We start from the raw sequence: 72,089 nt of genomic DNA, 5'->3' as shown, positions 1-72,089 counted from the left end.
TTTATCGATAATTTGTTAAGTATCGCCCTCCCAATCATTACCAGCGTACTGGCCAAGAATAAAAAATGTAGTTCACAGAAAAAATGTATCTAGTTCTTCAGAATCAGATGGACCGAATTAAAGAGGACTTTCCAGTTGAACACGACATCCGAAAATTAGCCACATATAAATTGGATGGGGAAATGAAAGATATTCTGCAATATGACAAAGCGAAACGCTATTAAAATTAAACACACACACACGCACTAATCTAGCATGTCTATTCCTCTATAGCATTATTAATACACTGTTCTAACATTGCTTATTTCTTTTCATGACTGATTTAGCATTTATGACAGATCCTAAAATCATGCATTCAGTTATGCACCTTGCAATTCTCATTTACATGAAGCTTAAACAAATAAACAGGCCTCGTTCTCCACTTATTATAACTTTTCTCAAACTGTATTACCATCATTACTAATTAAATCTTCAGAATACAACTTTAAAATCTGATTATAAGTTAACCCTTTACAATACTGTAGTAAAAAATACACACAGTGTTTTCCACATGTTGTGGATAAAGCATCCTTCAACTGGTTGCTGTTATACATGGTTAACGCAGCGTTTGTGTTTAAAAAATGCATGATTGATTTCGGGAAAAAGGAACATTGGGGGGAATCCATAAGAATCAAAGAATTCGGCCTTCCCAACTCCTCCTAGATAGATAGCAAGCCAGTGCTCTCCAGGTACGTCGTGCGGATGTAAGTTGATGATGAAACAGGCCGGCTTTTGATAAGGTTCCACACCAAAGACTGATCCTAAAATTGGAAGCTGTAGGCATTCAGGGTAATGTAAGTAGATGGATTATGAACTGGTTGATGTCTAGGAAACAGAGGGTGTCGATTAGAGGAGTTGCTTCTAACAGGAGTGAGGTTGTTAGTGGAGTTCCACATGGATCAGTATTAGGGCCATTACTTTTTCTAATCTATATTAATGATCTGGACTCTGGGATAGTTAGCAAACTTGTCAAATTTGCAGATGATACTAAAATAGGTGGCTCAGCAGATACAATCTTGGCAGCACAGGCTATTCAGAGGGACTTAATATAATAATATTCATTTGTGGGCCGACACCTGGCAAATAAAATTCAATGTGGACAAGTGCAAGGTATTACATGCAGGTAACAAAAATGTCCACGATATTTACACTATGGGAGGTACAGATCTAGATTAAGTAATGCATGAGAATGACCTAGGAGTCTACGTGGACTCCTCACTTTCTCCATCCAAACAATGTGGGGAAGCAATAAAAAAGGCAAACGAATGCTAGGGTATATTGTCAAAAGTGTAGAGTTTAAAACAAGGGCAGTAATGTTATGACTGTACAATGCACTAGTTAGAGCTCATCTGGATACTGTGTGCTGTTCTGGGCTCCACACTTCAAGAAAGATATCGCTGCTCTAGAGGCAGTTCAGAGGAGAGCAACCAGACTTATTGCAGGTCTGAAGGGAAAGTCCTACTGAGAGACTGAGGGAACTGAACCTTTTCAACCTGGAACAGAGGAGACTACGTGGGGACTTGATCCAAGTCTTCAAAATCATGAAAGGCATCGACCACATCAAACCAGAGGAGCTTTTCCAGATCAACAGGGACACAAGCACCCGGGGACACAAATGGAAATTGGGCTTCAAGGCATTCAAAATGGAAAACTGGAGACGCTTCTTCACACAGAGAATCGTCACAATCTGGAATAAACTACCCAGCGATGTGGTAGAAGCTGAAAGTTTGGGAACATTTAAAAATAGTCTGGATAGGATCCTTGGATCACTTAGATATTAATAGACACCAAACGAGCACGATGGGTCGAATGGCCTCCTCTCGTTTGTAAACTTTCTTATGTTCTTATGTTGTAAGGGAGCAGGAAAAGGCGAGAGAACATTGGTGGCCTCTAGTGGGGAAAGAGGGTCAGGGCTAGGGAACTGTGACAGCTGTATTCATATTTGTACCATGTTGATGATGTCATTGCCAGAGTTGGTGTCCATCATGTTGCAGGATGTGCAGTATTCCTGTACATTGCCTGGAAATAGACAGATTAACAACTATTTTTCAATCTTTATGATAACTAATGTAAATTCTTCTTGTGCAGAGCATCAAAAAATGGAAAAAAATATATACAAACACATATTTTAGTATTTTTATGAATTTAACTTTTTGTGCATGCACAAATGAAGTATCCTCTATTTTAAGATGACCTTAATTTATATTTTAAAGACTTCAAATAATAAAATAATAATATAAATAAAACAAAACGCATATGCACAAACTGACCTCCAATCTCAAATCTGGCCGCCCTCACAGCTGCTGCATCAGCATGAATCTCTTCAGAGATGGATCCTGAAGAGAGGTAATGCTCTGCAAAGTTATAAATTGATTTGCACGTTAATGAGGGAAATAAGTATTTGACCCCTTCGACTTAGTACTTGGTGGCAAAACCCTTGTTGGCAATCACAGAGGTCAGACGTTTCTTGTAGTTGGCCACCAGGTTTGCACACATCTCAGGAGGGATTTTGTCCGACTCCTCTTTGCAGATCCTCTCCAAGTCATTAAGGTTTCAAGGCTGATGTTTGGCAACTCGAACCTTCAACTCCCTCCACAGATTTTCTATGGGATTAAGGTCTGGAGACTGGCTAGGCCACTCCAGGACCTTAATGTGCTTCTTCTTGAGCCACTCCTTTGTTGCCTTGGCTGTGTGTTTTGGGTCATTGTCATGCTGGAATACCCATCCACGACCCATTTTCAATGCCCTGGCTGAGGGAAGGAGGTTCTCACCCAAGATTTGACGGTACATGGCCCTGTCCATCGTCCCTTTGATGCAGTGCAGTTGTCCTGTCCCCTTAGCAGAAAAACACCCCTAAAGCACAATGTTTCCACCTCCATGTTTGACGGTGGGGATGGTGTTCTTGGGGTCATTCCACCTCCTCCAAACACGGCGAGTTGAGTTGATGCCAAAGAGCTCGATTTTGGTCTCATCTGACCACAACACTTTCACCCAGTTCTCCTCTGAATCATTCAGATGTTCATTGGCAAACTTAAGACGGGCCTGTACATGTGCTTTCTTGAGCAGGGGGACCTTGCGGGCGCTGCAGGATTTCAGTCCTTCAAGGCATAGTGTGTTAACAATTGTTTTCTTGATGACTATGGTCCCAGCTGCCTTGAGATCATTAACAAGATCCTCCCGTGTAGTTCTGGGCTGATTCCTCACTGTTCTCATGATCATTGAAACTCCACGAGGTGAGATCTTGCATGTAGCCCCAGACCGAGGGAGACTGACAGTTATTTTGTGTTTCTTCCATTTGCGAATAATTGCACCAACTCTTGTCACCTTCTCACCAAGCTGCTTGTCGATGGTCTTGTAGCCCATTCCAGCCTTGTGTAGGTCTACAATCTTGTCCCTGACATCCTTGGACAGCTCTTTGGTCTTGGCCATGGTGGAGAGTTTGGAATCTGATTGATTGATTGCTTCTGTGGACAGGTGTCTTTTATACAGGTAACGAGCTGAGATTAAGAGCACTCCCTTTAAGAGAGTGCTCCTAATCTCAGCTCGTTACCTGTATAAAAGACACCTGGGAGCCAGAAATCTTGCTGATTGATAGGGGATCAAATACTTATTTCCCTCATTAACATGCAAATCAATTGATAACTTTTTTTAATGCGTTTTTCTTCTTTTTGTTTTTGTTATTCTGTCTCTCACTGTTAAAATACACCTACCATTAAAATGATAGACTGATCATTTCTTTGTCAGTGGGCAAACGTACAAAATCAGCAGGGGATCAAATACTTTTTTCCCTCACTGTATAAGCAAAAACCTCTATCAACAACAAAGCATGTTCAGAAAATTAATATAAACATATAATGTCTATATACTTCATATAAATCTGACAAATGAATGAGCAAATGAGCAGGTTAAATATATTTACCAAAAACCCTCTTTGCTCAAAGTAAATATCCATTACAGGTTATTCAGTCTATATCTTATAATTTTATATTGTTATTTTCCCAAGGAGTAAAAACATAGTGGATATATCTTTGAATAAACAAATATACATAATTATATTGTTATTTATACATTGATATACACCGATCAGCCATAACATTATGACCACTGACAGGTGAAGTTAATAACACTGATAATCACGTTATCATGGCACCTGTCAGTGGGTGGGATATATTAGGCAGCAAGTGAACATTTTGTCCTCGAAGTTGATGTGTTAGAAGCAGGAAAATTGGGCAAGCGTATGGATCTGAGCGACTTTGACAAGGGTCAAATTGTGATGGCTAGATGACTGGGTCAGAGCATCTCCAAAACTGCAGCTCTTGTGGGGTGTTCCCGGTCTGCAGTGATCAGTACCTATCAAAAGTGGTCAAAGGAAGGAAAAGCGGTGAACCGGCGACAGGGTCATGGGCGGCCAAGGCTCATTGATGCACGTGGGGAGCGAAGGCTGGCCCGTGTGGTCCGATCCAACAGACGAGCTACTGTAGCTCAAACTGCTGGAAAAATTAGTGCTGGTTCTGATAGAAAGGTGTCAGAACACACAGTGCATCGCAGTTTGTTGCGTATGGGGCCGTGTAGCCACAGACCAGTCAGGATGCCCATGCTGACCCCTGTCCACTGCCGAAAGTGACTACAATGGGAACGTGAGCATCAGAACTGGACCACGGAGCAATGGAAGAAGGTGGCCTGGTCTGATGAATCACGAGTTCAAGGTGTTGACTTGGCCTCCAAATTCCCCAGATCTCAATCCAATCGAGCATCTGTGGGATGTGCTGGCCAAACAAGTCCGATCCATGGAGGCCCCACCTCGCACCTTTCAGGACTTAAAGGATCTGCTGCTAACGTCTTGGTGCCAGATACCACAGCACACCTTCAGAGGTCTAGTGGAGTCCATGCCTCAGTGGGTCAGGGCTGTTTTGGCAGCAAAAGGGGGACCTACACAATATTAGGCAGGTGGTCATAATGTTAAGGCTGATCGGTGTATACTACTACTACCACTACTACTACTACTACTTCCACCACTACTGCTATTAATGTTAATATTTGTCAGCAGCTGACAGGTACATTTTAACGTTTAACTTTTGTTTAATTTTTCTAGTTTGGACGTTTATTTTGAAATCAGAAGGTAAATAATCTGCCTCTCACTGTATTGATTTATTTGTATTTATATCTGTGATGCTATTGAACAATTTTTTCTATTGTGACTATAGTTATCATAATTAAAATTATTAATATTAATCCTTTAAAGCTTCCTTGTGCAGTAGGCATGATATTATACTTTTTATTAAAAAAAATATTATCCTGAATTGTACACTTTCACCTCAGTGTGTTTCTCCACTCTCCAGCTGATGTGACTCTAGACCCTGAAACAGCACAAAACCGACTCAGAGTGTCTGAAGATGGGAAATCTGTGATTCTGGGAGAGAGACAGAGCGTCTCAGACAATTTGAACAGCAGTTCTGTGTCCTGGGCAAGACAGGGTTCAGCTCAGGGAGGCAGTACTGGGAGGTGACTGTGGGGGAGAAGACTGACTGGTATGTAGGAGTGACCAGAGAATCTGCTAAAAGGGATGGGAATGTAGCCCTTCTCCCTGAAAGAGGATACTGGGGATTGCGTTTGATAGATAATAAACTGAACACTTCCACACAGCCAGTGATCCTACTGCCCCTGAGCCTGAAGCCCCAGAAGGTGGGGGTGTTTGTGGATTGTGACGAGGGGCAGGTCTCCTTCTACAATGTGGAGACCAGGTCTCATATCTACACTTTCACTATCACCACTGAAAATTTGTTTCCATGTTTTGGAACCTTCCCACCATGTAAAAAAACACTCACAATCTCTCCTGTGAATACAATGGCATCTTCCAACCAGCCCACAGGACAAGCAAGATAAAATGACAAAACAGCAAAGCAGTGAAACTCATTGTCAAGGCAAAGCCTATTCAGGAGATGAACTGACTGTGAAAAGAGAATCAGAAGATTCAGGCAAATCAAAGGGTTTCAAGGATGGCACTGACCAACACACACATGAAGCACAAGCAGCTGCTGCTCCAGCAGGGTATAATCCATTCTTGAGCTTGGAGGAACTAAGGGATGATGAGGAATCAGTCGATCCAAGCACAGCAGGGGAAATAGCACAGCAGACTGACCCAGAACACAAACCCAGCGGGACTCAGTCTTACAGCACAGCCCTGTTAGGTGAGACAGTGTCAGAGGGACATCACACTGAAAGCCTGTCTGACAATAAACAATCAAGCAAACAGGGAAGGTTTGGGATAAAAATTAAGAATCCACTTAAATAATCTAAGTGATCAGTGTTTTGCTCACAGGTCATTCAAAAAATCATGGCCTCCTCTCATTTGTAAACTTTCTTATGTTCTTATGTATGTATAAAGTATTTCCAACACATTAAGTTGACCACACTTTTGTGATAAAGCTTCCCCATGTTAATGAGTCAAAATATTGTTTATAGAGACTCTAATAAATGAAGTGGAAAGTCCGCAAATCAACTCTTTGAACTTTTTTGTTTCAGTTTTAGGAACTTTCACAGCATTGAAAAAATCTTAATTCAGATAGTATTTGATCCTCAAATAGCTGCAGATTCAGGCTCCTTATCGATTTTAATTCGGTTGAACCTCACAGCTGCTTCGACACAGTGAAACATGACATTCTAAATGATTGTCTTCCCAGTCCTTGGTTTGGAATTTTGATACTAATTTAAACTTCATACTTCATAAATTGTTTACAGTTCATATCAGTAGTGTACATGACGGCTTATATTGCACTGACAGCTGAAACCGTAAGTCCCATCCTCCATACTACTGGAAGTCCCACCTTAGGATGTCAGCCATTTTGGATGACAACCATCTCGGTAAAGTCACAAGAGCTGTGTCTGAAATCGCCCACTTGTTCACTCATTCACTATTCCCTATATAGTGAATGGCAGTGAGTGCACTATATTTCAGCAGTGAGGGGAACGAAATTCAGATGCTGACGTCAATTCCCCATGTCAGAGAGCACTCGGGAGCTGTCACAGACATTTTAACATTTCACCTGTGTGGCTTCTATATAGAAGTATATATACTTTTATAATATATATATATATATATATATATATATATATATATATATATATATATATAGAGGGTACATACGATGTACACTCGTTAACAACCATTTCCCAGAATCCAACGTGGAGACGGCGGCAGAGTGCAAAAATACATTGCTTGTGCATTTGTGTTTTTGTTGGTAGTTTACTTTGATTGTTTTCAATATACTGCAGACTTCCTTATATAACTTAATTAACTTTTGAATATCCTTAAAGTATTTCCTTCTTTAATCACTTTAGAATTTCAGATATTTGGCTGGTTTGCAGTGGATAGGAACATAACTTGCATTTGCTTTTAATTTACAGAAATCAATGGTCATATCAGATAAGCGTAACTTTAGTATCTTTTAGTACTTTGTGGTAATTAATAATACCCAATTCATTCAAAATGTAAAAATGCATAATACAAATATGCATAGACACTACAGACCTCAAGTTGCTTTGTGTAGCCTTTGAAAGCTGTACATTTGACATGACGATTTAAAATACATTTGATATTGAGAGATGGGTATGTAGATTTGTATTTATAAAAAAGATAATGCACATCGATGTATGTATATGTAGATGTAAATGTGTGTGTGAGTGTGTGTGTCTGGATCAATGTATGATCACTTTTGCAGGTGTCTGAATGTGACAAAGAGTTGGCAAACCTCTTATGCTTGAAACTACACTGGAAGGAATTCAGGTAAATCCCCCAACTATTAGCAAATAGCTGTAACTTATAATAATATATTTATCACAATACTATTTTACATAAAGTTTGCAGTAATGGCCAGTTAATAGTCACATTAGCCTTTTTCAGCAGTCACTTGGCATTGATTTGACAGGAACCCTTCCACAGACTTCAGATGGCTACAGATACACCTTAACTCTCACAGATTACTTTTCTAAGTGGGTTGAAGCTTTCCCAATGAAAACAAAATGTGTAAAGGAAGTTGCCAAAAATCTTTGTTCAGTAATTTACAGGCATAGCTGTCCTCATCGCATCCTTTCTGACCAAGGAAGAGAGTTTGTTAATTAAGTGAGTCTCCAAGATTTTTATATGGACAATTGCAAAGAGTGCTACTATGCTAAATATATGATATGTACAGATGTTGAAATTCTTGTCAATGTATATATGAATGTGCATATGTCTGTGTATCACTGTTTTTGTAAGACCAAAATCCATACATTGGTAACTTTTTATTATTATTTTTTATTTTAAAGATTAACTCCACACTGTGTGAACAGCTGTCAATTACCCACAGTGTGACAGCTACTTATCACCCACAGACCAATGGTCTTGATGAGAAAACCAATGATATCATCAAGAGGTATTGTGCATTGGTATAAATCCATCTTATCTGTTGATTGTTCTGCCATCCAATTGTTCGAGTGGTGTTCAGATTGCCCAAATGTTTTCACAAGCCTTCTATATATAAGATTTGTGTTTGGGATATTTTTAACCAGATAATTTTAGGGCTCTGAAAAAACTAGTAAACAGCCATCAAAATGACTGGGATACCTACTTGGATGCCACTTTGTTTTCCTTAAGATCATAAATCCATACAAGTACAAAACACAGTCCATTTGTGTTGATGTATGGAAGAGAGGCAAGATTTCCATCAGAAGTCCCTGAAGAATTACCTGTAAGTTTCTTATTTTTGGTTATTTCGTCCATGTCCCTTAGTTATGCATTGTGAAAAGGACAATTATATATGAAAAACAATAGCTGGTAGATTGCCTTGGAGCTGGATCTTGTCAGACACTCAAGGCTCAACAGGGGAGTCCTTGAATGGGAGCCTTCCAAAAAAATTATGTTGCATTTAGCTGTAGCGTTTGTGTTTCAGTAGAATTAATTCTTCCCGCAGCACCAGAATTCAGTACTCGGATAAAATAACATTTGAAAATTGTAATTTTGTACATCTTTATATTATGATTATTTATTTATTTATTTATTAGCAAACGCCCTTATCTCTGGTGACTTACAAAACATAATAACATAACATCTTGTAACTTTCTTTGTAGCAGTCAACAGTGGTGCTTCCCAATGATTCTGCTTATCAAGCTTTTGTAGAGGAAAAAAATGAACAATCTGAAGAAGTCCACAAAAGTTTAAAAGATAATGTCAATCAATCTCAAAATCGTCAGAGAGAAGCATATGCAAGACATATTCTTAAAAAGTACACACATGTAGTGTACAATATGGGAGATAAAGTTCTACTTTACAAGGCCAGAAACAAAGGGTGCAAGGGTGGCAGTATCTAGGCAGACTTTTCTGGGCCATACACAATCAGAACAATTTCTGGAAAATTAGTCACATTGCTGAACCTACAGGGAGACATTCTGAAGACTATGTACAATATAAATCACATTAAACCCTACAAGAGTAGCACTATTGAAAATAACACCATTAACATTACCTCTGAAAATATCACACCTTCCAAGACCACAGCTACATCTTTTAAGACAATAAAAGAGAAATTAAAGGTAGATCTCATCATAACCACAGATACCAATCAAAGTACCTCAAGGCCATCAGTCGTCAAATATATCCATGCTCAGAGGAAGGAAAAAAGTGAATTTCCAGACAAGGCTCAGGAATCAGATAGGGAGAAAGATCTCAATATTACTAAGGCAGAGAAGGAAGTCCAGCTAGTCCCAGTCAAGTAGTCAGCAACACGAAAGAAAGAGGTGCGGTAAAATAATCTGTTGCTCACTTAATTTGTTCTTGTTCCATCTCTGTTAAATGGTTTGAGTTCTGAACCATGGTTAAGTTCATTTCATAGCACTTTAGATTAGATTACATTACGATTATTTTTTTAATAATTCACAAAGGCTATATGTTCTACTTTTATTTCTAAAAACATATTTTTTTATGTGATTTATAATCATTCAAATAATGGATTTTGATCTATGGCATGCTGACAAGTAGAACAAATAGCTTTGATTACTAACCGTAACGTATTATTAACACTTGCTACTAAGCACTAACATTAACAAATAACTTTTTTCAAATTACATTCTCAATGTGTGTGTATTCATATATTTGGTTGCATGGAAATAACTATTTAACATGCCTTTTTTCCCCCAGTCAAGCACCTCTGGTCACAGGTGGCAGTTGGGCAAGTTGAAGCTGTCATGGGTGCCTACAAACTTTATGACTCATCCTTTAAAACTCTTCAAGGAAGTGGTTGGTTGTCAGGTGAAGTGAACATTTAAAATCTCAATCACTAATTCTGACTACCTCTTAAGGTAGTAAATTATGTTAACACCTTATCTTATATCAATCAATCAATCAATCAATTTTTATTTGTATAGCGCCCTTCGCAGGGTAGCCACAGAGCGCTTTACAGACTGGTAAATTGATTGATTGACTGTAGGTTATTGATGGATACCTCCACATCATTAAAGACAAACACAAGGTAAGGTTGTTAACTTTATAACTTAAATTATATAGTCTTATAGTCTTAAATTCTAGTGCTGTGATAAATTCTAGTTCTGTGGTCTCTGTTTTTTTCTGTGTGGTAGCTTCACATGAATTACTATTAAGTCAAGAGACTGAAATGTTGAAAGTACAGTAGCATGTATTTTGGAATTAATTATAATCCTATTTTTTTCAAATGTACTTGTTTATTAACTCTGTTGGTATTAAAAACAAATAATCCCCCCGCCTTCCAGGTCTCTTAATTAATCTCTACGTTGTTATTTGATGGACAAATTCGATCTGTCCAGAAGGTGAGTATCTAAAGATATTGATTTAATTGTATTATTCTATACATTTATATACATATATTACTACTATAAATGGATAATGCTTGCAGTGAAAATTGGATACATTTTAAATAGATGGACATTCCAAAAGCTGACATTTGGATGTGTCCTTTCAACACTGGCAATCACTGGATTCTTGCGGCATGTGTTCAATAAAAAATAAACCTTATTTAAAATATGAACTGATGGCAGATAACAATAATTGTTAATGTCTTACAGATTGTTAATATGTGTGATCAAACTCTCATACTAATTGATCCATTGCTTGATGAGAACAAGTACTGCAGGACAATTTTAAGGTTGTTTTCTAACACTGATAATTGAATGTTCATTTCTTACCATTCTAAATTTCACCAAGCTTACAATCAGATCATTCACCTTATACCACCAAAGTATTGATTAATCAAAAGGTTTACGGTAATAAGAATATATATGGATGATCTTAATAAAATATAGGTATAATGGTGAAAAGTAGGTAATGGTATGTAAGTAGACCTCTGTTACGATTACATACATTAGTGTAAACGTAAAAAAATGCCATACCATCTGGCTGTCATTGCACAATGGCTATTTCTAGGAATTTCTTGAAGATAAGAGGACATGAAAGAAGCAAGGCATATTGGAAAATGCAGACTCTGAAACACAGACAGCAGGTGGATGACAACAGCATATTAATACTAAAAGTAAGACTTACTGTATATGTTTGGTGACATGTCATACATTTACATTGATATAATGTTTTAATACAGTGAGGGAAAAAAGTATTTGATCCCCTGCTGATTTTGTACGTTTGCCCACTGACAAAGAAATGATCAGTCTATCATTTTAATGGTAGGTGTATTTTAACAGTGAGAGACAGAATAACAAAAACAAAAAGAAGAAAAACGCATTTAAAAAAAGTTATCAATTGATTTGCATGTTAATGAGGGAAATAAGTATTTGATCCCCTATCAATCAGCAAGATTTCTGGCTCCCAGGTATCTTTTATACAGGTAACGAGCTGAGATTAGGAGCACTCTCTTAAAGGGAGTTTTCCTAATCTCCGCTCGTTACCTGTATAAAAGACACCTGTCCACAGAAGCAATCAATCAATCAGATTCCAAACTCTCCACCATGGCCAAGACCAAAGAGCTGTCCAAGGATGTCAGGGACAAGATTGTAGACCTACACAAGGCTGGAATGGGCTACAAGACCATCGACAAGCAGCTTGGTGAGAAGGTGACAAGAGTTGGTGCAATTATTCGCAAATGGAAGAAACACAAAATAACTGTCAGTCTCCCTCGGTCTGGGGCTACATGCAAGATCTCACCTCGTGGAGTTTCAATGATCATGAGAACAGTGAGGAATCAGCCCAGAACTACACGGGAGGATCTTGTTAATGATCTCAAGGCAGCTGGAACCATAGTCATCAAGAAAACAATTGTTAACACACTATGCCTTGAAGGACTGAAATCCTGCAGCGCCCGCAAGGTCCCCCTGCTCAAGAAAGCACATGTACAGGCCCGTCTTAAGTTTGCCAATGAACATCTGAATGATTCAGAGGAGAACTGGGTGAAAGTGTTGTGGTCAGATGAGACCAAAATCGAGCTCTTTGGCATCAACTCAACTCGCCGTGTTTGGAGGAGGTGGAATGACCCCAAGAACACCATCCCCACCGTCAAACATGGAGGTGGAAACATTATGCTTTGGGGGTGTTTTTCTGCTAAGGGGACAGGACAACTGCACCTCATCAAAGGGACGATGGACGGGGCCATGTACCATCAAATCTTGGGTGAGAACCTCCTTCCCTCAGCCAGGGCATTGAAAATGGGTCGTGGATGGGTATTCCAGCATGACAATGACCCAAAACACACAGCCAAGGCAACAAAGGAGTGGCTCAAGAAGAAGCACATTAAGGTCCTGGAGTGGCCTAGCCAGTCTCCAGACCTTAATCCCATAGAAAATCTGTGGAGGGAGCTGAAGGTTCGAGTTGCCAAACGTCAGCCTCGAAACCTTAATGACTTGGAGAGGATCTGCAAAGAGGAGTGGGACAAAATCCCTCCTGAGATGTGTGCAAACCTGGTGGCCAACTACAAGAAACGTCTGACCTCTGTGATTACCAACAAGGGTTTTGCCACCAAGTACTAAGTCGAAGGGGTCAAATACTTATTTCCCTCATTAACATGCAAATCAATGCATAACGTTTTTGAAAAGCGTTTTTTTGGATAGTGTTGTTGTTATTCTGTCTCTCACTATTAAAAAACACCTACCATTAAAATTATAGACTGATAATTTCATTGTCAGTGGGCAAACGTACAAAATCAGCAGGGGATCAAATACTTTTTTGTATGTATAGGCCGCTAACTAAAATATTCCAAATGACACTTAGAACAGGGGATGTGCCAACTGACTGGAAGACAGCAAATGTCATACCAATCCACAAGAAAGGGGACAAAACTGAGCCAGGAAATTACAGACCAATCGGTCTCACCTGTATTACCTGTTGAATTTTGGAAAAAAAATATCATGTCTTACTAATAGAGTTTTTTGAACATGTAACTGCTAGCCATAGGCACCTAGTTTTGAAATTCCTTGGGGGCACTGAGTTACTAACCCGAATCTTATGAGCCGGGGGGTGGATGACAGTGTTTTGTCTGTGGGGGACAGAAGCCACACCAAAAGACACACCAAAGACTGATCCTCAAATTGGAAGCTGTAGGCATTCAGGGTAATGTAAGTAGATGGATTATGAACTGGTTGATGTATAGGAAACAGAGGGTGTCAATTAGAGGAGTTGCTTCTAACTGGAGTTGTTAGTGGAGTTCCACAGGGATCAGTACTAGGGCCTTTGCTTTTACTGCTTTTGCAGATTACAGTAAAATAGGTGGCTCAGCAGATAAAATCTCGGCAGCACAGGCTATTCAAAGGGACTTAGATAATATTCAATATTCGACAAAAATGTCCACTATAATTACACTACGGGAGGAATAGAACTAGATGAAGTAACGCATGAGAAGGACCTAGGAGTTTATGTGGACTCCTCACTTTCTCCATCCAAACAATGTGGGGAAGCAATAAAAAAGGCAAACAGAATGCTAGGGTATATTGTCAAAACTGTACAATTGAGAACAAGGGCAGTGATGCTCAGACTGTACAATGCACTAGTTAGAGCTCATCTGGATACTGTGGACAGTTCTGGGCTCCACACTTCAAGAAAGATATCGCTGCTCTAGAGGCAGTTCAGAGGAGAGCAACCAGACTTATTCCAGGTCTGAAGGGAAAGTCCTAATGAGAGACTGAGGGAACTGAACCTTTTCAGCCAGGAAAAGAGGAGACTACATGGGGACTTGATCCAAGTCTTCAAAATCATGAAAGGCATCGACCACATCAAACCAGAGGAGCATTTCCAGATCAGCAGGGACACAAGGACCGGGGGACACAAATCGAAATTGGCCTTCAAGCCATTCAAGACAGAAAACAGGAGACACTTTTTCACACAGAGAGGCATCACAATCTGGAACAAACTCCCCAGCGATGTGGTTGAAGATGAAAACTTGGGAACATTTAAAATCAGACTGGATATGATCCTTGGATCACTTAGTTATTAATGGACACCAAATGAGCACGATGGGTCGAATGCCCTTCTCTCATTTGTAAAATTTGTTATGTTCTTATGTATCAGTATGCAGCTGTTTACACTTGCCTTGTATACAAACATGCTGAGTTATTTTGGAAACAAACTTGGGTTCATTTTTGTGGTTCACTCACTCAGGACTCAGTTCACCTGTGTTAACATTGCAATCATCAAGTGAGCTCAGTTTGTTTTGTATCAATAAAACACTGGATATTTACATTTTGTATGATTAGTGCATATACAAAATGTCAGCATACAGTAACAAATATGCAGATGTGGTCGAAGGTTTTGGTACCCTTGCATTTTATTCAAATAATGCACCATTCACCCTGAGAAGTATTGAAATTAAAACATCTTTTGTCATTGTAGAACCCGTCTTGGAAATTACTGGAAAAGTCGTTTAGATAAAGCAAATAGAACTTTAATCAAGCCGGCTCGGAAGCCCCACGTCAGGAAAACTCCTTCAGTGTGAACTTAATCTTTACAAACATGAGTGAAGCATTATAGGAAAAATGCCATAGAATCTTGTGGCCGTTCATCCAATCACAAGCTCCAAAAGATGCAAAGGTTTGTAGGCTGGAGGGAGGGAGGAGGTCATCATAGAAGCAGATGTCTGGTCCTGTTACAGCATACAAACGGTACGATCTTGTGGTTTTCTTAACAACGAGGTAACATCTTTTACTTTGAGAGGAGAAACAGGAAATCCACACACAGATAAACCCAAGGGTGGATACATTTGGGAAAACCCATGGGTGATACATTCGGACAAACCCATTTCTCTTATCATACAAAAACAGAAATGGTAAGAGAATTTAAGAAAGGATGTATTTATTTAACCACTAATAAAGCCAATTTGCCAAGTCTGCACAAAATTTCATTATTTCTAATATCAATATAAAACATTATATAGTTAATAGAAAATACATTCTTCATCATTCCAATACAGAGTCTTCAAAGACTCATCACCATTTAGTATTAGCCCCACCACAGTGGAGTCATCTGCAAACTTAATTATTGTATTTGTGCTATGAGTTGGTGTACAGTCATGAATGTAAAGTGAATAGAGGAGACAACTCAGCACACAACCTTGTAGAGTCCACAAACAGCAGCCTCACAGATGTGCTCCAAATGATTCATCGCAGTGTGAAGAGCTGTGTTGATGGCATCATCTGTTGACCTGTTGTCTCTATATGCAAACTGATGTTGATCCAGAGCGGGAGAAAGTGTTGATTTAATGTGTCTTAAAACGAGCCTCTCAAAACACTTCATCACAGTGTAGGTGAGAGCCACAGGCCTGTAATCATTAAGGCTGCTGATAGCTGTCTTCTTTGGGACAGGCATGATTGTGGCAGACTTAAGGCAATTGGGGACAGTGCACGTTGACAAGGAGAGGTTCAAAATGTTACAAAATACCTCCGCCAGCTGATCCACACAAACTCTGAGTGCCCTCCACAGAATACCATCTGGACCAGTGGCCTTCCTGGGATTGACACTGCAGAGTACTTTCCTAACATCAGCTGTGGTGACAGAAGGTGCCAGGCTCTAAGTAGATGGTCGCAGTGCAGACCCGGTCTCATCCATCATGACTTCATATCAGCAAAGACATTTTTTAATTTCTCTGCTAGTGAGTCACTGTTGCTGGTGGTGGTTGGGTCTTTACTGCCTTTATCATTTATGAGTTGCTGGATACCTTGCAATACTCGTCGCAAGTCCCCATTCCTGAAATGTCATTTAATTTTATGCCTGTAGGCTGCTTTTGCCTCCTTGATTCCTCTCTTCAGGTTAGACCTAGCTGTACTATTGTAGCGTAAGGTACACTTTCAATTTCAATTAAAGAAGTGAATTTATAGTATCACCTTATCACGAATCCTGGAATCTTGTAGAACTCAATTTCTGTAATAATTGGACGCAGACACCAATTCCAAAGATATAAATTGTCAAATTTATTCAAAACAAAGACTAAATGTAGCACTACACTAATTATACAAAAGGGAAAAACTAATTAAAATTCAACTCTAGATCAACAAATCAAAGACAAATCACTTCCGTGACCAAATCAAAGACCATGGGATCGCATATGATAACACAAATCGTTAAACAAAAAAGGTTATAAACACATTGACTACAATACCGGTTAGTAAGACGAAGGTGAGTCTCTCGTTAGTATTATTAGTCAGACATTAAATAACTACGCAGGTTAGTATTTATGTCAGGTAACTTCTCGTTATATATATATCAGTCTCATTTACGTTTAGGTGCCGAGAAAGATCCTATCATTACTTGTTACCACAATTTCCCTTAACTGATTATTATTCAATGATTAAGGATAGGCAGGGCCACCAATAATCGAATGTCTATTAACTTGTGTCAATTTCAGACTAAACAGTTAAACAGGAATGAGAAGATATTTCTCGGTGTTGACAGATTTTATTTCTAAAATTATCAACAAAACAGTTTAATGCAACACACATTTATATTTAAGAAAACTAAATGATATTACACATTCTAGAGTTATGAATCACAGATTAACATTTCTAATTGATTTCTCAAATGTCATGAATCATGAACTCCAAACTGTTAAACTTATCTGACGTTCGTCGCAGAGAGGCCTCTCTGTCTTCGGGCTCAGATAACAGCACACGGCACGAGGTCCGTGTGGTTTGGAACAAAGGCAGTCCGGTTCGGCTTTGTCCAAGAACTTCCACTCAGTCGATGCACCTGGAAGTTGGGGTTTCGCGAAAGTAGAGTCGTTTCCAATCAGATTTTCCACTGGTTTGAAGGCTCCAAGGTTGTGCACAAAATCTTCTTTGTAAGCAGGGGTTCCACTGTAGTTACTTGAAGACAAAGTCTTTGAGGAAAGCAGGGCCCTGTTTGTTCCAAGGGTCAAGTTTCTTAAGACTCAATAGCTATTTAAATGACTGACACTTTCGTATACAGTCCACTTAGTCAATTGTCCAGCTGTAAAACTCCACTGATCAGGTGGGCACAGGCGGGCAGCGCAGTCTATAAAGTTCTTTATTTAATAAAGTCCTTTAAAAGAATTCTTCGTACGGCTCAATCTCCTTCTCCCAGTTTAACTCTTCTGTTGCCGGCAAAGACTTGGTTGGTTTCTGGTTCCGGTTCTGGCAACAGAGCTACAGGTTGAGCTGTGGCAGTGAGTTACTGGTTCAGGTGAGAGAGAGAGAGAGAGAGAGAGAGAAAGACTGTCCGCTGTTCCTTATAGTCTGTCAGATCAATAGGTGATTGGTCCCTGAGTTCTTGAGATTGGATTTTGGTTTCAGCCCCCAGTGTCCTATTGGAGGGGGGCTTGATTTATGACTGATGTCAATCCATGCCATCTTTTGGAAATGCCGGTTGGCCCGGGTTCGTAGCTCTATGTCGGGATTTCGGCTCTCATCCACTTTTTATCACCTACAGGCCCCTTTCTCCAGACATCTCATAGCAGAATTCCAAACTATTTGGCCTCTTCTCGGTGCCATCCTCCCCAAAACTGTCACTTTGATGCAAACCAGTTCCAAGCTGATGAGCTAAGGGAATCTGATAACTTTGGGGGGGGAGAGGTCTTCTTTAGATCAGTGCTTCAGCTCAGAGCCCAAATGCTCTTATCCAAATACACCCAACATAACGCTACACTATACAGTTCATCATTACCAGACCTGAAGGCTAAGTCACGGTCTCTCAGCCAGAGCTTAATGTCTCATGTCATCCATGGTTTGTTATTCGGATAACATCTAATATGTTTCTCAACAGTGACATTATCAATGCAAAACTGTAGGTAGGACAGGACAGTAAATGTGTAGTCTTCTGTGTTGTTTTGTTGTGCAAATAAATCCCAATGAGTTTGCTCAAAAGGGTCCTGAAGTTTGATGGAAGCCCCGTCAGGCCAAGTCCTTATAATTCTCACAGATGGCTTATTTTCCTGATGTTTGTTTGTATACAGGAGTGAGAAAAATAGATAGATGGTCAGACTGACTCTTTGTATCTCTCCCTTAGATTACTGTAAACATGATCCAAAACATTCTGTCCTCTCATAGGACACGTCACATGCTGATAAAATTTAAGGAGGACAGTTTTCAAATAAGCTTGATTAAAACCTCCAGCTATGATAAAAAATCCCATCAGGGTAAGCAGTCTGCAATTTGTTAATGGCTGAAAACAAAATGTCCAGTGCTAGCTTGGTATTGGTGCTTGGTGGGATATATAGAGTGATAACAATAACAACTGTGAACTCATGCGGCAGGTAAAAAGTGTTACGTATCTCAGTGTTACGTACTCTAATTGTGGCGAACAATGTCTATCTGTGATGGTAGTTTTTGTACACCACTTATTATTAGAGAACTGTTCCTGTCGGCCTGATCCCTGCTTGCACAATAGCTTCATCTGGGATCCCTGAGTGGAGCCAGGTCTCCAATATTATCATGATCCAGCAGTCTTTCACCCTTGATGATCAGCTCCAGTTCGTCTATTTTACTGCTGAGCGATCTGGCATTGGTGAGGAAAATGCTGGGCAGCACAGGCTTGTGAGGTGCTTTCTTTAGCCTTGTTTGTAAGCCTGCCCAGCAACCCCGCTTCTGTCTCATTTCCCTCTGTTGCCTCCTGTGTTTTCCAGCCGGTATAATAATCCACGGAGACCCCACTGAATGAACGATCTCCTTCGGAAGTTGTTTGTTGTAATAATTCCGTATTAAGTCCAGTTCGCAACACAACACCCTGATCTTTAATAGAATATCCCACTTGTATGTTGAGTTACTAACCGTGTCTGCAAAAAAAAAGTGTCTGCAAACTAACAAAAACATTGTCTGCAACATTAAAAAAGTGTCTGCTAACTTAAAAAAAAAAAAAAAAAAGTGTCCGCACACTAAATTGCATTAAAACCTGGAAATGACAAAGCAAGTGGGTGGGCTTTGACGGCAAGGAGAAGAAAATGACTGGATCTCTGAGGAGCCAGTATTCAATTCTGCAGACCAGAAAACATCTTTCGGCAGCTCAAGTTACTGTCATTCTGTTGTCTTTCTGTTGTTTTCATAGGTATTAAAAATATTTCTAAACACAAGACAGGCTGGAGTATTTTATTTGTGGTTTTACTTACATTTTTTTATACTTATGAAAACAGTAGAAAAACAACAGAATTATAGTACAGCTGAAGGACGTTTCTTGGTCTGCAGAATTAAATGCTGATTCCTCCACTCAGAGATCCAATTATTTTCTATTACTGCCAAAGCCCACCTACATGATTTGTCATTTTTCCGGTTTAGAATGCAATTTCGTTTGCAAACACTTTCTTGTTTGCAGCAACTTTTGTAAGTTTGCAGCAACTTTTTTAAGTTCACAGACACTTTCTCAATGTTGAGAAATATTTTTGTTAGTTTTCAGATACTTTTTTAAGTTTTTTAAATACTTTTTTATTTATTTTAATGTCATATTTATTTTTTGCATGTTCCCTGTAGTGGGAGTCTGACCTACTGCCTACACTGAGAATATCCACATCCACATAGCTTTATGAAGCTAACAGGATCCCTTTTGGACTGCAAAACGCCCCTGCTACATTTCAGAGGCTAATGACCTACTGTTTGGGTGACCTTAATTTTGCTAGTGTGCTGATATATCTTGATGACATAGTAGTGTTTTCAAAAACATTTGATGAGCATCTGGAACCTCTTCAACTCGTATTCGACAGATTACGACAGCATGGGTTCAAATTAAAGCCCTCTAAGTGCTATCTGTTGAAGACTGAGGTTCAGTACCTTGGACATATTGTTTCAGCTGAAGGAATCAAGACAAATCCAGAGAAGATCAGAAAGGTGAGGGATTGGAGATGGCCTTCCAAAAGGAAAGAAGTATTGCAGTTCCTGGGATTCTGTGGATACTACCGACGATTTATTGAGGGCTATGCAGCAATTGCAGCACCCTTATACTGTTTGACTTCTGGTGACCCACATAAAAGAAAGAAAGGTGCAAAGAAGCCTGGTCCAGTACCCATACCATTTCAATGGGCAGATGAGTGTGAGAAATCTTTCCAGACTTTGATTGAAAAGCTGACCACTACACCTGTGCTAGCATATGCAGACTACAAATTGTGCTGCAAGTGGATGCATCTGGTGAGGGATTGGGCGCCGTGCTTGCACAGATGCAGAATGGGAGCGAACGCGTCATTGCATATGCCAGTAGAGCCTTGAGTCCAGCAGAAAGTCGATATCCAGCACACAAGCTTGAGTTCTTGGCACTGAAGTGGGCAGTGACCGAGAAGTTTTACGACCACTTATATGGACATCGCTTCACGGTGCTGACTGACAATAACCCGCTAAAGTATGTAATGACATCTGCCAAACTGGATGCCACTGGCCAGCATTGGGTGTCTCACTTGGTTATGTTTGACTTCGATGTTCAGTATTGAAAAGGGAAGTTCAATGGAAATGCAGACGCCTTATCAAGGATGCCACATGAAATGGTTACTGCAACCCCTCGCAGCTGTCCAAAGAGTGCAGGGAGATGTTTGACAAGTTCTGTCACTATGGAGGAGCCTCTTGCCACTAACTCCAATGTGGAAGAAAGGTCAACTATGACACAGGACCAGTATTTGGCCTCTGGAATGGATGTACTACCAGCCATGACAAAGCAGGAGCTTTGTTCTGGACAAAGGGAAGATGCTGTGATTGGCTGCACAGTGTATTACAAGATGCGAGGCTATAAGCCCAATAGTAATGAGAGAAGGAGGGAGGCTAAGTCTGTGCTCCTTCTTCTTAAAGAATGGTCTAAGTTAATCATCCAGGATGGGATTTTGTATCGTTTCCACCTTGTTTTGTGGAGGTTAACTATCTGGTGCAGGACATGTCTGTAACGTCCGTCCACTGAGGACACGATTTACTATCAGAGCGGAGTGTGCTTGACTGAGACACAGGAGGACATCAGACACATTGTGTCGGAAGATATAATCTCAAGTGCGATCACGAAGAAATTACAGTTTTATTAGCAGCATGGAGTGAAATCCACGTACAGAGACAATGACGGCTTACAGTTCATATCAGTGCATTAAACACTGTGATTCACAGACTAGTGACAATAAACTGAAGGATAATAATGTATTAAACTGTATGACAGCTGGCCGGTGTTCAGGCTGTGTGTGTGAATGTGTGCAGGACAATCCAGACACAGTCAGTGTGAAGGAACACGAGTCATTAATGTGTCCATTTACAATTAAATTAATTAATAAATACATACAGCAGATCTGGGTTTCCCTCTAAAACATTAAGGACTGGTTTAATAAATGCGTCCATAAACGCCATGACTGAGACGCGCACTTTAGTTCAATTAAAGCTGCTATATTGTATCCGGATGATTAATGTGAAACGTGTGGATTTTGTTTGAACTGTAACTTATCCTGGTTAAGGATCTGATAAGTACATTATAAATAATACGACAAAAAGTATCGTTTGCATTACACATCTGTAGTAAGAGTAATAAGTTAGGGAGTCACTGTGCGTTTAAAATACATATATACCAGCACAAATGATGACGATAATAATATCAATACATATTCGCTATTTAGTATTATTGTTGCACATGAAACGTATTCTTATGGGAACATGCTTGTGTGAATATAATGTCGTCTCTACACGTCCAGCTCCTCCTAATGTCTGTAACAGAAACGTGTATTTATGGTGTGTTTCCATGGTGTGAAGCACAGATAATAACACAGACACACAGTCCTCTCTCGTCAGGTGAGTCGTTTTTATCCTCAGGGCGGATCTGAGCGGCTGCTTTACAGCTCCGGACGCGGCGCTTAACCGGCGGAGCCGAGACTTTATTGGCAACTATATACAATCTCGCGTTGCCCGGGTGTGGGCCCGCCTTACAATACACAGAACACAAACAGCTCCCCTGCTTTGGTCAGGTCGCAACATTACATTTTAAAGTTGTTACAATATTTTATGTTTTCACACCATTGTGATGATATTTTCCCTGACCTGATCTAATTTTTACCCCAAATTCTGATGAAAGGTGCAGTTTAACAATTAAATAATGAAGGAACTGTATACCAAATTACACTTTACTATAAATAACAGTAATATTTCAATGATCAAAACCTGTCTTTAAACATTAAAGACTAAAGTATCATAGCTCAGCTCAAACTCAGAAATCATTCTAGAGTTATTTATTAACCTGAGGCTGATGTAAAAAGCTCCTTTGGACTTCACTATTGTGTTAAAGTGAAAGTGTTTCCGGCAGTCTCCATTTTGGAAGACAAGTTCAAACAGGTAAGAGTTCTTCTTCATCAATACAGTCAGTAATCCGTCTCTCTATCTGTGGCCTATTAATACAAGTCTGCATAGTCTGTAGTGCTAGTTATCTGGAACAAACTCCCAAGTGATGTGGATGAAGCCGAAAATGTGGGAACATTCAGAAATAGACTGGATAGGATCCTTGGATCATTTCGTTATTAATGGACACCAAACGAACATGAAAGGTCGAATGGTCTGCTCGTTTGCAAACTTTCTTATGTTCTTACTACTGGGAGATATCCTATCGGTTGTACACCGCGGTAACGTGATCTTGACGTTTGATACCAGTTTGATTTTCGACTCGCCCTACCCGACATGAATAAAAAGAGCTGTATCTCCCCAACCACAACAGCTAGCGTCTTCAAACCAACTTTCACATGAAGAGGACCAATTATGAATTCTTGTACAGCCTTTGTTTTACTTCAATAACATCACAAACATGCAACCAAACTCCCGGAATCATTGAAAAAAATGTAAATCACTAACCACAGCAGATACAGGGTTAAAATATAGTATTATTTAAAAGAAATACCAATTGTGAATTGTTTCACAGTCTCTGTTTTACCTTTGAATACTAAGAATAATTTGTGACATGCCTGAAATTGCATGATATCCATACGAACCACTAGCAACAGTGTATCATCGGGTGCTCCCAGACACTAGCGTTTTAAAAATGTGAAGTGATTTTTAAAATAAAAAGTGAAGAAGACCAGTTGTTAATTGTTTCATAATGTTTCGTACCTGTAAATAGTATGGATTTACAATTTAAATCAATTATGCAAATACAAATCATAAGAGAGACACATTGGGAATCTTCACAGTCTGTTTTATTTATGCCTAGTAATATGTTGTGAACATAAATAACATCTCTCACACACATGGGTCTTCATGAATAACAAATACAATAAGAACAATAACAGAACATATTCGTAAACACAACTAATATTTTCCAAAGACATTTGAAAGAAACCTCGCATAAAAAGTACTTTAATAAAACAACTAATTGATTTAAATTATTCTTAGTATTCACAGGTATTTCACAGAGACTGTGAAACAATTCACAATTGGTATTTTTTAAATAATAGTATATTTTAATCCTGTATCTGCTGTGGTTAGGGAGATACATATTTTGTTCAATGATTCCGGGAGTTTGGTTGCATATATGTGATGTTATTGATTTTCACAAATTATTCTTATGGTTCACAAGTAAAACAAAGGCTGTACAAGAATTCATAATTGGTCCTCTTCATGTGAAAGGTGGTTTGAAGACGCTAGCTGTTGTGGTTGGGGAGATACAGCTCTTTTTATTCATGTCGGGTAGGGCGAGTCGAAAATCAAACTTCAAGATCACGTTTCCGCGGTAAATGAGCTCAGTTAAAAAGATCACATACTTTTTGAAAGCAGAGACCAATGAGCGAAAAATAGGAATAGTTTCTTGTTACAGAAAAGTATTATAGGCAGTGTGGTAAGATATCAACTTTTATTTCTGCTGTTACTACCTGCCTTAAAACCCGTAATCAGTGGTTAATCTGCGTCTGATTCTCAGTTAAATCAGAGATATGAGAATCAGATGAGAAACTTTTATTACCAATTTATTTCATTGTAAATGAACCTGATGCCAGTTTTTAGAGGCTCTTTTTAATGGAATGGAGGTTATAATGGAAGCCCAGTTCGGCGCCAGATCTCTAATTTAATTGAGAATAGGATGAGGATTAAGGATGCTAATTACTGCTTTAGAGGCTGCCAGGCCTGGTTAAACGTATAGTTTACTTACAGCTATAACTTAAAATAGAAAGGAATAAATTATCTTGATAGCTCCATGCTGCCATTTACATTGTCATCCTTTTCAGTAACACACAACGGGATAATTACCTCAACACTCCCTAATGTGTCAATAAATAAATCGTGTAATTCGTGCCGTTAATTCATGCATGAGTTTCCTGAATAAAACTGTAATTACTTTTCATGAAATGCAGAAAGATAATTTTGATAAACTCGGAGATGTTTTAAAATATATTTTGCAGTTACCTTCAGAGATACTTCACCAGAAGACGCCTCAAAATGATGTTAATCATAATTCTCGTCGCATTCTTAGCCATTCTACCAGGTATGAACAATGTGCACCTCTGAGATATTCACTTTTTACAACAAACACACACACACACACACATAAATGTAACCAAGGACGAAGAATAATTCACAGTAAGTTAACAAAGTAAGCATATGTAACATATTTCAATGTCTATCTCTGTATACAACTTATTTGGAAGCAGGTGTATAATTTATCCAAATTCAGTATTATTAACAAATCACGAACTGTAACAGGGGAAGGGTTCACTATAAATAGCATGTCCAAGGTTAGGGTGATTGTGAAGTATAGCATGTAAAAGTGCTAACCTTTGACGTGTGATATTGAATATAACACATACTTATCTTGAGATAAGTCAACAGTCATAGAAAAAAGCCCAGAAAAAAGTCTGTAGAAAAAAGTATAAGTATGCATTTGTGATCCCACTTCTCTGCTCGGTATTCTTCAAGGTGTCCACGATACTAAAAGAGAAATCTATAGGGCCAGGGTTCTTCTCTCTGTTGCTTAATTGTGGATATTGAAGTTGGTAGTGTGTAAGGACTTTATGCAAACTTCCAGAAAATAACTAAATATGTAATGGATTTATCTTAATAATATATCAGTTAGATGTCAATGCTGAGTAGCTACACATAGAAAAAACATCTGTACTGTGTATTCAGAATATATATATATATAGCACATGTGTCATGGACACATGGGACAAGCGAACAAGCGGACCCAGTGGCGGCCCGTGGTAGAGGTGTTTGAAACAGACATGGGTCAGATAATGGCAGGACAGGGCAAACAAAGGCAAGGCAAGACGTGGTCACAAGCATAGTTTCGGGCCATCAGGCAAGTCGTGGTAAAGGGGAAAAGCCAGAGGTCGAGGATTTAGTAAATACACAAGACAAGGGGAGACTGCTCAGAGTTGTAGCAGACACTGACAAAACTTCGCAGGTAGTGAGAGTCAGGGAGGGATTCATAAAGACCGGTGGCAGAAGCAGATGATGGAGAGCAGGTGTGCGGTGAGTAATCAGAGTGATTGTTGTGAATATTGAATGAGTGACTGACTGAAGCTGGGAGAAGAGACAGGTATGGAGAAGGTGATGGTGACCTCTGGTGGGGACATGTGGAGGTGCATTAAACTGTGGTTGTCTCCACCTAATGAACATAAGATACACCTCAGAGTGCAGTGAGTATTTATAGTATGGCAATTGTAAATATGATACTCAAGCTGTAAACAGTGTTGCCACTACCCTTCACATTATACATGAAACCAACATTGACAGTTGCAAAACATTTTTATTTTATCCAAAAATATAATAATTGGTTTCACCTGAATGTTAATAAGCATTCACAATTTCTTATAACAATATGATAGGTGACCTACCAGTCCCATATAGTCACACAATCAATACCAAGTTCACGTTAAGCCCAACACACTATGAATTACCAATGGTATAAAATACCATTCATAACAGCTATGGTGTTATTCTGATTTTTTAAGTCTAAAAAATAGCTGTTATGGTATTGGGAGGTTCTATAATATATCAAGATTGTGTATGAATTGCTAATATGTTTGAACATGTTGCAAGGTCCTGCACAAATCATACTGCATTTTTGTGGATTTGATATCGATTGTGTTAAGTTAAAGGCCTGTTCTTTTGTATATAAGACTGGTAGGTGCAGGTCTTGTCGTAAGTAAAGTTAGGATCCAATTGTTTAACTTGTTAGTACAGTAGACCACATTAAGCTATTCCCACATTAAGTGCATTCAATACTAAGCACAGCCCACCTTGGCTACAGAAGGTCTTAATGAGATAATAATGCTTTTAAAAGTATTTTAAACATCCCATCTTTTGTGTACCACACTGGATGGTGCCAATCTTGTCATTTATACAGTTTTGGCACAAATGGTTATGTTTTAAGTATAGTAAACCACGTTAAGCCCTTTCGACATTCACAAATTCACATATATGCAGGTCTTAACATCATAATCATATTGTTAATATTACATTAATACCCATAGTTTATTGGTTGTATTAGGAAGTGCCCAAATGTAAACATACAAAGTTGAAAGAGTAATCGTCGTCTTTAAGGCACAATAGGGGTGTTACTGTCAACTCTCAATTTTTATGGCCAATTGAAAATGTAGAGTTAACTGAATTATGAGTCTCTGTAAAAACAAAGGTAATTCCCAGCCTGGATTTAGCAGGGGGGTTACACTTTAAAATGCCTTCCAAAATTTCAAAGGAAGAAAATAATTCAAGTAATTGAAAATCCTGTGTTGGGGTTATATTTTGTAACATATGGAAGGAGATCACTATCAAAAATATTAATATGTATACACATTTTGTGTACATGCAGGTAGAAAACACAAATACAAGTACAAATCTGAAAACTATCAGTACAACTCGCATATTTGTGACTTAACACTCAGATATTTGTGAGTTGGATACAGTATTAAATAACTGTCAAAAATATGTCACAAAGCTCACAGGCTGATATTGTGTATTGTGAAACAGTCAATAAGTATGTAACAGCGCATGCATTCAGCTGTGAAATGTGAATGCTCATGCGACATGCAAATGCTTTTTTCCTCTTGACAAAATGCTAATGCTATATGTTTATTGTAAAAACTATGCATGTGCAGGGCTCACAAACCAAACATTTCGTCATGTCTTTTGACAAGTAAAAAGCTCATTTGACTTCCTCAATGGTAGCGTGACCATACGTCCCGAACAAGACATTCACTATAAACCATAACCAACATAACGAAAAAATGGTTTATATGCATTTCATCAACAAAAGCAACAGCTTAGAACGATGGATTGTGAATGCAACCTCAGTTATCTGAAAAAGAGAATGCTGCCCAAAGTGTGAGGGGAAGGGTAGTGGTTAAGCCACTCTCAACAGGTGGCAGTGTGGAGAAGTGGTTAGGGCTCTGAAATCTGGAGTGTAAGGTTAGGGGTTCAATCCCCAGGTGGGGACACTGATGTTGTAACCTTGAGCACAGTACTTTACTTTATCTCCAGTAAATGCCCAAATGTGAAAAATAATGTAAGAAAACAGATAATGATGGTACCTCATGTGAAACATTTCACTATCAAAGCCACCTATAGGCCTGTTTTTGCAGTTACAGTGAGGGAAAAAAGTATTTGATCCCCTGCTGATTTTGTACGTTTGCCCACTGACAAAGAAATGATCAGTCTATAATTTTAATGGTAGGTGTATTTTAGCAGTGAGAGAATTTCGACTTAGTACTTGGTGGCAAAACCCTTGTTGGCAACCACAGAGGTCAGACATTTCTTGTAGTTGGCCACCAGGTTTGCACACATCTCAGGAGGGATTTTGTCCCACTCCTCTTTGCAGATCCTCTCCAAGTCATTAAGGTTTCGAGGCTGACGTTTGGCAACTCGAACCTTCAGCTCCCTCCACAGATTTTCTATGAGATTAAGGTCTGAAGACTGGCTAGGCCACTCCAGGACCTTAATGTGTTTCTTCTTGAGCCACTCCTTTGTTGCCTTGGCTGTGTGTTTTGGGTCATTGTCATACTGGAATACCCATCCACGACCCATTTTCAATGCCCTGGCTGAGGGAAGGAGGTTCTCACCCAAGATTTGACGGTACAAGGCCCCGTCCATCATCCCTTTGATGCAGTGCAGTTGTCCTGTCCCCTTAGCAGAAAAACACCCCCAAAGCATAATGTTTCCACCTCCATGTTTGACGGTGGGGATGGTGTTCTTGGGGTCATTCCTCCTCCTCCAAACACGGCGAGTTGAGTTGATGCCAAAGAGCTCGATTTTGGTCTCATCTGACCACAACACTTTCACCCAGTTCTCCTCTGAATCATTCAGATGTTCATTAGCAAACTTCAGACGGGCCTGTACATGTGCTTTCTTGAGCAGGGGGACCTTGCAGGCGCTTCAGGATTTCAGTCCTTCACGTCGTAGTGTGTTACCAATTGTTTTCTTGGTGACTATGGTCCCAGCTGCCTTGAGATCATTAACAAGATCCTCCCGTGTAGTTCTGGGCTGATTCCTCACCGTTCTCATGATCATTGAAACTCCACGAGGTGAGATCTTGCATGGAGCCCCAGACCGAGGGAGACTGACAGTTATTTTGTGTTTCTTCCATTTGCGAATAATCGCACCAACTGTTGTCACCTTCTCACCAAGCTGCTTGGCGATGGTCTTGTAGCCCATTCCAGCCTTGTGTAGGTCTACAATCTTGTCCCTGACATCCTTGGACAGCTCTTTGGTCTTGGCCATGGTGGAGAGTTTGGAATCTGATTGATTGATTGCTTCTGTGGACAGGTGTCTTTTATACAGGTAACGAGCTGAGATTAGGAGCAGTCCCTTTAAGAGAGTGCTCCTAATCTCAGCTCGTTACCTGTATAAAAGACACCTGGGAGCCAGAAATCTTGCTGATTGATAGGGGATCAAATACTTATTTCCCTCATTAACATACAAATCAATTTATAACTTTTTTGAAATTAGTTTTTCTGGATTTATTTGCAGTTATTCTGTCTCTCACAGTTAAAATACACATACCATTAAAATTATAGACTGATCATTACTTTGTCAGTGGGCAAACTTACACAATCAGCAGGGGATCAAATACTTTTTTCCCTCACTGTAATTACCTGTGCAGATTACTCTTTGTCAGTAGTCAGAACTCCACAGCTACCTGGTTTTACTCGGGCAGTTGTTGTTTTCATCCTGTACCTGACCCACAGGTGTGATATTTGGATGTACCGATCCTGTGCAGGTGTTGTTACACGTGGTCTGCTACTGTGAGAACGATCAGCTGTCCATCCTGTCTCCCTGTAGCACTCTTAGGCGTCTCACACTACGGACTTTGCAATTTCTTGCCCTGGCCACATCTGCACTCCACGTGCCTCCTTGGAGCATTGCACATTCACACAGATGAGCAAGGACCCTGGGCATTATTATTATTATTAATATTATTTTTATTTCTTGGCAGACGCCCTTATCCAGGGCGACTTACAACATACGTGCAAAAATACAGAGATATCTGTATCAATCATAACAAATTCAACATAGCTAAAATACAGCAATTCAAAATACATTTTACAAATTCCAATTACAATTTACGCAAGTACAGTAAAAGACTTCCTACATCCTGGACGGTGAAAGCTAAGTGCTGTCAAGATGTAGGGTTACAGACGAGGGCTACGGAAAAGGGAGCAAGGAGGAAAACAATCAAGAACGTGAGAAGCATAATAAAACTGAAGAGCTATCTAGCAGGGATAGAGGACTAATATTACAAGTGCTGTGGGAAGAGATGCATCTTGAGTAAGCGCCGGAATGAGGTCAAGGTCTCTGCTGTTTTGACTTCGGTGGGCAGGTCGTTCCACCACTTAGGGGCCAGGGATGAGAAGGAGCGGCTCTGGAGGAAGGAGAGTGGAGAGGAGGCAGAGTTAGCCTTCTGGCACTGGAGGAGCGCAGTGGTCTGGAGGGGATGTATGGAGAGACGAGTGACTGAAAGTAGCTTGGTGCAGTGTGGTTGAGACAGGGGTAGGTGAGGGTCAAAGTCTTGAACTGGATGCGTGCCACTATCGGGAGCCAGTGGAGGGAAAGGAGCAGTGGAGTAGCATGTGCAAATCGGGGCAGAGAGACACCAGACGAGCCGCAGAGTTCTAGATGAGCTGGATGGGCGGGTAGTGGACGCAGGCAGGCCGGCCAGGAGGGAGTTGCAGTAGTCCAGGTGGGAGAGGACCAGTGACTGGACGAGTAGCTGAGTAGAGTTTTCGGTGAGGAAGGGGCGGATCCAGCGTATGATGCTCAGGAAGAATCTACACGAGTGTGTCAGCGTGGTGATGTGCTGGGTGTAGGAGAGCGCAAGATCGAGGGTGACTCCTAAGTTTTTAGCGGAAGGAGAGAGTGTGGTGGATTCCAGGGGGATCGAGATGGAGAGGTCAGCAGAAGGTGAGGAAGAGGTGGGGAAAAAGAGGAGATCTGATTTGGAGAGGTTGAGCTTGAGGTGGTGCGAGTGCATCCAAGCAGAAATGGCAGACAAGCAGGAAGAGATGCGTGAGGGGATGAGAGGGTCAGAAGAGGGAAAAGATAGGAAGATCTGAGCATCATCAGCGTAGAAGTGGTAGGAGAAGCCGTGGGAAGCGATGAGGGGGCCCAGGGAGTGAGTGTAGAGAGAGAACAGGAGCGGGCCCAGGACGGAGCCTTGGGGAACACCTGTGAGGAGAGGTTAAGGGGTGGATGAGGAGCCTCGCCATGTCACTTGATAGGACCGGTCGCTGAGGTAGGAGGAGAACCAGGTGAGAGCAGTCCCAGAGATCCCAAGGTCAGCGAGGCAGGAGAGGAGGATGAGTGATCGACGGTGTCAAATGCTGCAGAGAGGTCAAGAAGGATGAGGACTGAGGAGAGGGAGGCCGCCCGAGCGCGGCTGAGGGAGTAAGTGACAGCCAGTAGAACCATTTCAGTGGCATCTTTCTTTTGATGTCTTTCAGAGTCAGTAGAAAGGCCTCTTTAGTGTCCAAAGGTTTTATAACTGTGACCTTAATTGCCTACCATCTGTAAGCTGTTAGTGTCTTAACGACCGTTCCACAGGTGCATGTTCATTAATTGTTTATGGGTCATTGAACAAGCATGGAAAACTTGTGTAAATATACCCCTTAGGTTGTAAAGTCTTGCTCTACCTTGTGTGATCATGCCAAACATTATAATCCAGTATTTGACTCCTCGTGTTGCTGACCAGTGCTATCATCCCCGACTACTGATTCTTGTATCCTCCTGATGAGCCTGTTCGCTCAATCGCCTGACACCTACCTGTTTCCTTACAACGAGTTCTGCCTTGCCCTTATTGCACCTGTTTACCGGCTCTTGACCTATTGCCTGTGCCGACTCTCCCTTGTGCTCTAAACCGGGTCTATCACTCCGTGTGATCCCCGGCATTACTATATAATTGCATATAATTACCTGCGCGGATTACTCTTTGTCAGTAGTCAGAACTCCCCAGCAACCTTGCAACCTTTGTGCACACAAAGTGCTGCACATTGCATTGGGTCCTTCACTTGCATTAATTTGGTTTAAATGGCAAAGAGTAACAAACTGATAATTTGGAGTCCTGGGTGAGCCAATTGAAGAATTGCTGGTGGGTGTAATGGTGGGCCAGAGTGCAGGGTGGATTACTTGTCCTCTGCCTGGCATGTGCCCTGGCGCCTCCCTCGGCTTTGAGGGCATTGCATTGCGTGGAGCAATCCGGTTTTAGAGATCACTGTGGGGTGGGGCAGCTGTCTGTTGGTACACCCTCTGGTCTGCCTTCGTGACTGTAACAGGGGTGCAGAATGAGGGTAAACCTGTGCCAGCTGCCTTGAGTGCTCTCTTGCCTGGATAGAGTGGTCCAGCATTGCCTCAACCATCAGGCCAAATGTAAAGCCCTGGGAGATAGGCCTCGCCTGTGACAGCCAGCACTGCTGCGAGTGAGTGACCATTGGCATGCATTCCGTGGCTCATTACACAAACCAACAGGTCTGCCACCGTTGCTATCTCTTGGATTGGCAGGATAGAAGGTAGAAGGCTAGTAGGCTCTCTGTATAGCAGAAGTATGCTGCCTGGACCCCTGATCGCAAGATGTCAAATAAATGAAATGCCTATTACTTGTTAGGCAAACTGCCTAAAGGGCATGATAAATATTGGAGATTCATTGGTTTCAACAGTGTCAATGGGCATACTTTCAATCGTTGTAGTTTATTTTGCAGAGCATGTGTAATGGTGCACACAGACAGGATGCTATGGCCCTGTGGCCCGAATCCACAGCTGTTGTCTCAGCTGTTGTGCCTTCACACATTTCCAAGATTGAGCAGCTTCTTTAACTATGGTGATTCTGTCTGCGTGACATCAGGAAAGATGTGTTGGGGGTGCACCATGTTTCTATTATGAAATTGTATGTGTATAATCAGGTGTGTGGGTATGTGTTGATATACTTCCTACTACAGATTGATATTTTGTTTTGGTAGAAGTGATGCATTGCTTTCAATTTTAATTGTAATAGCATTCATTTCAGTTCCACCCGAATACATGGCAGTGCACAGTCTGATGTTATGTGAGTCACAGCTGTCTTGTTTTTCCCTTGTCTGTAGATCACATTACTGCAGAGATGGGTGAGTGCCCAGTGTGTGTTCGTGTTCCTGTCTGTGTGTCTACAGTCTTTACTGTTTAACAGGGGCTGTGGCTGTGTGGCCCTGCTCCCAGCATTTCCTGGTTTTCCTTACAGCTCCTCTGCTGCTTTTAAACCTTTCTTGAATCGCATGTTAATTTCTATTAAACAATACAATAGCAGTCAGGTCTGCTACGCTGAGGTGCTGTGAGTTTAAATTGTCTGTCTTCTCTCCTTTATTTTTCAGATCAGATTCAGGAAGAGAATTGTAAGTACCACTGCCTTTGTGATTGTCACTGGATACTGTGTTAGAAAATAAGGTTCCCTTCCATTAGATCAGGGGTGTCAAACATACAGCACGAGGGCCAGTCAGGCCCGAAGGGTGATTTGAGTAAACCAAAAAAAAAGTAAAAAGTTCTACAAATACAATAATGGAAAATCTTAAAACTTCTCTACAACAACACAGTCCAATGAAGGTCTTTACCATGAACAAAATGCTAGAGGCTCCTAACCTTTGATATAGTTAAGATCTGTGTTTTGCCACCATTAACATGATATCTGACTTCACTTGCAGGCAAGATGAAGGCAACTCAAACAGAAGAATGTGAGTCTCAAGTGTGCTCAATGGGTCCATGCAGTAAACAAATTATAATTTAGACAACTAAATCTGCTAAGAAATCAAGTAATAATAATAGTAATGATTTCTTAGCAGATTTAGTTGTCACATTAAGAATGTATAGATTTATTAATTAACCTGTATTCTAGTATCATCTGATTGATAGGCTGATATGGTATATTATGATGTTTATAACTATATAGACACATTTCAGTGGCTGTTCTTTTTTTCTTTTAATAATATCCTATACATGTACTAATATGCTTGCATGATGTTGTGCAAATATTTGTGTGTGTGTGTGTGTGTGTGTGTGAGTGTGTTTGTATATATACACCGATCAGCCATAACATTATGACCACATGCCTAATATTGTGTAGGTCCCCCTTTTCCCACCAAAACAGCCCTGCCCCGTCAAGGCATGGACTCCACTAGACCTCTGAAGGTGTGCTGTGGTATCTGGCACCAAGACGTTAGGAGCAGATCCTTTAAGTCCTGTAAGTTGCGAGGTGGGGACTCCATGGATCGGACTTGTTTGTCCAGCACATCCCACAAATGCTCGATTGGATTGAGATCTGGTGAATTTGGAGGCCAAGTCAACACCTTGAACTCGTGATTCATCAGACCAGGCAACCTTCTTGCATTGCTCCATGGTCTAGTTCTGATGCTCACGTGCCCATTGTAGGTGCTTTTGGCAGTGGACAGGGGTCAGCATGGGCACCCTGACTGGTCTGCGGCTACGCAGCCCCATACGCAACAAACTGCGATGTACTGTGTGTTCTGACACCTTTCTTATAGAACCAGCATTCACTTTTTAAGCAATTTGAGCTACAGTAACTCGTCTGATGGATCAGACCACACAGGCCAGCCTTCACTCCCCACGAGCATCAATGAGCCTTGGCCGCCCATGACCCTGTCGCCAGTTCACTGCTTTTCCTTCCTTGGACCACTTTTCATAGGTACTGACCATTGCAGACCGGGAACACCCCACAAGAGCTGCAGTTTTGGAGATGCTCTGCCTCAGTCATCTAGCCATCACAATTTGGCCCTTGTCAAAGTTGCTCAGATCCTAACGCTTGCCCATTTTTCCTGCTTCTAACACATCCATTTCTGAGGACAAAATGTTCACTTGCTGCCTAATATATCCCACCCACTGACAGGTGCCATGAGAACGAGATTATCAGTGTTATTCACTTCACCTGTCAGTGGTCAAAATGTTATGGCTGATTGGTGTATACTCAGCAAAAAAGAAACGTCCTCTCACTTTCAACTGCTTTTATTTTCAGCAAACTTAACATGTGTAAATATTTGTATGAACATAAACTGAACAAGTTTCACAGACATGTGACTAACAAATGTAATAATGTGTCCATGAACAAAGGGGAGGTCTGGTAAGGACCTGCCTTACAACAGGCCTACAAGCCCTCAGTCCAGCTCCTCTCAGCCTATTGTGGACAGTGTGAGCACTGATGGAAGGATTGTATGTTCCTGGTGTAACTTGGGAAGTTGTTGTTGCCATCCTGTACCTGACCCGCAGGTGTGATATTCGGATGTACCGATCCTGTGTAGGTGTTATTACACGTGGTCTGCTACTGTCAGACCGATCAGCTGTCCATCCTGTCTCCCTGTAGCACTCTTAGGCGTCTCACACTACGGACGTTGCAATTTCTTGCCCTGGCCACATCTGCACTCCACGTGCCTCCTTGGAGCATGGCACATTCACACAGATGAGCAAGGACCCTGGGCATCTTTCTTTTGGTGTCTTTCAGAATCAGAAGAAAGGCCTCTTTAGTGTCCAAAGGTTTTTTAACTGTGACCTTAATTGCCTACCGTCTGTAAGCTGTTAGTGTCTTAACGACCGTTCCACAGCTGCATGTTCATTAATTGTTTATGGGTCATTGAACAAGCATGGAAAACACTTGTATATATTCCCCTTAGGTTGACAGCCACATTGTAAAATCTTGCTCTACCTTGTGTGATCATGCCAAACATTATAATCCAGTATTTGACTCCTAGTGTTGCTGACCAGTGCTATCATCCCCGACTACTGATTCTTGTATCCTCCTGACGAGCCTGTTCGCTCAATCGCCTGACACCTACCTGTTTCCTTACAACGAGTTCTGCCTTGCCCTTATTGCACCTGTTTACCGGCTCTTGACCTATTGCCTGTGCCGACTCTCCCTTGTGCTCTAAACCTGGGTCTATCACTCCGTGTGATCCCTGGCATTACTATATAATTGCATATAATGACCTGCGCGGATTACTCTTTGTCAGTAGTCAGAACTCCCCAGCAACCTTGCAACCTTTGTGCACACAAAGTGCTGCACATTGCATTGGGTCCTTCACTTGCATTAATTTGGTTTAAATGGAAAGAGTAACAAACTGATAATTTGGAGTCCTGGGTGAGCCAATTGAAGAATTGCTGGTGGGTGTAATGGTGGGCCAGAGTGCAGGGTGGATTACCTGTCCTCTGCCTGGCATGTGCCCTGGCGCCTCCCTCGGCTTTGAGGGCATTGCATTGCTTGGAGCAATCCGGTTTTAGAGATCACTGTGGGGTGGGGCAGCTGTCTGTTGGTACACCCTCTGGTCTGCCTTCGTGACTGTAACAGGGGTGCAGAATGAGGGTAAACCTGTGCCAGCTGCCTGGAGTGCTCTCTTGCCTGGATAGAGTGGTCCAGCATTGCCTCAACCATCAGGCCAAATGTAAAGCCCTGGGAGATAGGCCTCGCCTGTGACAGCCAGCACTGCTGCGAGTGAGTGACCATTGGCATGCATTCCGTGGCTCATTACACAAACCAACAGGTCTGCCACCGTTGCTATCTCTTGGATTGGCAGGATAGAAGGTAGAAGGCTAGTAGGCTCTCTGTATAGCAGAAGTATGCTGCCTGGACCCCTGATCGCAAGATGTCAAATAAATGAAATGCCTATTACTTGTTAGGCAAACTGCCTAAAGGGCATGATAAATATTGGAGATTCATTGGTTTCAACAGTGTCAATGGGCATACTTTCAATCGTTGTAGTTTATTTTGCAGAGCATGTGTAACGGTGCACACGGACAGGATGCTGTGGCCCTGTGGCCCGAATCCACAGCTGTTGTCTCAGCTGTTGTGCCTTCACACATTTCCAAGATTGAGCAGCTTCTTTAACTATGGTGATTCTGTCTGCGTGACATCAGGAAAGATGTGTTGGGGGTGCACCATGTTTCTATTATGAAATTGTATGTGTATAATCAGGTGTGTGGGTATGTGTTGATATACTTCCTACTACAGATTGATATTTTGTTTTGGTAGAAGTGATGCATTGCTTTCAATTTTAATTGTAATAGCATTCATTTCAGTTCCACCCGAATACATGGCAGTGCACAGTCTGAAGCTATGTGAGTCACAGCTGTCTTGTTTTTCCCTTGTCTGTAGATCACATTACTGCAGAGATGGGTGAGTGCCCAGTGTGTGTTCGTGTTCCTGTCTGTGTGTCTACAGTCTTTACTGTTTAACAGGGGCTGTGGCTGTGTGGCCTTGCTCCCAGCATTTCCTGGTTTTCCTTACAGTTCCTCTGCTGCTTTTAAACCTTTCTTGAATCGCATGTTAATTTCTATTTAACAATACAATAGCAGTCAGGTCTGCTACGCTGAGGTGCTGTGAGTTTAAATTGTCTGTCTTCTCTCCTTTATTTTTCAGATCAGATTCAGGAAGAGAATTGTAAGTACCACTGCCTTTGTGATTGTCACTGGATACTGTGTTAGAGAATAAGGTTCCCTTCCATTAGATCAGGGGTGTCAAACATACAGCACGAGGGCCAGTCAGGCCCGAAGGGTGATTTGAGTAAACCAAAAAAAAAGTAAAAAGTTCTACAAATACAATAATGGAAAATCTTAAAACTTCTCTACAACAACACAGTCCAATGAAGGTCTTTACCATGAACAAAATGCTAGAGGCTCCTAACCTTTGATATAGTTAAGATCTGTGTTTTGCAACCATTAACATGATATCTGTCTTCACTTGCAGGCAAGATGAAGGCAACTCAAACAGAAGAATGTGAGTCTCAAGTGTGCTCAATGGGTCCATGCAGTAAACAAATTATAATTTAGACAACTAAATCTGCTAAGAAATCAAGTAATAATAATAGTAATGATTTCTTAGCAGATTTAGTTGTCACATTAAGAATGTATAGATTTATTAATTAACCTGTATTCTAGTATCATCTGATTGATAGGCTGATATGGTATATTATGATGTTTATAATTATATAGACACATTTCAATGGCTGTTCTTTTTTTCTTTTAATAATATCCTATACATGTACTAATATGCTTGCATGATGTTGTGCAAATATTTGTGGTGGATTACCTGTCCTCTGCCTGGCATGTACCCTGGCGCCTCCCTCGGCTTTGAGGGCATTGCATTGCATTTGCCTCTAAACCTTTGATATAGTTAAGATCTGTGTTTTGCCACCATTAACATGATATCTGTCTTCACTTGCAGGCAAGATGGACAAGGCAACTCAAACAGAACAAGGTGCTCAATGGATCCATGCAGTAGACAATATATAATTATTACATTAATTTCTCAGCAGATGAAGAGTTTATAGTTGTATTAACCTGTATACTAGTGTAATCTGATTGATAGGCTGACATGGAATATTATGATGTTTATAATGATTTAGCAAAATTTCAATGGCTGTTTCTTTTTGGGCTGTGTGTATGTGTGTGTGTATATATTATATATATATATATATATATATATATATATATATATATATATATATATATATATACACACATATAATTCCTGGCACCCTTTACTGGCAATGCACTCAGAATACTTTACAATAATTTTAACAATATAATTATAGATAGAACCTCAAAATACTATACAGTATCAATATTCCAATGGAACCCACTGGACCCACCCATCTCCAGATCATTAATATAGATTAAAAAGTGCACAGGCCCTAATACTGATCCCTGTGGAACTCCACTTAAAGCTTATGTGTCTCAGCATATATTTTTTCCTGCAACCTTAGAGATTTGAAACAATACGTTTTAGGGACCTGATTTCTCTTTTCTCTGGACTGGGGTAGCTCAATTGTGTTGTTTCTGTGCTTAATATGACTGTTATAGGCATTGTGATAATTGAGAAAAAGTGGACACTGCATTACATTGCATTATACGTTTAATTTCTCTAGAATTATATCATTTTTCCCGTCGTTTTTCTACGAAGAATAAGTTATACATTTAAGAATCTCGACTGTTTGACCATTAATGTAGCCTGGTTGACCATCACTGCTAATGTGTGGTACATTTTACAGGGACATTTCAAAGTGATTTTTGTTGCTATTTTATTTACTTTTTAAATAATAATAATAATAATAATAATAATAATAATAATAATAATAATAATGGTGTTATTATTTTACATACTGGCCAGTAGGTTTATCTGTATAGTTGCTTTCAGCAATTGAACTGAAATGTTATGAACCTTTTGTGAAATGTGAGTTTTAGTAATAGGAAAAGGAAGTAATGAAATAAGATTTAATTTCATTAAAAAAACTATCAAATTGTCATGGTCCCCTAGCGCTCCCCCTCTATCCCCACTAGGGGCCGCCATTTCTCTGCCTTCTCCCTGCTCTCATCACTCTGTCAATTAACATTCTGGTCACCTATGTGCACCCTCTGTTCCCATTCACCCTGCACCTCACAAGCCTGGTTCCTGCTCCCCTTTATAAACCCCTCACTGCCTTCACTCAGGGTGAAGTTGTGTCAGTTCCATCTGCATTACCTAGCCTTTTCCCTGTGCCTGTTCCAGTCTTGTTCATCTGAGCCTTTGTTCCCTCGAGCACCGTATCTGTCTTGTTCCCTTGACCTCCTGCCTGTCTTCACTACCACGACTCTGTCTCGCCTTTGCCTGCTCTGTTCGCCTGATCGCCTGACCATCGCCTGTTCCCACGACCACATCTTCGCCCAGCCCTTGTTTGCTCTGATCCGCCGGTACCCGACCCACGCCTTTCCGACCATCCCCTGTTCCCAAGCCCCCGAGGGAAACGTGACACTAATGAAATGAGAATATATTGATTTAATGAAATTATTTCTTTACGTAAAGCAACCTACAGAAAATATATTGTATTAGTCTTCCTTGGGGTGGATGTGTGTTGTTTCTGTTGATTAAGTCTCCTTAGGACCCAGATCTAGATGAGTACCTCACTTTGCAGCCTTAAAGCAGTGTTGGGTTATACATACAACACAATGGTCAACCTCCTATGTTTTCATTTTGTTTGAATAAAGGAATAGAAGGGAATAAAACATTCACAACAATGCAGTGTTCACAGGTTATCATACAATGAACTAATCAAGCCATTCTGAATTAATTTACAATTTACCACAAAATAATCCACCTTGATATAATGTAGCTTTATCAGTCAAATGTACCCAATAATACAGATAATTCCCATAGCACTATTAACTAGGTAGCGTGCATTGCCTTTTGTTAAGTTTAAACCGTATATCCAGTTCAATAATGCATCATCAAGCAAACACTTGTCTTGGAGGCATAAATAGTTGTATCCCTTCTAATAAGTGTCAGGTTTAAAGCCACAGCACACGTCAGACAGCGAAAACACAGGACACTTACAGAAAAAAACTACTACCAATTAAAGTACGTGATTAAGCCTCATTTGAGATATTTTCCCTTTCTATAAACATAAAGTATAAATACTTATTCCCTTGTGAATTGAGTGTTTAGCATGTCTTAAAGCATTACAATAAAGTGGTTGGTCACATTGTCTCACATTGTATGCCTTTGTGTTTTTAATCCTTCTTCCAGATCACATGGCTGAATGGTGGATACTCTTCTGGTTGCTGCCTGGGGGTGTAGGAGTTTTACTGGGTTTGGCAGTGGATGCACTAGTGGTTTATGTTTACTGGATGAGAAGAGGAAGACATCATGCACCAGGTAGATTATACAAATACAATCCTAAATACACTATACATTCCTCCTATAATGACCCTGATGTATGATTTGTTAAAAAATTATATTTTTGTTTTGAATACGCTAACTAAAATATATATACTATATTATTATTATATTCTATAATATACTAACACACACATGTAACACACACACAAATGAAACAGTATGACATGAATGGAAGCTTTACATTCAATTTGAGACATATTTAATAGAAAAGCTTCCAGAATTCCAGTAGGCAAATAACAGTGTTGTTTATTTACTGTAAATGCTGGTGGGTGCCATGTATTTATTTAAGTGGATATCAGTTAACTTAGTTATTAATGTAGCTCTTTTTTACATTGAAATAAAATGTTAATTGTACTTATTGTCATGCCTACAGCTTAATTCCCAAGTCCACTGCTAGATGTTGCCCCGCTGCCAATTTTCATTCTGTTGTCCTTATCTTTTCCATATTATTGAATAATTACCTTCACCTGTCTCCTGTTTCTCTGCCCATCAAATGCATATATTTCAATGTATACATATATTTATATATTCGTCTGCCCGATTGCAGCATCACCGAGCCTGCTTACCTCTGAATATTCTGACCACTAGTGTTTCCTGACCCTTGCCTGTTTGTTAATATTATGTTTTCTGGATTCCCTTTGATGTTCTGTCTGCCCGATCAACCGACCTTATGCTTGATATACTGACCACGCTTCCTTGTTTTGCCTGCATTGCCCTATTCACTGGTACTCGACAAACTCCTGTTATTGATCTGCCTCTGGTCCACACCTGAGTCCACCATTCCCGAGGCTCTTCTTGTAACCCGATTATCACACTTGTTAAACTGACTAGATGTATACTTTTACAAATGGATTAAAAATTATACAATTTTAAGATGCACAATTCCATACACATTGCTTTGTATCTGCTTCTGTTTATGCAATGTAACAGTTATTTCAGTTTGTATACCCTTGCAGAGTTAGCATCATTCATTATGGAATAATTTCACTGCTGAGTCCTGTGACCTCCAGGGTGTAAGGCTGCTGTTGACCACATATTCCACAAGGCAGCCCCAGCCATCTCATTACAACCCTGTATTTTACCCATTAACTATTGGTGTTTCTGTCGTTGTTTTCAACTGGATCTGTAAAGAATTGAAGGAAAAGAGATTTGAATACATTCAACTTCCAATACTGTTCAATTAAGATCTGTGTTTTGCCACCATTAACATGTTATCTCTCTTCACAGATAAGGAAGAGGAAACTCAACTTAAAGAAGGTGAGTATCTCAAGTGTCCTGAATGCAGTAGACACATTGAGGCCATTTTATGTAACTGTCATGAAAAACTCAAGAAAGTGAACTAAGAACAGTACAGCTTTATGGGAACACAAATTGGTAGGCTCCTGGGAATGTTTTATACTGTTTAATAATGTCATTATTATTATAATGAAACCTGTCCTAGTAAGGTTGTTTTCTAAATTGATTTGACAGAGTAGCGTGTAGCTGCCACCACCTTTGTTATACCTGGATGGTGCGATTAAATACATATTATCAATAAGCTACTTGATCTTATGTGGATGCACTATGATGAACAATGTGTCTGATTGAGTAACATGCAAAGCAGACCAATGGATCCTCTGCCCCCTGGACATGAGGTGTGAATTATTCTCAAGGCTGAAGCAATGCAGGAAGAATGGCTGTGTGAATTGGTGGCTTGACCTTTGCATTGAAATGCCCTACATGATCATGATCACAGTTCCTAATATTTATGGTACCACTGTAAGGTGTGTATCTGGGTGGTGAAATAAGCAATAAGCAATACGTTTAAATTTAACAGTATGACATGAATGAGAGCTTTACATTCAATTTGAGACATATTTAATAGAAAACCTTCCAGAATTCCAGTAGGCAAATAACAGTGTTGTTTATTTACTGTAAATGCTGGTGGGTGCCATGTATTTATTTAAGTGGATATCAGTTAACTTAGTTATTAATGTAGCTCTTTTTTACATTGAAATAAAATGTTAATTGTGCTTATTGTCATGCCTACAGCTTAATTCCCAAGTCCACTGCTAGATGCTGCCCCGGTGCCAATTTTCATTCTGTTGTCCTTATCTTTTCCATATTATTGAATAATTACCTTCACCTGTCTCCTGTTTCTCTGCCCATCAAATGCATATATTTCAATGTATACATATATTTATATATTCGTCTGCCCGATTGCAGCATCACCGAGCCTGCTTACCTCTGAATATTCTGACCACTAGTGTTTCCTGACCCTTGCCTGTTTGTTAATATTATGTTTTCTGGATTCCCTTTGATGTTCTGTCTGCCCGATCAACCGACCTTATGCTTGATATACTGACCACGCTTCCTTGTTTTGCCTGCATTGCCCTGTTCACCGGTACTCGACAAACTCCTGTTATTGATCTGCCTCTGGCCCACACCTGAGTCCACCATTCCCGAGGCTTTTCTTGTAACCCGATTATCACACTTGTTAAACTGACTAGATGTATACTTTTACAAATGGATAAAAAATTATACAATTTTAAGATGCACAATTCCATACACATTGCTTTGTATCTGCTTCTGTTTATGCAATGTAACAGTTATTTCAGTTTGTATACCCTTGCAGAGTTAGCATCATTCATTATGGAATAATTTCACTGCTGAGTCCTGTGACCTCCAGGGTGTAAGGCTGCTGTTGACCACATATTCCACAAGGCAGCCCCAGCCATCTCATTACAACCCTGTATTTTACCCATTAACTATTGGTGTTTCTGTCGTTGTTTTCAACTGGATCTGTAAAGAACTGAAGGAAAAGAGATTTGAATACATTCAACTTCCAGAACCGTCCGTAAGGATCATACAATTTGCAAGAAGCTTTGCTGATGATTCATTTAAACACATTTGCAAAAAAGAACCCCAACATTTTGTATCTCCTAAGATCAGAAATGATCTCTCCTCTTACATTTTGTTATTAAAAACATGTATCTATGGAAAACAGCAAACACTTTTTGGTGAGTTTGGCTGTTTATTTTTCTCTTCATTTTCTAGGTGAACAAAATGATAACCCTGCTGCCCAGCCATTACCTGGTAAGGGAATACAATGGCAAATTGCATAAGTAATCAGTCAACTTGGCCTTGCCAGGCTTTTATCTCCCAGTTGGGTTAATCACTAGGTACTATAATCAGATAAACAGTGTTCTAATAAATCAGTTGTAGATTGTATCAGTAAGTATTTAATAAATGTCTATTTGTTTCTATTATCGAAACACTTATCTACAACAACACAGTCCAATGAAGGTCTTTACCATGAAAAAAATGGTAGAGGCTCCAAGCCTTTGATATACTTAAGATCTGTGTTTTCCCACCTTTAACATGATATCTGTCTTCACTTGCAGGCAAGAAGGAAGAGGATGCTCGAGCAGGAGGTGAGTATCTCAAGTACATTTGGTGGGATTTGGCTATGGGTATGTTGCCATTTTATTTTATTGAGGATTTAACCATTACATTTCTAACAGTTTATGAAAGTAAAGTGTCCAAGACTATCTAAACATCATTACTAAAAGTACTGAAAGTGTCACTGTATTCAACTGGATCTGTAAAGAATTGAAGGAAAAGAGATTTGAATACATTCAACTTCCAATACTGTTCAATTAAGATCTGTGTTTTGCCACCATTAACATGTTATCTCTCTTCACAGATAAGGAAGAGGAAACTCAACTAAAAGAAGGTGAGTATCTCAAGTGTCCTGAATGCAGTAGACACATTGAGGCCATTTTATGTAACTGTCATGAAAAACTCAAGAAAGTGAACAAAGAACAGTAGAGCTTTATGGGAACACAAATTGGTAGGCTCCTGGGAATGTTTTATACTGTTTAATAATGTCATTATTATTATAATGAAACCTGTCCTAGTAAGGATGTTTTCTAAATTGATTTGACAGAGTAGCGTGTAGCTGCCACCACCTTTGTTATACCTGGATGGTGCGATTAAATACATATTATCAATAAGCTACTTGATCTTATGTGGATGCACTATGATGAACAATGTGTCTGATTGAGTAACATGCAAAGCAGACCAATGGATCCTCTGCCCCCTGGACATGAGGTGTGAATTATTCTCAAGGCTGAAGCAATGCAGGAAGAATGGCTGTGTGAATTGGTGGCTTGACCTTTGCATTGAAATGCCCTACATGATCATGATCACAGTTCCTAATATTTATGGTACCACTGTAAGGTGTGTATCTGGGTGGTGAAATAAGCAATAAGCAATACGTTTAAATTTAACAGTATGACATGAATGAGAGCTTTACATTCAATTTGAGACATATTTAATAGAAAACCTTCCAGAATTCCAGTAGGCAAATAACAGTGTTGTTTATTTACTGTAAATGCTGGTGGGTGCCATGTATTTATTTAAGTGGATATCAGTTAACTTAGTTATTAATGTAGCTCTTTTTTACATTGAAATAAAATGTTAATTGTGCTTATTGTCATGCCTACAGCTTAATTCCCAAGTCCACTGCTAGATGCTGCCCCGGTGCCAATTTTCATTCTGTTGTCCTTATCTTTTCCATATTATTGAATAATTACCTTCACCTGTCTCCTGTTTCTCTGCCCATCAAATGCATATATTTCAATGTATACATATATTTATATATTCGTCTGCCCGATTGCAGCATCACCGAGCCTGCTTACCTCTGAATATTCTGACCACTAGTGTTTCCTGACCCTTGCCTGTTTGTTAATATTATGTTTTCTGGATTCCCTTTGATGTTCTGTCTGCCCGATCAACCGACCTTATGCTTGATATACTGACCACGCTTCCTTGTTTTGCCTGCATTGCCCTGTTCACCGGTACTCGACAAACTCCTGTTATTGATCTGCCTCTGGCCCACACCTGAGTCCACCATTCCCGAGGCTCTTCTTGTAACCCGATTATCACACTTGTTAAACTGACTAGATGTATACTTTTACAAATGGATAAAAAATTATACAATTTTAAGATGCACAATTCCATACACATTGCTTTGTATCTGCTTCTGTTTATGCAATGTAACAGTTATTTCAGTTTGTATACCCTTGCAGAGTTAGCATCATTCATTATGGAATAATTTCACTGCTGAGTCCTGTGACCTCCAGGGTGTAAGGCTGCTGTTGACCACATATTCCACAAGGCAGCCCCAGCCATCTCATTACAACCCTGTATTTTACCCATTAACTATTGGTGTTTCTGTCGTTGTTTTCAACTGGATCTGTAAAGAACTGAAGGAAAAGAGATTTGAATACATTCAACTTCCAGAACCGTCCGTAAGGATCATACAATTTGCAAGAAGCTTTGCTGATGATTCATTTAAACACATTTGCAAAAAAGAACCCCAACATTTTGTATCTCCTAAGATCAGAAATGATCTCTCCTCTTACATTTTGTTATTAAAAACATGTATCTATGGAAAACAGCAAACACTTTTTGGTGAGTTTGGCTGTTTATTTTTCTCTTCATTTTCTAGGTGAACAAAATGATAACCCTGCTGCCCAGCCATTACCTGGTAAGGGAATACAATGGCAAATTGCATAAGTAATCAGTCAACTTGGCCTTGCCAGGCTTTTATCTCCCAGTTGGGTTAATCACTAGGTACTATAATCAGATAAACAGTGTTCTAATAAATCAGTTGTAGATTGTATCAGTAAGTATTTAATAAATGTCTATTTGTTTCTATTATCGAAACACTTATCTACAACAACACAGTCCAATGAAGGTCTTTACCATGAAAAAAATGGTAGAGGCTCCAAGCCTTTGATATACTTAAGATCTGTGTTTTCCCACCTTTAACATGATATCTGTCTTCACTTGCAGGCAAGAAGGAAGAGGATGCTCGAGCAGGAGGTGAGTATCTCAAGTACATTTGGTGGGATTTGGCTATGGGTATGTTGCCATTTTATTTTATTGAGGATTTAACCATTACATTTCTAACAGTTTATGAAAGTAAAGTGTCCAAGACTATCTAAACATCATTACTAAAAGTACTGAAAGTGTCACTGTATTCAACTGGATCTGTAAAGAATTGAAGGAAAAGAGATTTGAATACATTCAACTTCCAATACTGTTCAATTAAGATCTGTGTTTTGCCACCATTAACATGTTATCTCTCTTCACAGATAAGGAAGAGGAAACTCAACTAAAAGAAGGTGAGTATCTCAAGTGTCCTGAATGCAGTAGACACATTGAGGCCATTTTATGTAACTGTCATGAAAAACTCAAGAAAGTGAACAAAGAACAGTAGAGCTTTATGGGAACACAAATTGGTAGGCTCCTGGGAATGTTTTATACTGTTTAATAATGTCATTATTATTATAATGAAACCTGTCCTAGTAAGGATGTTTTCTAAATTGATTTGACAGAGTAGCGTGTAGCTGCCACCACCTTTGTTATACCTGGATGGTGCGATTAAATACATATTATCAATAAGCTACTTGATCTTATGTGGATGCACTATGATGAACAATGTGTCTGATTGAGTAACATGCAAAGCAGACCAATGGATCCTCTGCCCCCTGGACATGAGGTGTGAATTATTCTCAAGGCTGAAGCAATGCAGGAAGAATGGCTGTGTGAATTGGTGGCTTGACCTTTGCATTGAAATGCCCTACATGATCATGATCACAGTTCCTAATATTTATGGTACCACTGTAAGGTGTGTATCTGGGTGGTGAAATAAGCAATAAGCAATACGTTTAAATGTAACAGTATGACATGAATGAGAGCTTTACATTCAATTTGAGACATATTTCATAGAAAACCTTCCAGAATTCCAGTAGGCAAATAACAGTGTTGTTTATTTACTGTAAATGCTGGTGGGTGCCATTTATTTATTTAAGTGGATATCAGTTAACTTTGTTATTAATGTAGCTCTTTTTTACATTGAAATAAAATGTTAATTGTGCTTATTGTCATGCCTACAGCTTAATTCCCAAGTCCACTGCTAGATGCTGCCCCGGTGCCAATTTTCATTCTGTTGTCCTGATCTTTTCCATATTATTGAATAATTACCTTCACCTGTCTCCTGTTTCTCTGCGCTTCAAATGCATATATTTCAATGTATACATATATTTATATATTCGTCTGCCCGATTGCAGCATCACCGAGCCTGCTTACCTCTGAATATTCTGACCACTAGTGTTTCCTGACCCTTGCCTGTTTGTTAATATTATGTTTTCTGGATTCCCTTTGATGTTCTGTCTGCCCGATCAACCGACCTTATGCTTGATATACTGACCACGCTTCCTTGTTTTGCCTGCATTGCCCTGTTCACCGGTACTCGACAAACTCCTGTTATTGATCTGCCTCTGGCCCACACCTGAGTCCACCATTCCCGAGGCTCTTCTTGTACCCCGATTATCACACTTGTTAAACTGACTAGATGTATACTTTTACAAATGGATTAAAAATTATACAATTTTAAGATGCACAATTCCATACACATTGCTTTGTATCTGCTTCTGTTTATGCAATGTAACAGTTATTTCAGTTTGTATACCCTTGCAGAGTTAGCATCATTCATTATGGAATAATTTCACTGCTGAGTCCTGTGACCTCCAGGGTGTAAGGCTGCTGTTGACCACATATTCCACAAGGCAGCCCCAGCCATCTCATTACAACCCTGTATTTTACCCATTAACTATTGGTGTTTCTGTCGTTGTTTTCAACTGGATCTGTAAAGAATTGAAGGAAAAGAGATTTGAATACATTCAACTTCCAGAACCGTCCGTAAGGATCATACAATTTGCAAGAAGCTTTGCTGATGATTCATTTAAACACATTTGCAAAAAAGAACCCCAACATTTTGTATCTCCTAAGATCAGAAATGATCTCTCCTCTTACATTTTGTTATTAAAAACATGTATCTATGGAAAACAGCAAACACTTTTTGGTGAGTTTGGCTGTTTATTTTTCTCTTCATTTTCTAGGTGAACAAAATGATAACCCTGCTGCCCAGCCATTACCTGGTAAGGGAATACAATGGCAAATTGCATAAGTAATCAGTCAACTTGGCCTTGCCAGGCTTTTATCTCCCAGTTGGGTTAATCACTAGGTACTATAATCAGATAAACAGTGTTCTAATAAATCAGTTGTAGATTGTATCAGTAAGTATTTAATAAATGTCTATTTGTTTCTATTATCGAAACACTTATCTACAACAACACAGTCCAATGAAGGTCTTTACCATGAAAAAAATGGTAGAGGCTCCAAGCCTTTGATATACTTAAGATCTGTGTTTTCCCACATTTAACATGATATCTGTCTTCACTTGCAGGCAAGAAGGAAGAGGATGCTCGAGCAGGAGGTGAGTATCTCAAGTACATTTGGTGGGATTTGGCTATGGGTATGTTGCCATTTTATTTTATTGAGGATTTAACCATTACATTTCTAACAGTTTATGAAAGTAAAGTGTCCAAGACTATCTAAACATCATTACTGAAAGTACTGAAAGTGTCACTGTATTCAACTGGATCTGTAAAGAATTGAAGGAAAAGAGATTTAAATACATTCAACTTCATATACTGTTCAATTAAGATCTGTGTTTTGCCACCATTAACATGTTATCTCTCTTCACAGATAAGGAAGAGGAAACTCAACTAAAAGAAGGTGAGTATCTCAAGTGTCCTGAATGCAGTAGACACATTGAGGCCATTTTATGTAACTGTCATGAAAAACTCAAGAAAGTGAACTAAGAACAGTACAGCTTTATGGGAACACAAATTGGTAGGCTCCTGGGAATGTTTTATACTGTTTAATAATGTCATTATTATTATAATGAAACCTGTCCTAGTAAGGTTGTTTTCTAACTTGATCTGACCGAGTAGCGTGTAGCTGCCACCACCTTTGTTATACCTGGATGGTGCGATTAAATACATATTATCAATAAGCTACTTGATCTTATGTGGATGCACTATGATGAACAATGTGTCTGATTGAGTAACATGCAAAGCAGACCAATGGATCCTCTGCCCCCTGGACATGAGGTGTGAATTATTCTCAAGGCTGAAGCAATGCAGGAAGAATGGCTGTGTGAATTGGTGGCTTGACCTTTGCATTGAGATGCCCTACATGATCATGATCACATTTCCTAATATTTATGGTACCACTGTAAGGTGTGTATCTGGGTGGTGAAATAAGCAATAAGCAATACGTTTAAATGTAACAGTATGACATGAATGAGAGCTTTACATTCAATTTGAGACATATTTCATAGAAAACATTCCAGAATTCCAGTAGGCAAATAACAGTGTTGTTTATTTACTGTAAATGCTGGTGGGTGCCATTTATTTATTTAAGTGGATATCAGTTAACTTTGTTATTAATGTAGCTCTTTTTTACATTGAAATAAAATGTTAATTGTGCTTATTGTCATGCCTACAGCTTTATTCCCAAGTCCACTGCTAGATGCTGCCCCGGTGCCAATTTTCATTCTGTTGTCCTTATCTTTTCCATATTATTGAATAATTACCTTCACCTGTCTCCTGTTTCTCTGCCCATCAAATGCATATATTTCAATGTATACATATATTTATATATTCATCTGCCCGATTGCAGCATCACCGAGCCTGCTTAACTCTGAATATTCTGACCACTAGTGTTTCCTGACCCTTGCCTGTTTGTTAATATTATGTTTTCTGGATTCCCTTTGATGTTCTGTCTGCCCGATCAACCGACCTTATGCTTGATATACTGACCACGCTTCCTTGTTTTGCCTGCATTGCCCTGTTCACCGGTACTCGACAAACTCCTGTTATTGATCTGCCTCTGGCCCACACCTGAGTCCACCATTCCCGAGGCTCTTCTTGTAACCCGATTATCACACTTGTTAAACTGACTAGATAAATACTTTTACAAATGGATTAAAAATTATACAATTTTAAGATGCACAATTCCATACACATTGCTTTGTATCTGCTTCTGTTTATGCAATGTAACAGTTATTTCAGTTTGTATACCCTTGCAGAGTTAGCATCATTCATTATGGAATAATTTCACTGCTGAGTCCTGTGACCTCCAGGGTGTAAGGCTGCTGTTGACCACATATTCCACAATGCAGCCCCAGCCATCTCATTACAACCCTGTATTTTACCCATTAACTATTGGTGTTTCTGTCGTTGTTTTCAACTGGATCTGTAAAGAATTGAAGGAAAAGAGATTTGAATACATTCAACTTCCAGAACCGTCCGTAAGGATCATACAATTTGCAAGAAGCTTTGCTGATGATTCATTTAAACACATTTGCAAAAAAGAACCCCAACATTTTGTATCTCCTAAGATCAGAAATGATCTCTCCTCTTACATTTTGTTATTAAAAACATGTATCTATGGAAAACAGCAAACACTTTTTGGTGAGTTTGGCTGTTTATTTTTCTCTTCATTTTCTAGGTGAACAAAATGATAACCCTGCTGCCCAGCCATTACCTGGTAAGGGAATACAATGGCAAATTGCATAAGTAATCAGTCAACTTGGCCTTGCCAGGCTTTTATCTCCCAGTTGGGTTAATCACTAGGTACTATAATCAGATAAACAGTGTTCTAATAAATCAGTTGTAGATTGTATCAGTAAGTATTTAATAAATGTCTATTTGTTTCTATTATCGAAACACTTATCTACAACAACACAGTCCAATGAAGGTCTTTACCATGAAAAAAATGGTAGAGGCTCCAAGCCTTTGATATACTTAAGATCTGTGTTTTCCCACCTTTAACATGATATCTGTCTTCACTTGCAGGCAAGAAGGAAGAGGATGCTCGAGCAGGAGGTGAGTATCTCAAGTACATTTGGTGGGATTTGGCTATGGGTATGTTGCCATTTTATTTTAGTGAGGATTTAACCATTAAATATATTTGCTTTCTTGTCGGGATCCATTGATGATTTTATGTATTTTTTAATGCAATTTCTAACAGTTTTTGAAAGTAAACATCATTACTAAAAGTACTGAAAGTGTCACTGTATTCAACGGGATCTGTAAATAATTGAAGGAAAAGAGATTTGAATACATTCAACTTCATATAATGTTAAATGCCTTCCAGAACTGTTGTTTGGCTTAACTTTCTAATCATTTATTTAAATAATGATTATATAATATTTTTATATTATCTATGTATTATAATTTCCTTGATACATAATTTAAGAATTTCTACAACTGTCTAGCTAGCATTACATTACATTTATATGCACCGCTGCCATATTTTCCCAATTGACTTCTGTTCTGGGAGTTAAGCACTAAAAGACTTCCGCATTAGTGCACGCATTTGTACACTCCATCAACGGGAGCATTGAAGGGACAAACAGTTTGATTAGGCTCCTTCACTCATTCCCTAAGGGATTGGGACACCCCTTAAGATGGCCACTGTAGTAACTCCGCCCCGCAAGGGATGGAAACGAGGGAACAAGTGTGTGATTTGGGACGCAGCCCAAGTCAAACTGCAACAGCATTAAGAGAAGCGACAGTGCAGTCAGGGCCGCGACTGCAGACAGAGCAGTGTGCAGTAGACATCAGGGCAGGGAGGGAGGCAACAATATTGTGCTGCTAATAAGGGTATTAATATACCGATCAGCCTTAACATTATGACCACCTGCCTAATATCGTGTAGGTCTCCCTTTTGCCACCAAACAGCCTCCACTGGACTCCACTAGACCTCTGAAGGTGTGCTGTGGTATCTGGCACCAAGACGTTAGCAGCAGATCCTTTAAGTCCTGTAAGTTGCGAGGTGGGGCCTCCTTGGATCGTACTTGTTTGTCCAGCACATCCCACAGATGCTCGATTGGATTGAGATCTGGGGAATTTGGAGACCAATTCAACACCTTGAACTCGTGATTCTTCAGACCAGGCAACCTTCTTCCATTGCTCCGTGGTCCAGTTCTGATGCTCACGTGCCCATTGTAGGTGCTTTCGGCAGTGGACAGGGGTCAGCATGGGCACCCTGACTGGTCTGCGGCTACGCAGCCCCATACGCAACAAACTGCGATGTACTGTGTGTTCTGACACCTTTCTTATAGAACCAGCATTCACTTTTTAAGCAATTTGAGCTACAGTAGCTCGTCTATTGAATCGGACCTCACGGGCCAGCCTTCGCACCCCATGTGCATAAAATGAGCTTTGGCCACCCGCTTGTCCTTCCTTGGACCACTTTTGATCGGTACTGTAGTAGTAATAGTAGTAGTAATTGGTGTTGTTTCCTATGAGATTTCTATTACTTGTGATGATACAAAAATAACAATATGATTATGTCATGCCAGAGTATTGTAATTCATTTTGTTTGTGTATGATAAATTGGAGATGTTAGCGATTCATAATTTAGCAACAGGATAACATTAATCAATCATCAATCAATTTAAATGTATTATAGCGCCCCATATAAGCAGAGGCGTCTGAATACGCTGTGCAATTTCTGTGTTCAGTCAATACATTCTTCTCTGTTGAAGTAGCCCATGTCATATTGTTAAAATGTTGCTTAGCTGTTACTACAGGTTACATCTTCATCAAAATGTATTTTATTTAAATTTACAATGAAGGCGTATGTCTGCATGTCTGTGTGTGGGGTGAGTGGGGTGGGGGCATTGGGGCGGTGGGTTGCACATGATAGTTAAAAGTTAACACTTGTAATGTTTAAATATTTACCAAATTAAATTTATGAAATATAACATCTAACTAGCTACATAGGCTAACTGTACCAGTAAGATGATGCCAGATAGTTTGTTGATTAATGTATATGCCAGTCATATCAGCCAAACTTTTCCTAAACATTTGTTGAATGGTAACTACACCATACACCGATCAGACATAACATTATGACCACTGACAGGTGAAGTGAATAACACTGATAATCTCGTTCTCATGGCACCTGTCAGTGGGTGGGATATATTAGGCAGCAAGTGAACATTTTGTCCTCAAAGTTGATGTGTTAGAAGCAGGAAAAATGGGCAAGTGTACAGATCTGAGCGACCAAGGGCCAAACACAAGGGCCAAACACAAAGGGTGTCAGAACACACAGTGCACCGCAGTTTGTTGCGTATGGGGCTGCGTAGCCGCAGACCAGTCAGGGTGCCCATGCTGACCCCTGTCCACTTCCGAAAGCGCCTACAATGGGCATGTGAGCATCAGAACTGGACCACGGAGCAATGCAAGAAGGTTGCCTGGTTTGATGAATCACGAGTTCAAGGTGTTGACTTGGCCTCCAAATTCCCCAGATCTCAATCCAATCGAGCATCTGTGGGATGTGCTGGACAAACAAGTCCGATCCATGGAGGCCCCACCTCGCAACTTACAGGACTTAAAGGATCTGCTGCTAACGTCTTGGTGCCAGATACCACAGCACACCTTCAGAGGTCTAGTGGAGTCCATGCCTCAACGGGTCAGGGCTGTTTTGGTGGCAAAAGGGAGACCTACACGATATTAGGCAGGTGGTCATAATGTTATGGCTGATATATAAGTATATATTTAATATTTTCATCATATTTTTACTATGTACTTGAGCTTCTATTCTAAAGTAAGTACACCTGAGCAATTTATTACTATTTGTACCAGGTAGGTGAGATTTTAATATGTCTTGTAGTGTGCACCATTGGATATGTCTATTTAGGTGGAAATTTGCATTTTTCCATTACATTCAATGGGTTCAAGTTTGTTTGAAGCTCTAATATTTACATGTCAGTCCTTGACACAGCACAGCCTTTTATTAATTAAATACATGATGATTCTGTCTGACTATAAGCTATTGTTTCCACTATGTTGGTATATTTAAAAAATGTAGTTAAATAATTATGAATTATTATTGAATTTTAGTGCAATGCTACTTGTTCAGTCATGTCTATGCAGAATGTGTTGAGTATAACTCTTACAACAGTTTACAGTGTGTGTGTGTGTGTGTGTGTGTGTGTGTGTGTGTGTGTGTTGTGTAGCACTCTAACAACAGTACTGCATTAGTGAACAACAATAGCTGTGATGCAGCTGGTGGTATAAGTGGCTGGTGTGTGAACGTGTGTGTCAGAGGTGTGGTGTTGTTGAGTATCTGCAGGCTGGTTGTGATGGGTCCAGTGCTGTGTTTTAGTCCCAGTCCATCCCTGTAATATAGTCTTATATGATTTAGAATGATATATAGTGTGGACTTCATATTGCCGATAAAGAAAGTTGGGTGAAGCCACTTTGTACAGTCAAAAAACAATAAGTGTGTGACAATTTCCTCTGTAAGAACAGGAGTTCATTAAACAAGTCTTGCACAATTAGGCACTGAGCGGCACAGCAATACTTAATAAGAGCCCTGCTCAGTGTACAGCATGACATAAAAAAATTAATAGAGAATTCTACAACATAGGAGGAAATGATCTGATGTATTAATTGCATTCAGCATTTTTTTAATGTTTCCTTCTTCCAGATTTCCAGATGATACGTCAGTCAGAAGGTAATACTTTCATCAGTAATATATATATATATATATATATAATTTGGTACTTTGTCCTGTTTGTATAACTGAAACAGCAGTATTAATGTAGTTTGATGGTGTGAGTGATACTGAAATTATTTGTTTGCTAGATTTTTGAATTAATTACATTGTTCCAGCTGGTTCACAATACTGTATCCACACTCTATCACAGCAGTCACTGCACACAACTTCTGTCTTTTATTCCCTACAATCAAATAAATATATAAATATACATGCAGGTGGTTGTATTGCAATATTGTGCTGTTCACAAATTAAACTTTCTTCCCCTATCTTTCATTTCCATAGTGATCATGACCCTGGACATGGACACGATCAACTCTCGTTTGACTGTTTCACCAGAGAATAGATCAGTCAGGTGGACAGAAGAAAGGCATAAACTCCCAGAAACCCCAGAGCGGTTTGATGAACACCCCTGTGTGCTGGGGAGAATGGGAGAGGCCAGGTGGAGGTGCTACTGGGAGGTGGAGGTGGGGAGCAAGAAGTTCTGGGAGTTGGGGGTCGCCAGGGAGGCAGTCGAGAGGAAGGGGCAGCTAATCCTGAGCCCTGAAACTGGCTTCTGGGTCCTCAGCCTTTGGGAAGGTCGGAAGCTGAAAGCCCTGACTGACACTGAGACCTTGCTGGACTCCACCATTCCCAGCAGAGTGGGGGTCTATCTGGACTATGAGAAGATGCAGGTCTCCTTCTACAATGCTGAGACTGGCTCACTCATCTACACTTTCAAAGAGAAGATTGACAAGACAGTCCGTCCATTCTTCTCCCCTACGGACAGAGATCAGGACTCTCTGATTATTTTGTCCATGTCAGCCAACTAGTGTTGGGAGCACTGCAAATCACTTTACTGGTTTCATATTGTTGGTGTAAACATTGCCCCCTATGTATTGTATATACCCACTGTATAATACTCTGCATCTTGGGAGAACAGAGTACAAGAAGTCTAGATACTTGAACACACGGCCTTCCCCTCAACTATTTTGGAAATGCCAAACCACAATCTCCCTATATTTATATTATATTTTGAGGAACAGCTCAGAGCTGACAACATAAACAATATACATGCTGCTCTTCAGACAAACCGGAAATAAGATAGAGTCCCACGTCATTTACTGCTAGGCAAACGTGCAGATATGTCAACCAAAACTCTCGAGTGTTAGGGGTTATGATATCTGACACATTCCATGTCTGTCTAGCAACTAGATCTGTAATATGTCCTGCCCCGAAATGGATGTCTGACATGTGTAAAACTGTGTGCTGTAGCAGAAATAAACTGAAGACAAATGATCTGGCATTGTGTCAGTGACTTTTCTTCCCGAGCTCGTATCCTGCGGAGGATCCACCATCCTGCACTGACGGCGCTGAGTTATCCTAGTCCGGGGAACCCGAAGGGTTAATTTCTCCGTGAAGTGGTTCTATCTTAACACATACATATACACTCACCTAAAGGATTATTAGAAACACCATACTAATACTGTGTTTGACCCCCTTTCGCCTTCAGAACTGCCTTAATTCTACGTGGCATTGATTCAACAAGGTGCTGAAAGCATTCTTTAGAAATGTTGGCCCATATTGATAGGATAGCATCTTGCAGTTGATGGAGATTCGTGGGATGCACATCCAGGGCACGAAGCTCCCATTCCACCACATCCCAAAGATGCTCTATTGGGTTGAGATCTGGTGACTGTGGGGGCCATTTTAGTACATTGAACTCATTGTCATGTTCAAGGAACCAATTTGAAATGATTCGACCTTTGTGACATGGTGCATTATCCTGCTGGAAGTAGCCATCAGAGGATGGGTACATGGTGGTCATAAAGGGATGGACATGGTCAGAAACAATGCTCAGGTAGGCCGTGGCATTTAAACGTTGCCCAATTGGCACTAAGGGGCCTAAAGTGTGCCAAGAAAACATCCCCCACACCATTACACCACCACCACCAGCCTGCACAGTGGTAACAAGGCATGATGGATCCATGTTCTCATTCTGTTTACGCCAAATTCTGACTCTACCATCTGAATGTCTCAACAGAAATCGAGACTCATCAGACCAGGCAACATTTTTCTAGTCTTCAACTGTCCAATTTTGGTGAGCTTGTGCAAATTGTAGCCTCTTTTTCCTATTTGTAGTGGAGATGAGTGGTACCCGGTGGGGTCTTCTGCTGTTGTAGCCCATCCGCCTCAAGGTTGTACGTGTTGTGGCTTCACAAATGCTTTGCTGCATACCTCGGTTGTAACGAGTGGTTATTTCAGTCAAAGTTGCTCTTCTATCAGCTTGAATCAGTCGGCCCATTCTCCTCTGACCTCTAGCATCAACAAGGCATTTTCGCCCACAGGACTGCCGCATACTGGATGTTTTTCCCTTTTCAGACCATTCTTTGTAAACCCGAGAAATGGTTGTGCATGAAAATCCTAGTAACTGAGCAGATTGTGAAATACTCAGACCGGCCCGTCTGGCACCAACAACCATGCCGCCCTAAAAATTGCTTAAATCACCTTTCTTTCCCATTCAGATATTCAGTTTGGAGTTCAGGAGATTGTCTTGACCAGGACCACACCCCTAAATGCATTGAAGCAACTGCCATGTGATTGGTTGATTAGATAATTGCATTAATGAGAAATTGAACAGGTGTTCCTAATAATCCTTTAGGTGAGTGTATATATATATATATATATATATATATATATATATATTTCACACAATGGTTAGTTTTAGTAATCTGCTCAAAGGGTGTGCGGGACACCGTAAATAAAAAAAACACCTTATTTTTACCCTACTTTTGGACTCCAGACATCCCGGTGAGACAGCGGAGACCAAAGAAGGAGACCATTGCAGAGACCGGTGAACTGGTTTCCCTTTTTGGGACTTCCTGGTTGCTCAGCAGTGGCATGAGGAGGGCCTACAGGATGAGCTGCGAGGGCTGAGACAAGCCTTACAGCCCATCGCCGTTTCAGTGACACCACCACAGGTTGAGGACCTCAGCCCCAGACGACGTCTTCCAACCCCAGAACCTCGACGCCATGCATCAGAACGCTCAGTCAGCCAAGGGACAGCAGTTCAACAGGAGGACAGACCTACTCTTTTGAGAAGGGAACCAAAAATGCCCTTATACCAGGAGGGGGAGGACATCGAGAACTATTTGCTTCATCTATCATCCCATCTCTGGGAAAAACATGAAAGTCTCAAAGACAGAAACGTCGTGACAAAATAGTCGGTTCCCCTATCATTGACACCCCAACACCAGACAACTTAGCAGTACACTCCATTTGGAAACTCCCAGCCAATATCAGTGCCTTATAGCACTCTGTCCCATCCTTAGCACCCTTGTTCCATAGGGCTGAGAGAGGACACAGTCAAGCCAAGGTCACAGGTGACGATCAATATGAATTGCACAATATTCTGTATGTAACGGGTCAGGGAGCAAGCCACTTAATTATTCTCACCTCCTGTAGGCAATTGGTTCTTAATCTAGCACACACCATTCCCTGGTCCAGTCACTTAGGTCAGCAGAAGACTTTCCTCCGCATTGGTTCTCACTTCTACTGGCCAAACATGTTTAGGGATGTACAGGATTACTGCCGTACATGCCCTGAATGTAAACAAACACAACCCCTGCGACAGAGAGACAGATCTCCCCTCCATTCACTTCCCATCATTCAAACTCCTTTTCAGAGGATAGCCATGGATATTGTACGTCCTCTGGAAAAGAGCAGTGCAGGTCACAAATACATTCTCGTGGTTTGTGACTATGGAACCAGGTACTCAGAAGCTTTTCCACTCCATACAATCACTACTTCTGCCATAATCTGTTCATTGATCCAATTATTTTCTAGAGTTGGTATTCCCAAGGAAATACTTACAGATCAGGGTACAAACTTCACCTCAAAACTCATGGCACAGCTTTACCATGAATTGGGAATCCAGGGAATAAAGACCACTCCATACCACCCACAAACAGACGGGTTAGTTGAACGTTTCAACCAAACACTAAAAGCCAGCTCTGTAAGTTTATCACTGACACCAGGAGGGACTGGGATAAATGGTTGCCATTTTTGTTATTTGCTTATCGGGAAGTGCCACAAGCCTCTACTGGGTTTTCCCCCTTTGAGCTTCTGTATGGGAGGCAGGTGCCAGGTCCACTGGAGATCCTACTGAAAAGCTGGGATGGAGGGTCCTCTGCGCCCGTAAGTGTGGTCTCCTATGTGCTGCAGATGAGGGACCGGCTGGAGAACCTGAGGGAGCAGACAAGGCAACATCTGGAGAAAGCCCAGGAAAACCAGAAGAAATGGTACGACCAGTGTGCCCGTACCCGGTCCTTCAGCCAGGTCAGAAGGTTCTGTTATTACTACCATCTTCCACCAGCAAACTCCTCGCAAAGTGGCAGGGGCCCTGTGAGGTGCTGCGGAGGGTTGGGCCTGTGACCTATTAGATCATTCAGCCAAACCGTGGAAGGCAGACCCAAATCTACCATGTCAACCTCCTGAAAGAGTGGAAAGAGAGGGAGCCAGAGCAAGCTCTGATGGTGAGAGCAGTGCTGGAAGAGGAGGAGGAGGATGAGCTAGAGATGGACTTCAGCCCTGAAGAGCCATTCCAGGCTGTAGATCAGATGCACCTTCCCACAGAGCAGGCAACCACAATGAAATGCGTCTTTGCAGATTTCCCTGAACTTTTCCAAAGTTGCCTGTTACATTATTATGATTAAACTTAGGAAATGGTCTTGTTCATCTCTGTTTCATTGTTATTGGTGGAAAGATTAATGAAGAAGGTATAAACATAACAGATAGATCTAACACTGCTATTTGGATGGATGTATTAATTACCTGTACAAGTTATAGTTGGTTTGAGCTGTGGGCGGGTCCTAATGGATAAGTGGAGCCTCTTGACTACAGCAAGGGGGAGAGTAGTAGGAGTGTTTTGGAGAGAGGAGGCAGAGCGATATTTAGAAGGAGAGTTATTGTAGTGCTGGGAGAGTTTTGTTTGTTTGTTTTTTTCCCCTTATTTTTGTGTACTCTTTCCTCTTATTAGTGGAAACTTACTTATTTTGTTATTATAATTTTTTTGGTTTGTTGAACACGTGCTGTTTTGTTGGATGTTCACTGTAAATCTCTGTATTTCTCACAATGGTTAGTTATAGTAATCTGCTCAAAGGGTGTGCAGGACACTGTTAATAAAAAAACACCTTATTTTTACCCTACTTTTGGACTCCGAACATCCCTGTATTTTTTTCCTTGGAGAACCTGTCGGCCCGTACCCAGACAGGTAAACACGCTTGGTGGGGAGTTGTGTGACAACTTCGCTCTCCGCCTATTGATGGCCAAAAGTGCCAAGTTGCTGTTTCAGGCATCCCTATTGTTGCTTCTCAGATATGTCTTTAAGTGTCGGAGACAGAAGAAAGATCTCTCACATGACACAGATGTCACAGGAAGTGTCAGGGATATGCAGAGGAGTTTGTAAAAGTCTATAAACACATCTTTATATGGTTCCATAAACAACAGCAATTCAAACATGGTTTTAATAGTGGAGTGTCCTTGTGTTTTTTTCTTTCAAGCAAACGCCAGACTTCGTGCAACTCTGCGTTTCAATTTTCTTAATTGATGCTGTAGAACTGTGCCATGGGCAATAGGCACTGCTTATCCAAGAATGACTTGTGTTATGGACTGAGGGCTGAGACCCCCATCAGCACATTGTCAGCCTCTTTGGAAAAGTGTCTTGTCAATTCACTGACCATTTTGTCAATTACTTGAAAAAAGCACTGGGTGCGCAACTCATCATCAGAGGTGTGAGCACGGTGTATAGGGGCCTCAGCAATAAAGTCCTTTAGTCACTGGCATTGTTGTTGTGCATCTCTCCTCTGTGGTGGTAAGCTCCCTGATGCTAGGCCAGTCTTGGCACACAATTCCTTTTCACAATTTTGTACGTCGCTCCAAGATTCCTCCGAACGTTTTTCAGATAGTGCTGTGCTGACAGATTTGGATCAAATCATTTGCTGATGAGATGTGCAGGTTAAGTGACTGTAGCTGGTCTGAAGTAAATTTGGTGACCCAAAAAATGTCCTCAAATAAAATAAGGTGCAAAGCAAATTGTTGGTCAATAAGCCCCTCCATTGCCCTGGTATCTGTTTTTCACCTTGCGTTCGTGTGACCTTTAATATTTTGCAAAGTGAACAGAATGGCTGGGAGGGATTTTTGAATTGCTCACAAACGCAGAGTGCTGACATGCCCAACATGTTTCACAGAGTTTCTTTAACTTGATTGGCTGTTCAGAGGGTTCAAGCTCCTTCTGTTTTTTTTTAAAGGTTAAGGACCACTGAACCTGAAAATACATTGTAGAGCATTTGCACAATCTTAAAAAACTCAGAAGCAGGCTGGACATTGTTTACACAGTCCACCAGAACAAGGTTAAGTCTGTGTGCATGACAGTGCACATATAATGCATGTGGCACCTCTTTTCTGAACTTTTCCTGCACTCCATTGTTACACCCTGACATCACCACAATGAGGATAAATCCCAGGATTGCACAAAGACTATTGACTGTTCCCTGCTATCTTTTGTTCAGATGCTCATTGCTCTTGGCATAAAAAAACTAATGAAATCCTGGTGGATGTGGGCTGTTGATCCAGAGAACGAGGGAACAATGATCCCACCAACAGATATTAAATATCTGAACTTGAGCAAATAGAACTTTAATCGAGCCGCTCGGAAGCCCCATGTCAGGAAAAAATCCTTCAGTGAGGACTTAATGTTTACAAACATGAGTGCAGCTTAATAAGAAAGTGACGTGAAATCTTATGGTTGTTCATCCAATCAGAATATACAATTCCGGGTCCATTTACGATCTGTCCTCCCATGAAGAGGTGATGGATCCAAAAAGCAGATGTCTATCTTTGATGGCACTAGGAAGATGCGATCCCACTGTCATTTACCTAGTGTCAATCGCTCATTAACAGAAACAATTCCTGCCTAACCAGAGAAACTATTAAGTCACAAACAGATTTTCAACAAAACAGCTGTAGGCTATTTCGGCACTTTGTGATCTTTTATTACTGACAGGAGTTTCTAACAAATGAACCTTGTTGACCTTTTGCTTAGCCTGCTAAAACTAATCTGCTCAGTCTGTATACAAGCTACCTCTAATGCTAGTGTTAATATAAAATATTATAAAATAATCACAAAACACTTTCTTCAACTTTCCTATACAGAGTCTTCAATATCTATCCTCCAAAAATAAGGCTGAAGGCAGATTTGACAGGAATGATGCTACCAGAGTGGATAAGCTCCTAAAATGTGACCTGAAGGAAGATGTACTCTACTGTCAGCCACTATCAAGAGAAATTGATCAGCACTTGATAATTGTGCTTCAGTCTGCATATCAGAGGAGGAAGGCTGAGGAGTATGCCACAAACTTAGTTTTCATTGATGCCACATATGCTGGTAATGTATTTTACATAATTGCAGAACCCCATCTCAAGTCAGCCATGGTGTACAGCTTAGTCTCTGAAGTATTGTGTTTAGTGCTATCACATAATTATGTCTATTTTGTGCAGATATGGGTGGTAGGACAAGCACCTGTCTTTTCCCAAGTCCAACCAATACTGTTTAAGCTCTGTCTTAACAATGCTTCTCGATACAGAGATACTAAAGTGTTACAAAAGGCTAAATAAATCCACCCTGCGACACTGGTCTAGCAGCGATAGCGATGGGGCATCGAGAAATGACTGCAGCACAGAGGTGGCCATTATTGTAAACACTACTGCTATGACACCAACAAAATACTATCAGCTTTCAAATTCACCAGTAAAACCACACCGAAACGCAACAAGGCATAACACTAAACTCAACCACATATGCAGACATGAATATACATAGGATAAAGTGCCCCCGGACGAGGCCCCATTTATGTTATGAATTCTCACACCCTTTTGGTCTAGGATCTAGGGGTAGAAAGTGTGGGGGGGGGGAAACGCAACATAATGTGCCTGCACAAGTGGCTGGGGAAAGTGGTGAGAGGAGCGAGCAGTGGGGAGACACATGGGGTCACGGACAATGGTGTAAAATAATAAATATTTATTTTTGACACAACAATGCTGAAGACCAGGGCATGACAAATACCCCGGATAAAACACAATAATGAACAATAACACAGATCCAAAGAGAGGATGAACACATGGGTGCCGAACCAAAGAAACAAACAAAACTCCAACCTATTTAAGCTCTTACAGCAGAACCCACCTCGTCTAGCCCAAAAATACACACTGCGGCTCCCTGCGGTGGACTAAAGGCTGGTTTATACTTCTGCGTCTGCGTCTCTGCGTACATGCGCGGGCATCGTGCGCAGACAGTTACAGCTGTCTGCCAACATTCTCGCACGTATCAGTGATGTGTTCATAGGGGGCAGTGTCGCATTAACACATCGCAATCTACAGAAAACAAACCCAATTTATATGGTGCACCTAAGATTGTATGGATGATGTTCATGATGTATTGATGTTTAAGTCCTATGGTATTCATATATTAATTCATGAGGAATTATGGAATTATATTATAAAGTTTTACCCATTAAATGTTTTACCTACAGAATCCAAAATAACTTTCCAAACTAGAATAATGAAAGAGAGTTATAGAAACAATTCACCAGGCAACCAAAGGCAGATATTATTAATAGTAGTTTATCTACTTGGCCATCATCAAATTACTTATTTTTATTAATTAATTTCACATCACTTTAAATAATTAACTAATGTTACATGTCAAGGCAGATTAATTATTCTGGTTTGCAAATTAAGATTTTATACAATTCTATAATGTATATACAGTGCTCTCAAAAGTATTAACTCCCTTTGGACTTTTCAACAATATCATTGTGTTACAACATGCAATGCATACTTATGCATTCAATATTTTTTGTTCTGTATTTGTAATTAATTTACAACAATTTCCAGATAAAATGTTTCACTTTGACATTAGGGACATGTTCTGTGTTCATCAGTGCCAAAAACTTCTGATTAAATCCATTCTGATTTCATGTTGTAACACAATGACATGTGGAAAAGTCCAAGGTTGGTGAATACTTTTGAGTGCTACTGCGGGTCTCAAAGAACTATCACACTATCTTTGGATTAATAAGCAACCATTGGGAGTGATTTATTGACCGTGCTAGAGTGAGATATCAGACTTGTTTAAAGACACCCTCAAGAGTTACCAGAACTTAATTAACCTGAAGGGAGCTGGAGCTATACAGAACAGCTAGACAGTTCCCAAATGCACTTTTTCGAATACAACTATTGCAAAATATAACTTAACTCTGCAGTCATTCTCGGTAGTTACTGATTAAACCACCAGACTGATACTGAGGCTCATTATAATGTCTCTTTCAATGTCACTAATGTGAGAAAGTGAATGTATTTCTGTCCGTCTTCATTTTAAAGAAGATATTTATCAGGTATATTTGTCTTTTTTTTCCTGTGATGCTGTATTTCAGTTAGTTTACTTGTTTTTATATATTTGTGTTTCTTCTGTTAAAAAGGGCTCATCACACAAAGGTACAGAGTTTGGAGCAGCAGGTGTGGAACAGGTGACAAAAGGGAGAGAGATTTTTGTATTATTATTAAGCATAGCCTGATTTTTATTTCATATGTCTAACATTTTAGTTCAGATGTAGTTGGTTTTATACAAGAGTACACACATATTGTTGTTGATGAATGTATATCTGTAGTCATCTTTCAAGTCGGAAACACTACCCAAGGGGGAGGGGTTTCTGCGCACTTCCGTAGGAACCCGATCAAAACGTCACTCTATCAAAGCTGCCAATGGCCCCTGCGCTCGTCACTCAGAACAGGTCCCTTCCCACTTCCTGTTCTATAAAACGTGATGTCAGCGCAGGTTTGTTCTCTTTTGCCTCTTCGCTGGACTCAGGAACGTAAGCTCTCTGTGTCTGTGTTTGTAATAAACATTCAAACTGCGTATTTCAGCTGGCTGGCTCACTTCATAGTGTTGTTTACCACCGTTTTCGCTATGCTTCGTCTCTGTCTTGTGTGTGTTTAGTTATTATTGATAGCTAATGCCGATTCTGTCCCGTCCGCGCACCGGAGGTCCAGCTGCGCTTTCGGTTTCAGTTTCATTCACAAGAAGAGCCTTGTAAAAATAATAGTCGTGTTTATATAGTGCTATATATATTCTGACTGCTTGCTGTGTTGGTTTTTTTGTCCACAGGGCTTTTTCCTCCACAGCCGGCATCCCCATCTACTCCCGCTGCTGCACCTCTCATTTCCTGCCAGTCACGCGGGACAGACATGTGCTGGTCCGGACGGACAACACAGTGATAGTTGCCTATATCGACAGGCAAGGAGGTCTCCGGTCGTGCAGACTGTACTGTCTTGCTCTCCATCTGCTTCTGTTAGCACAGCCCTGGTTCTGCTCCATCAGAGCAGTTCACCTCCCAGGTCTGTCCAACACGGCGGCCGACCTCCTCTCTTTGGGAGATCCCCGGTCTCAGAATGGCGCCTCCACCCGCTTGTGGTACAACAACTGTGGAGTCGGTTCGGCAGGGCAGACGTGGATCTCTTTGCCTCGTCCACACAATGCCCACTATGGTTCTCCATCCAAGATCGCTAAGGAACCGCTAAGGATCGACACGCCAGCCCACATGTGGCTGAGCTGTCTCCTTTTTGCATTCCCACCATTCCCCGTTCTCCCGGTGGTCCTGGAGAAGATCAGGAGAGAATGAGCGACAGTTCTGCTGATAGCCCCACGGTGGCCTCGCAGATTCTGGTTCTGGTTCCAGCTCTGGGCCTGGCCCCTGAGCAGGAGCGATTGATTGCCTGGGGTCTGTCGGACGTGGTAGTTGCCACTATTCAGTCGGTGAGAGCTCCCTCTATGAGGTTGCAGTATTCCTACCGCTGGCGGATGTTTAGCACCCGGTGCCAAGACGGCAGTCAAGACCCAATTAATTGCCCCATTGGGGTCATTTTGCAATTTCTAAAGAGCTGTTGGACCAGGGCAAGTCCCCGTCCAAGCTCAAGGTGTATCTGGCAGCCATCTCCACATGTCATGTTCGGATTGATGGCGAGCCTCCTGGGTCTCATTTTCTGGCTGTACAGAGCTTCTAAAGGGAGCTCGACAGCTACAGCCTCCTCGAACCCTTTCACTGCCTTGATGTAGTTCTGGACGCACTTTCCCAAGCTCCATTTGAGCCACTGAATTCAGCTGAGCTGAAGCTGGTGTCACTACTGCGTTTTTGCAGGCAATCACCTCTGCAAAATGCGTGAGCGAGTTACACGCCCTTCTGTACACGCATCGTGTTTCCGTTTTGCGACGGCCTAACCCTGCGTTCCTCCTGAAAGTGCTGTCTCCATTTCATGTCAACAGGCGTATTGATGGCTTTTCATTTGGAACGCACTAAGGACATTCAGCACTCAGACCAACTGTTTGTGTCTTATTGAGCGCGGACACAGGGCCAGGCGCTTTCAAAGCAGCGCCTCTTGCATTGGATTGTGGACACAATTACCATGGCCTACGAGTCTACTGGAACCCCTGTGCCTGATCACCTGGTGGCCCACTCGACTCGAGGCGTTGCCACATCGTGGGCCCTTTTTCAAGGTGCCCCCTTGGCAGACATGTGTGCGGCTGCAGCTTGGGCCTCGCCGCTTACATTTGCCAGGTTCTACAGGGACCGGTCCATTCCATTGGGAACCCGGTTTAGGCTGCATTCGAGCCCCAGTAGCCTACAGGCTCTGGCTCCTGCCTTTTCGTCTCCCAGTCTGCCCCTGTAAGTGCTTCCTGAGGGAGCTAGAGAACCGTGTCTTTCCCTTCAACCGGACTATGCCTTCGAGTCGAGCACCCAAGCGAGCTGCTCCTGGATGTACGGACAGCCCTGTTGATGTGTTCCCAGGGATTGTCATGCGGCCTACAGACATGTTGCCTTACGAGGCCGCCCTGTATATAGTTTGTTCATTATAATTGTGTTGTGGTGGTGCGTCTGGCCTGTACCCCGCTCTGTATATTGGTCAGCAGGTCTGTGGCCCGCTCTGGCTGTATTATGGAGCATGGAGCAGGGGACCACTGCTGTTGTCCTCCAGTGGAGGTACTTGAGTTCTCCAGTGCCCCACTGTGTACATAGTTAATTTATTCACACAGTAAGAGCTTTAGTTGCCCCGCGTTAGCTGCGCTTACTGCTCCTGTGGTCCACATGTGGCGCATGAGCCTGCCCCTTCCCCCCCGTGATGTATATATGTGTATATACACTCACCTAAAGGATTATTAGGAACACCTGTTCAATTTCTCATTCATGCAATTATCTAACCAACCAATCACATGGCAGTTGCTTCAATGCATTTAGGGGTGTGGTCCTGGTCAAGACAATCTCCTGAACTCCAAACTGAATGTCTGAATGGGAAAGAAAGGTGATTTAAGCAATTTTGAGCGTGGCATGGTTGTTGGTGCCAGACGGGCCGGTCTGAGTATTTCACAATCTGCTCAGTTACTGGGATTTTCACGCACAACCATTTCTAGAATGGTGTGAAAAGGGAAAAACATCCAGTATGCGGCAGTCCTGTGGGCGAAAATGCCTTGTTGATGCTAGAGGTCAGAGGAGAATGGGCCGACTGATTCAAGCTGATAGAAGAGCAACTTTGACTGAAATAACCACTCGTTACAACCGAGGTATGCAGCAAAGCATTTGTGAAGCCACAACACGTACAACCTTGAGGCGGATGGGCTACAACAGCAGAAGACCCCACCGGGTACCACTCATCTCCACTACAAATAGGAAAAAGAGGCTACAATTTGCACAAGCTCACCAAAATTGGACAGTTGAAGACTGGAAAAATGTTGCCTGGTCTGATGAGTCTCGATTTCTGTTGAGACATTCAGATGGTAGAGTCAGAAATTGGCGTAAACAGAATGAGAACATGGATCCATCATGCCTTGTTACCACTGTGCAGGCTGGTGGTGGTGGTGTAATGGTGTGGGGGATGTTTTCTTGGCACACTTTAGGCCCCTTAGTGCCAATTGGGCATCGTTTAAATGCCACGGCCTACCTGAGCATTGTTTCTGACCATGTCCATCCCTTTATGACCACCATGTACCCATCCTCTGATGGCTACTTCCAGCAGGATAATTCACCATGTCAGAAAGGTTGAATCATTTCAAATTGGTTTCTTGAACATGACAATGAGTTCACTGTACTAAACTGGCCCCCACAGTCACCAGATCTCAACCCAATAGAGCATCTTTGGGATGTGGTGGAACGGGAGCTTCGTGCCCTGGATGTGCATCCCACAAATCTCCATCAACTGCAAGATGCTATCCTATCAATATGGGCCAACATTTTTAAAGAATGCTTTCAGCACCTTGTTGAATCAATACCACGTAGAATTAAGGCAGTTCTGAAGGCGAAAGGGGGTCAAACACAGTATTAGTATGGCGTTCCTAATAATCCTTTAGGTGAGTGTATGTATTATGTGTTAAACAGCAGGATTGTGGCTCCATTCTAAAATTGTACAATGGAGTTCACTGCCGCTGTTCCCAGCTGATGGCGCTTGAGTTTCACTGCCTTGCTGTGTACATAGTTCATTGGTCAGCAGGTCTGTATATAATTTGTTTGTACGAAATCTAAACTGTCAGCACAATGGCGCTCTTCCACTCTGTACTGTTTAGTTGAGTTGGATGCTCTTGTACTGCACACTGACAGCATGAAGGTCTTATGTAGATATGTATGTATTGTACATTGTTCAGCTCGGATACTCTGTTAACTAGCCAGCTATGTATTATATTGCATTATTCTCATTGGGTATGGCTCCTATTGGATCAGGCGTCCACTGCCATGATATTGTGCGGAGGACACACAAGTGCTTGATTGCCCGCGCCAGACATTGTGCAAGTAGATTCGGCCTTGCTCCTAGCTGCAATAGTAGACAAGCCAGCCTTGCTCTTGTAAGCGGAGGGCGTAAGAGTTAACCTCTGTGGCACCGCTTTGTATATGCTTATTGCAGACAGTTCCCGGTAGAGCGTGACTACGGTCCTCAGCCAACAGAGCGACCTAAAAAGTTTGGAAATGTTTCTCCATTTCAGATTAGTTTGCATCTGCAACCCAAGGTTACCTTTCAATTCCTAAACAGTACCGCAAAGGATATGAAAGTCATGTTTAATGTAAACTTTCTAGTATTTTGTACCATGACATTTGTGGTCCTACCTCTGTGAAAATAAGATGGTGGCAGAGATTCATATATCCATCCATCCATCTATTTTCAATAACCAATTCATCCAGTGGTTCATTTTGAGCTGAGCCTAATCCAATGGGCAAAGAGCACAAGGCAGGGTACAGCCAGAAAGGGATGCCAACGCTTTGCCAGGCAAGGTTCTTATAACCTTTCATAGAACAATTACATTTAGCTTACAGGGAAGATAGGACATTTCCACAAGCAGTAGATAGAAGTGGGAATTGAAGCTGTCTATTCCACAGCCAGCAGAGGATCAAACCTTTAATACACTGCTGTCTTTTGGTTTGCAGGAGATCCTTTGGAACTTGTGGTCCCACCAGCCCCTGTGGTTGTCAATATGGGCAGCGATACTGTCCTCACCTGTCAGCTCTCTCCTAGTGTCAGCACTGTATCCATGGAGCAGCTGGAGAAGGGTGATGTTTCCCTGCTGCTCAGAGAAGTCAGGATCTCAGATGGAAGTGTCTACACCTTTCACGTCACTACTGGAGATCAGAAACACTTGGAGTCTCACATTAGTGGTTAGATGTGAGTACAGGATTTTCTTGCTAACAGTTGTGTGATGTGTTGAATTCTGTCATCACTGACCTGACATCAGCATGTTTAATAAAGAATCTTTTTAGTGGATCTGTAACAACCCACTCTGGTTTGGTTCCCCACAGATCAGTTAGAGCTGCTGGTCCATATTGACCCAATGGTTGTCAGTGAGGGCAGCAACACTGTCCTCCCATGTCAGCTCTTTCCCAGTATCAGCGCTGCAGCCATGGAGGTGCGGTAGTTCAGAGTGACGCTCAGTGACCCTGTCATTTCAAGGATGGGAAGAAGACTGAAGGGTCTGACTACCAAGGCAGGGTGAGCCTGTTCCACCAGGAGCTGGAGAGAGGCAACGTCTCCCTGCTGCTCAGAGACACCAGGATCTCAGACACAGGCAGCTACATGTGTCACATCAACTTAAAACAGCAGTACACCTCAGAGTCCCACCTGCAGTTAGTGGTTATGAGTGAGTATAGGATTAATCTTTTTTGGTTACCTTTATCCGAGTTCATCAGTCTTTATCAGTCTTCCTACCAGGGGCAAGGTCAGAAATAGTCCAGGGGGTGGGCCTGGTTAAAACAGGATGGGCAAGGGGTTGAAAGTAATTCTACTGTAAAGTAGAGGTCTTCACGGGTCCACCCAAACCCGAGGACCCGGGACCCGACCCAGGGACCAAATTTTAAATGGTCGCCATGTCAGGTCCCATTCTTGTACTTCGGGTCCCGGGTCTGTTTAACATTGTGTGTATTACCCGAGTGACCCGACAACTTTACCAATTGACGATTGGCTCTTTTAATTTAGAAGGTGGGACTTATTCTGCCATATCGGTGATTGATATATGACATATCGGTGAGTGCATTATTGGTGTCATATAAATCTATGACAGACACGTCTCAGAGCACAATGACAGCACATTAGTGATGCTAATGTCAGTGCCGTGGCACTGAACCAGCATCGTTATTATAGTTCAAGTTATCGTATTATGCCAAATACATAAAAACTGCAAAGCTGCAAAGTCACACTTGTCCTCCGCCACCGTGACAGCAAGTGGACGTTTGAACTGAAATAATAAGCGGATTATACAGGCGCTTTCAATCAGCAAGAGGAACAACATGGATCTTATTTTACCAGCTGTCCTGGCGAGGAGGATGCAGGAGAGAAGCTACTAACATTACATTAGGTAAGACAAAGTTTTATTTTCACAACTTGTAAATTAACTTGCTAATAGCGATTAGCTGTGGGATCTGTGCTGATTGGGTTCAATCGGGTCTGTGTGTCCCGGCCGGGTCTGGGTGCAGATTTCAAATAATAGAGGGGTCTGAGTCGGGTCTGGGTAGCACATTTTTGGCATTTCTTGGTTCTGCACGAGTCCGGGACCAAACTTTCAAATAATAGTCGGGTCCGGGTTGGGTTCAGATAGTACACTTCCGGGTCTCTTCAGGTTCGGGCACACATTTTTGGACCCGTGAAGACCTCTACTGTAAAGCACACCAACTTGCTACCAATCACTGCAACTAACCACAACCAAGTGCAAATGAAGTATAGATGAAAACATGTCAATATAGGCTACTATTACCCAAAAGGATTGGCTTTAGGCTTTAGTCAATTAATTAACTAGTATTTTATATTAATTCAGTAGAGCCACAATGACCAATCACAACATATGATGATTTGTAGCATTGACTAACTCCCTATTCACACTGGGTTAGTGTAACATCCTCAAGGACCAAAGGAAAGGATCCAAGTGCAGGCTCAGAGTTAAAGCAGATAATCCGATAATGGCAAACAATAGAGAGTAAACAGGGACAGTCCAGGTCAATTGATCAAGCGAACAGGCTAGTAGGGAGATCCAAAAAGGGGTAAACAACAGAGGGAAGCAAGAGGTCAATATACACGGTAAGGCAATCAAGAAACAATGCTCAGAATTCATCCAGGAGAGAATGCAAGACTTTGCGATGAATCTAGGAAACAGAGGGGTTTAAGTACTGTGAAGGAGAGAGGGATTCAATGAGGTGAATGAAAGATTTGACCAATAATAGGAGAGGAGGTCAGAACAGGTGCACCTGGTAGGGAAGAATGTGGAAAGACTGGTTTGACTGGACAAAGGAAAGGAGAAGCACTAGACTAGTATTTGGGAGAGAGAGACCTCTGGTGGTGAACTAAGGTGGAAGCAGGGGAGACCGTGACAGTTAGTTTCAAATTAACTCTGTTCGGTTTGTTTAGTTTTAAACAATGTATCAGTGTGCAGCTGTTCACACTTGCCTTGTGTACAAACATGCAGAGTTATTTTGGAAACAAACTTGGG

The 72,089-nt window shown here is 41.0% G+C and overlaps 1 protein-coding gene across 1 annotated transcript; it reads left to right on the top strand.

The window, feature by feature from the left end:
- The first annotated feature begins 22,557 nt into the window (after positions 1-22,557).
- On the top strand, positions 22,558-56,321 carry LOC136768721 (E3 ubiquitin-protein ligase TRIM21-like). The gene is made up of 24 exons (XM_066723058.1): positions 22,558-22,758; positions 24,807-24,889; positions 32,973-32,993; positions 33,237-33,257; positions 33,564-33,593; positions 37,016-37,036; positions 37,280-37,300; positions 37,607-37,636; positions 38,084-38,116; positions 40,421-40,549; positions 41,801-41,830; positions 43,610-43,648; positions 43,957-43,986; positions 44,259-44,288; positions 46,068-46,106; positions 46,415-46,444; positions 46,717-46,746; positions 48,526-48,564; positions 48,873-48,902; positions 49,175-49,204; positions 50,984-51,022; positions 51,331-51,360; positions 54,977-55,003; positions 55,331-56,321. The coding sequence occupies exons 2-24, from the start codon at positions 24,844-24,846 to the stop codon at positions 55,855-55,857; spliced, it is 1,302 nt and encodes a 433-aa protein (XP_066579155.1). The 5' UTR covers positions 22,558-22,758; positions 24,807-24,843; the 3' UTR covers positions 55,858-56,321.
- Positions 56,322-72,089: the final 15,768 nt, after the last annotated feature.

The sequence above is a fragment of the Amia ocellicauda genome, chromosome 14 (assembly GCF_036373705.1).
Source record: "Amia ocellicauda isolate fAmiCal2 chromosome 14, fAmiCal2.hap1, whole genome shotgun sequence".
NCBI classification, from domain to species: Eukaryota; Metazoa; Chordata; class Actinopteri; order Amiiformes; family Amiidae; genus Amia; species Amia ocellicauda.
Note: the sequence above shows the minus strand (reverse complement) of the source record. Positions and strands in the feature narration are given on the sequence as shown.

What these genes read in the sequence shown, in the direction of transcription:
- LOC136768721 (XM_066723058.1), top strand. Translation starts at nt 24,844, where the DNA reads ATGATGTTAATCATAATTCTCGTCGCATTCTTAGCCATTCTACCAG. An exon ending in TCAGATTCAGGAAGAGAATT is followed by an intron (nt 37,301 to 37,606) that starts GTAAGTACCACT and finishes CTTCACTTGCAG; the next exon opens with GCAAGATGAAGGCAACTCAA. An exon ending in AGAGGATGCTCGAGCAGGAG is followed by an intron (nt 46,445 to 46,716) that starts GTGAGTATCTCA and finishes CTCTCTTCACAG; the next exon opens with ATAAGGAAGAGGAAACTCAA.